This window comes from Tupaia chinensis, unplaced genomic scaffold (assembly GCF_000334495.1).
Source record: "Tupaia chinensis unplaced genomic scaffold, TupChi_1.0 Scaffold138228_1, whole genome shotgun sequence".
NCBI classification, from domain to species: Eukaryota; Metazoa; Chordata; class Mammalia; order Scandentia; family Tupaiidae; genus Tupaia; species Tupaia belangeri.
The window spans coordinates 38822-100329 of NW_006198126.1; the positions used below are offsets into that span (position 1 = coordinate 38822).

Below are 61508 nucleotides of genomic sequence, written 5' to 3' on the forward strand. Positions count from 1 at the left end.
CGGCTTCCTGTATAATCTTGTAATATGTGATTGGATACAGTTTGCTAATAACTTGTTGAGAATTTTTACATCTGCATTCAACAGCGATATATTCTTTTACATCTGCATTCAACAGAGATATATTCTCCTGTTTTTGTTGTTGTTATTTTTCCAGTTCTATAGTTTTCTTTATTTGTTATGAACTTGCTTATTTTGGGGATGAGAGTGATGAAAGTTTTTTTTTTTTTTTTTTGAGAGATTTTCACTGTAGGGCGCGTGCGCTCGCCAGACAGACAGAGGGAGACATAGAGACAGAAAGTGAGAAATCACCCCCCAGGGGGGATGGTCACACCGCAATCCCTTCTCCATTCTCTCGGGATCTTGGGCATGCACGCACATGCGCCCGACATGAGTTTTAATCCACCGGGTCTGGGACGTGAACCACGGTCGACTACGTGGGAGTCCAGCGACATAGCCATTACGCTAACTGCTGGTTCCCAAAGTTTTATAGAATGAATTTGGGATAGTTCATTTCTTTTGGATCTTTAGAAATAGTACACTGAGAGTTAGCTCTTTAAAAGTTCTGTAGAATTCACAAGTGAAGCCATCAAGAACTGAGCTTTTGTTTGTTGGGAGATGATCTATTACTGATTCAATAACATTGCTTTTTATTGGTCTCTTTAGACTTTATATGTCTTCCTTATTCAGTCTTGTAAATTATATATGTCCAGAAATTTTCCATCATTTTGTTATTTATTTTAAGTTTTATTCATCTTATCTAGGTGTTCTTGTTTATAGGTATAGTTGCTCATAGTATTCTTTCATGATCTTTTGTAATGAGTTGTGGGAAAATCATCACAGTATGAAAAAATGTGATGACTTTCCCAACAAACTAGCATTTCTGGTATGTATGTTTTAATATTGCCTGTTTTATTACTAATTTGATTTACTTAACCCTTTCTCTGTGCTTCTTGATTAATCTAGCTAACGGCATTTCAACTTTATCTTCTCAGTGAACCAGCTTTTGGGTTTATTCATTTTCTCTACTGTCTATTTTCTATTTCATTTATTTCTGCTCTACTCTATTATTTCTTTTCTCCTGTTCCCCCCCACCACCACCCCAGTTCTCTGAGGTGTGTCATTTGGTTGTCTATTTGTCACTTTTCAGTGTTTTCTTTTCTTTTTTTTTTAAATAGAGGAATTGAATATTTTATTATGTCTTATTTTGCTGCAAAGCTATTGCCTCAACTGTATACAATAGCACCAGCAAATGCAGTATATGGGAAAACTACAATAGTACTGCTCTTTAACACTATACAACTAACAAAAACTTTTCTCCACTCCCATTTATTTCCAATGGAGAGAAAATGAAGCATTCTGACCCACATCCAGGGATGGTTATACACAGTGTTCTATAAGGCTTAGGTGAACAGTGTTATAAATAATTACATAATTTTTATAACTAGTTTTTAATCACAGATAATTTCATGAATTCTGAATACTTGTTCATAGACTAAGAATCATAGAATATTGTATAAAAGATGCATTTTGTGTTTATTAAAAATATGATCTTTAGAAAGTTAAGGGTTTTTTCTTTCCAGTAGTGGTGTTCAGAGTAGTTTCTTTTACCACTGGTATTGCTAAAAGTTGCAATTTAGGTCTTCTATCAACCACTAATTTAAGACAACTATGACTGGATTAAGTTGTTTTACACTACTTTATTTAAGGGTTCTACTTTTATTCAATACACTTTACATATTTCTCATACGCATCTTCACTCATTAGTTCATCTAGTTCTGAAGGGTTACTCAATGTCATCTTGATCAGTCAACCATCTTCATAACAAGATTTGTTGACAAGTCCTGGATTTTCTGCAAAAGCTTCATTAATTTCAGTTACTTCTGACAGAGGGGAATAGAGTTCACTAGCAGCTTTTACACTTTCCAAAGCACCAAACTCATCTTGCTTGTTCAGTTTTGTCCCAACTTCAGGCAGACTACAATAAACAACATCTCCCAAAGCTTCCTGTGCAAAATTGCTGATTCCCACTGGTCCAATACCATTTTCTGTTGTTATCCATTCATGTTTCTCTGTGAATTTACGCATGCACAGCAGAGCCAGTCCTGTGCCCAGCCTCTGGATGACGCCCACCCACAGCCACCAGGGCCACATGCAGGCTGCAGGCCACAGCCCACATGCTCCACGCCGCTTGCAGCGCCATGTTCACAGGGATGCCAAGGGTCTCGGAGCTGAGCTGGGCCATGTGGGGCGGGGCGGGGCAGCCCCTTTCAGTGTTTTCTTATGAGCACTAATTACTATGAACTTATCTCTTTCTTTTTTTTTTAATTTAAATTTATTTATTTGCATTCATTCACTGTACATCATTACAACATACAAAATGAGATTTTCCATCCAGAGTACACTGTATATTGTCTCAATCAAGCACATCAACAAACACGTTATTGTCAGCAAATAATTTTCCATTTCTTGGCTTTGCTCTTTTCCCCCATCCTTGATTCCCTATCTCTTACCCTCTGCCATCTCCCACTCTCTTCCCACACTGTCTCTGGTATCTATGTTTGCTTTCTATATTGTTCCCCTACACACACATTTTATTGAATTACTAAAGACCTTAATTAATCTAAATATTTTCATAACCAACACAGCTGATATATACATTTCCATGAACACAAGTCTAACTTTACGCATCCTATAAAGTAGCACCTAGCTGGGGCTATATATCTTACTGCTGTCATTGATAGATTTTTTTTTTCTGAAACCTTTTTTTTTGGTAACTTAATTTACATTCTTTTCTTAAGCATCATCACAGCATACAAAATAAGATTTCCCATCCAGAATATACTGCATAGTGACTTAGTCATGCATGTTATTATCAAAAATTTTCCATTTCTAGTTCCTAGAATTTTTTTACCCCTCTTTCTGACCCTCTGTCCTTTCCCACCCTCTTCTCACACTATCTCTGGTGTCTACAATTCTCTTCCATTCCTTTCCCACCCACATTGTATTGATCACACAATTTCTTACATAATCTAACTACTTTCAATGGTGAGTTCACTCGTTGCTATTAAGAAAACCAGTTTTAACTTAAATCAAAGAAATGCCAAGGAACTTTGCTTAAAGCCAGGAAACAGGTTAGGATTCTGTTCAAATGGTAGGTGCATGAACCTATCAGTCTCAGTACTTTATCTTCTATTCTGGTTCCATTTTCCTGATTAAATTCTGGGATATAATATTCAACTCCAGACTTGTCCCTATGATTAAGTTGGCCACTTTCTTAGTTTTTGAACTCTTATTTCTGTGTGCCTGTATTTAATTTTCCTGATATAGCACACCCTTGAGAACTTCTTGGAGATCTGGTCTCGTGCTGGTAAATTCATTCAGGTTTTGTTTATCTGAGAATGTTCTTGTCTTTTCTTCCCACATTAAAGATAATCTTGCCGGGTACAGTATTCTTGGCTGAAATTGCTTCCCTCTTAACACTTTGAATATATTTTCCCATCCTTTCCTCGCTCTCATTGTTTCCAATGAGAGGTCTGCTGTTAGCCTGATGGGATGTCTTTTGTAGGTAACTTGATGTTTTTCTCTTGCCAATCTTAGTATCTTGTCTGTCTGCGGTTTTGGTCAACTTGGCTATAATATGTCTTGGAGAAGATCTTGGGTTGATTCTATTTTGGGTTCTTTGTATGTCTTGGGACTGGATCTCTGAGTGCCTCTCTAGGTTTGGAAAGTTTTCTTGCAAGATTTCATGGAATAGATTATCAATGCCCTTATGGGTCTCTTCACCTTCTGGAATGCCAATTATCTGGATGTTTGGACGTTTGATGGTATCTAGTACTTCTCGTATATTATTCTCAAATTTTTTGTGCCATTTTCTCAGTCTTCGTGGTGGATTTTTCTAGGCCAGCCATTTTCTCTTCTACATCTGAGATTCCATTTTCTGTATGACCTAGTCTACTTTTAATACTTTCAAGGGAGATTTTGACTTCCTGTATTATAGACTTCATCTCTAACAGTTCCATTTGATTCTATTTTAAAGTGTGTAATTCCTCTTTTAGATCTTGTAAGAATTTCCTCATCTCCTGGAACTTGTCAACTTCTTTCTCCTTTCTGTTTAGCAGTTGTCTCTCTTCTCTTCCATCTCTGTTAGCTTCACAATTATGATGTTCTAAATTCTTTATCAGACATTTCTATGATTTCCATTGAACTGCTTATGGATGAAGAGGAATTATTCTTTTCCCTTGGAGGAGAGTATTTTCTTGCTTTCCCATATTTTTTGTGGTCCTGCGGTGATTTCTTGTCATCTGATGAATGGTGTGTTTCTTTCTAATTCTTAAAGTTCAGTCACGCTAGCTTGTTTGCTGGAGACTGAATTATCAGTAGAAAATCTTCATTTCTCTTGTTCCCTGAAATAACTAGTTTGCAGGAGCCATGAGGAAGCTTCTTCTGAAGGAAGGCCTCGCCTCTCCTCAAAGTTATCTCTCTCTTTTTTTTTTTTTCCCTTGGTGAGGTTTTTGCTATAGGGCACATGCGCTTGCCAGACAGACAGAGACAGAGAGACAGAAAGTGAGAAATCAACCCCCAGAGGGGATGGCCACGCTGCAATCTCTTCTCCTCCACTCTCCTCTCAGAATCTTGGGCACACACGCACACGTGCCTGGCGTGAGTTTAAGTCACCGGGTCCAGGACTTGATCCACGGTCGACTACATGGGAGCCCAGCGACATAGCCATTACACTAACTGCTGGTCCCACGAACTTATCTCTTAAGACTGTTTTCACGTGTCCCATAGGTTATGAAAAAAATCATGTGTTTATTATCATTAGTGTTAATAATTTTATTTTTTATTTCACTCAGTTTCTTCAGTGGCTGTGAATTGACTCAGTAGACGATTGTTTAATTTCCATGTGTTTGTCTATTTTTGAGAGTTTTCTGTGTAGTTAGTCTCAACTTTGTTTCCACTGTGGTCATAGAAGATGGTGCACATACTTTCTGTAACTTTTAATTTGAAAAGGTTTATTTTGTATTCTATCATGGGGTCCATCTTCAAAAATGTTGAATATGGAGGTCAGAAAAATGTGTATTTTGTGGCTGTTGTTTGGAAAGTTCTATAGATGTCTGTCAAGCCAATTTGATTTATGGTATTGTTTAGATTTTGTATCTATTTGCTTATTTTTTGTCTAGATGATCTGTCCAAAGGAGATAGTGAGATATTAAGATCCCCATTGATTAGTGTATTGCTGTCTATCTTTCCCTTTAGATCTCACAGGTTTTCTTTCATGTATTTAAGTGTTCCAGAGTTGAGTGCATACATATTTATAAGTGCAATAGTTTCTGGATGAAATAGTCTTTTATTATTTATTTAATTTAGAAAATGATACATTTATACATAGAAAAAGATCAAAGTAGATTTCGTGCAAAATGCAAACTAAAAATTTTCATATATCATGGTTATGCGGTATTCATTTAAAAATTGAACTTAAACTCACATTTCTTATTTTTAATTTTTTTTTTTAATTTCAAGAAAAGCAGTTTTAACTGTAATACATGAAAGAAATGCCAAGGAACTTTGCTTATAACCTAAAGTCAGGAGACAGACCTGGATTCTGTCCAAACAGTAGATACATGAACCCATCGACAGCTCAAGACAGGAAAAAAAAAAAAATCCTTAAAACCGAATAATAAAGCCTAGAAGAAACTCAGTAATGTTCTAGTCAAAAGTCACAAAATGACACTTCACCAGTTCAGTCTCATGTACTCAATCTATCCTCTGTTGTGCTTTGATCTTCCTCATTCAATTCTGGGATATAATATTCTACTCCAGACTTGTCCATACAATTAGGTGGGCCATTTTCTTAGTTTTTGAACTCTTATTTCTTTGTGTCTGCATTTAATTTTCTTGGTATAGCACTCCCTGGAGAACTTCTTGGAGATCTGGTCTGGTGTTGGTAAATTCTTTCAGGTTCTGTTTATCTGAGAATGTTCTTGTCTTTTCTTCCCATATGAAGGATATTCTTGCCAGGTAGAGTATTCTTGGTTGAAATCGGTTTTCTCCTTAACACTTTGAATATATTTTCTCATTCTTTCCTCATTCTCATTGTTTCTGATGAGAGGTCTGCTGTTAGCCTGACGGAATATCCTTTGTATGTAACTTGCTGCTTCTCTCTTGACAATTTTATTATCTTGTCTTTGTCTGTGGTTTTGCTCAATTTGGCTATAATGTGCCTTGGAGAAGATGTTTTTGGGTTGATTCTACTTGGAGTCCTTTGTATTTCTTGGGACTGAATCTTTGAGCGCCTCTCTAGGTTTGCAAAGTTTTCTTGTAGGATTTTATGGGATAGATGATCAATGCTTTTATGAGTCTCTTTGTCTTCTAGGATACCAGTTATCCTGATGTTTGGATGTTTGATGGTATCTAGTATTTCTTGTACATTATTTCTCTCTCTCTTTTTTTTTTTTTTTCTTTTGGTCAATTTTCTCAGTCTTTGTGGTGGATTTTTCTAGGCCAGCGACTCTGTCTTCTACACCCGAGATTCGATTTCTGTATGATCTAGTTTGCTTTTAATACCTTCAAGGGAGGTTTTTGACTTCCTGTATTATAGCCTTCATCTCTAACAGGTCCATTTGATTCTTTTTTATAATGTGTATTTCCTCTTTTAGATCTTGCAAGAACTTTCTCACCTGGAACTCATAAGCTTCTTTCTCCTGCCTCCTCTGTAGTCCATTGTCTCTCTTCTCATTCATCTCTGTTAGCTTCATCATTAGGAATATTCTAAATTCTTTATCATATATTTCCATTAAACTGTCTGTGGATGAAGAAGAGTTATTCTTTTCCTTTGGAGGAGAAGTATTTTCTTGTTCTCCCATATTTCTTGTGACCCTGTGGTGATTTCTAATCACCTGATGAATGGTGTGTTTTTTCCTAATTCTTAAAGTTTAATCTGAGCATTCAGGAGCATGTAGAAGAAGGTGATCTAGAATCACTTTGCTGTTCCATTTTTATCCTTTTGTGTAGCAGATTCAGCAAGTATTGAGAAATATGTTAAACCTAACAGTATTTGGATATTTGGCTATGTTTCCCTTAGATCCTCACGTTTGGGCATTGGGGGCTGTTATTAGTAGAAAATCTTTATTTCTCTTTTTTCCCTGAAAACACCAATTCTCAGCAGCAATGGAGGAGTCTTCTGAAGGTTTGCGCCTTGCTTGTCAAATTAGCCTTTTTAATACTACATAGTGCCTCATTTTTTAAAAGGAACTAATTTATTTTATTTATTATTATTTTCTAATTTGCTATAGGGCACCTGTACTCACTATAGAGACAGAGAGAGAGAGAGAAGTGAGAAAGAAACCTGTCCTGACCTACAGGATAGTTGAACAGGTTTCCTGAGGGAGGGAGTGAGAGATGGGACAAACACACAGACACACAGAGTGGAGACAAGATGAGGTGCTGATCAAGTCTCGTTTATTAAGGAAGAACAGCGAGCTTATATACAGGCTGGTGGACATTGATTGGTCGCCCAAAATGCAAATGAGATAGAACAACATGAACCAATCATTGGTGTGGGTGGATCTCTCCCGTTGCCTAGAAACCCAACTGCCCCATGGGGAGAACAGTTGGTCACATGATTTCTGAGAAATGGTTTGCTCAGTGAGGAAGTGAAACCTAATGGTTTCCAAGATGGTGGATAGCTCAAGATGGTGGATAGCTCAAGATGGCTTCCGTATAGTGCCCTCCACAGAAACCCATCAGGTCTAGTAGTCAAACTCGTCAGCCTTGTGGTCATACAGTACCTTAATCACCATAACACCTATTGGTCCTGTAGTGTACTTTTTTAACTCTTCTTGTGGTTTTGTCAGAGTCCATTTTGTCTGATATCAGTATAATGATTCCAGTGTTTTTTTGATTTCCATTTGTATGGAATATCTTTTTCCAGCCCTTCAGTCTCAGTCTGTATATATCTTTATCCATGATGCGTATTTATTGTAGGCAGCATATAAATGGCACCTGTTTTTTTGTTGTTGTTGTTATTTTTTTCTTTTCTTTCTTTTTTTTTTTTTTTTTTTGGGGGAGTTTTGCTCATACGGGCGCGTGCATTCGCCAGACAGAGAGAGAGACATAGAGACAGAAAGCAAGAAATCACCTCCCAGGGGGGATGGTCACGCCACAATCTCTTCTCCTCCATTCTCCTCTCGGGATCTTGGGCACACACACACACGCACCCGGCATGGCAGGAGTTTTACTGGGTCCGGGATGCGAACCACGGTCGACTACGTGGGAGTCCAGCGACATAGCCGTTACGCTAACTGCTGGTTCCCAGTTGTTGTTATTTTTCAATCTATTCAGCGAGTCAATGTCTTTTAATTATAGAATGTAATCCAATAACATTCAGTGCAGTTATTGATATGTGCAGAATTGTCCCAGCCATTTTGATAGCCATTTTCCTGATTGTTTTTGTTCTCTTATTTCTGTTTGCCTCCTTTTAGTTTTCCTGATATAGTACACACTTCAGTACTTCATGTATTAGCTTTCATTTATATGAGAATGATTTTATGTTTTCTTCCTATTTGAAAGATAATCTCACAGGGTATAGTATTGGTTGAAATTGTCTTTCTTTTAGCATTTTGAATATGTCTCCCCATTCTTTCCTCGTTTGGATTGTTTCAGTCTAGATGTCTGATATTAGCCTAGTAGGATAACAACTTGTAAATGACTGTACATTTCTCTCTTGCCATTTTTAGAGCCTTGTCTTTGTCTTTAATTTTGACCAATCAGCTATGATGTACCATTGAGAGGATCTTCTTACGTTTATTCTATTTGGGGTCCTTTGTATTTGTTGGATCTAATGTCTGAATGTTTCTCTAGGTTTGGAAAGTTTTCTTCGAGTATTCCATGGGATAAATTTTCTATGCTATTATCATACTCTTCACTTTCCAGAATACCAATTATTTAGATATTTGGGTGTTTAATGGTGTTTAGTATTTCTGGAATGTCATCATCTTTTTGGGGGGTTATTTTTTCATTAGTTTTGGTTGTTCCATCCGTCAATGGCTTTGTCTTCCAGTCAGAGATTCTATCTTCTGCATGGTGTAATCTGCTCTTATACTTTCAAAGGAGGTGTGTGTGTGTGTGTGTGTGTGTGTGTGTGTGTGTGTGTGTAAGTCTTTAGCTCTAGGAGTTCTGTGTAATTCTTTTTTTTTTTTTTTTTTTGGAGAGATTTTCACTGTAGGGCGCGTGCGCTCGCCAGACAGACAGAGAGAGACATAGAGACAGAAAGCGAGAAATCACCCCCCAGGGGGGATGGTCACGCCGCAATCCCTTCTCCTCCATTCTCCTCTCGGGATCTTGGGCACGCACGCACACGCGCCCGGCGTGAGTTTTAAGCCACCGGGTCCGGGACATGAACCGCGGTCAACTACGTGGGAGTCCAACGACATAGCCATTACGCTAACTGCTGGTTCCCTGTAATTCTTTTTTTGATGCTTGTCTCTTTATGAAATCCCTTTTTTAGGTCTTGAAATGATTTCCTCATTTGAAGATGGTTGTTTTCTCTTGCATCTCATTCAGTTTTGTCACTTTGAACATTCTATATTCTTTATCTGACATTTCTGTGAGTACTTTTGCTTTGTCTGTGGTTGAGGTGGAATTGTTCTGTTTCCTCAAGAGAGAAATACTTTTTTATGTTCTTGTGTGTCTGCACTAATTTTTGGCCATTCGATGGGTTATAGACTTCTTCCTAACTTTTTGGAGCTGATTCTGTAGTGTTAGCAGGAAAGGTGAGCTCCATTTTTCAAGTGTGTTTTTGTGAGAGGGCCTTGTCTACCAATCCAAGAAGGGTGTATGTAGCCAGCTTTAGGGGTTGGTTTCTATCCCTATCTGTCAGGATCCGATACACATGGGGTTGGGCTAGAGCGTTTCAAATAAAGGAGGAAGTACAAGTCAGCACACTGAAATCTCAAAACAAACCTAGGCAGGCAAAAGGCAGTAGCAAGAAGTCTGGGAGGCCTGGTCCTTCTATATTTTCTGTCTCTCTCTTTCTGCCACTTACTCCCAAATCATGGGGACTTAAGGTGAAGTGGGTTGGGGTAGAGGGTCCAAAACACACCAACTTGAGCTAAAAGCAGTAACAAGAAGTCTGAGACGTGTGATCCATCTGTGGTCAATCTCAGTCTTGCATTATAACTTTCTGCTAAACTATGGGGGCTTAAGGTACAGGGTGAGGTGGAGGAAAGTCAGAAACACAGCTGTGCAGGCAAAGGCAGCAGCAAGAAGTCTGAGATGTGCAGTCCATAGGCTCATGTGTGCTCTCTCTCTCTGCTGCTAGCTCCTGCAACATTGGTGCTTACTGCAGAAGTGCATTGAGGGAGTGTCCAAAGCACACCTGCTCAGGAAGAAGGCAACAGCAAGAACTGAGATGCACTGCTTTTCTGTGTTCACTCTTTCTTACTGCCACTCATTTCTGCACTGTGTGAGTTGGGGCAGAGGGGTCTAGCGGATCCAAGAGTCAAAAGCACACTTGCGCAGACAAAAGGCAGCAGCAAGAACTCTTAGACATGAGGTCCTTTTGGACTCATGCTCTCTGTCTTTCCACACGTGGCTCCTGCAAAGTGGCAGCTTAAAGAAGTGTATGCATGAGTGGGAGGGTATAAAGCACACTTGTGCAAGCAAAAGGCAACAGCAAGAAGTCAGAGATGCAAGGTTCTTCCTCAATCACTCTCTTGCTACCACTGGCTCCTGCACTATGGGGGCTTATGACTAGGGGCAAAGGTTCCAAAGCAGATCTCTGTGGGCAAAAGCCAGCAACAAAATGTCTAAAAGCCAGTGCTCTCACTGTGTCAGTGCCATGGGCTCCTTCACCATGTAGACTTATAGTGGAGGGGCAGAGCAGTGGAGGACATCCCAAAGTAAATCTAAGGTTGCCAAAGAGAGCAGCAAGAAGTCTGAGACACATTATCCTCCTGTGCTATTTCTCTCTTTTTGTCTCTGTCTCTCTTGCTGTCACTAGCTTGTGCACCTTAGGGGCTTATGGCAGAGGGGCATGGAATGTGAAGGGTCTAAAGCACTCCTGCATGGGCAAAAGGCAGAAGGGAGAAGTCTGAGATGCTTTGTTCTTCTGTGCTCACTCTGTTGCTCCTGACTCAGACCACCATAGGGTCTTACAGCAGATGGCCACATGAGTGACAAGCAGTTCCAAAGCACACCTGTGTGGGAAAAAGCAGCAGCAAGAAGTGCGAGATGTGCACTCATTCTGAGATCATTCTATTCTGTCTTGTTGCTGTGGGCTCCTACACCATGGGGCTTATGGCAGAGGGGTAAGGTGTGGGAATGGTTCAAAGCACATTTCCATGGACAAAAGACAGCAGCAGGAAGTCTGAGATGCTCTGCCCTTCTGGGCATGCACAGCCATGCTCTTGCTCTCTCTTTTCCACTGGCTCCTGAAACCAGGGGGCTTATGGCAGAGGCGTGCATGGTATGGGGGTGTGGAAATTTCAAAGCACACCTGTGTAGGCAGAGAGCAGCAGCATTATGCCTGAGACATGGGGTCCTTTTGCTCTCTCTCTGTCTCTCTCTCAGTGCTGCTGGCTCCTGGACTGTGGGAGGTTAAGGTGGAAGAGCATGGTGCAGGGAATGTCCAGAGCACACTTGTGAAGGCAAAAGGCAGCCTCAAAAAGTCTGAGATGCTCAGTTCTTATGTCACACTCTCTCCCTCACTTACTGCCACTGACTCCTGCACCATGGGAGCTTATGGCATAGGGCTGTGTGTGTGTGTGGGGGGGGAGGGGGAGATACCTAAAGCACACTTCCACAGGCTAAACAGGAAGAAGTCTGAGATGCTCACTCTATCTCTGTCTTTCTGCCTCTGGCTTTTGTTTTGTGGTACCTTATGGTGAAAGAATGCTGTATGGGGAGTGTTCAGAGAACACACATGTGGGCAAAAGGCAACAGCAAGAAGTTCGAGATGCCTGGTTTTTCTGGGCTCACTCTCATTCACTCTGGCTTCTGTGGGGTCCTGCACCCAGGGGGCGTAAGTTGGTGAAGGACAGAGGGACAGGGTTCAAACCACGCCTGTGTAGGCAAATGGCAGCAGCAAGAAGTGTGAGATATGCAGGCTGTCCTCCCTCACTCTATCTCTCACTGCTACTAGCTCCTGCACTGTGGGTGTTTATGGTGAAAGGGCTCAAGGTGGGGCAGGATCCAAAGCACACCTGTGTGGGAAAAAGTCAGGAGCAAGAAGTCTGAGATGCATGGTCCTACTGTGCTCATTATCTTCCTATCCTATGCTCCTGCAACATGGGGCTTATGGAGGGACAGGGTGGTCTGGGAGGTTCCAAAGCATATCTGCATTCACAAAAGGCAATAGCAAGAAGTTTGAGATGCTTTGTACCTCTCTCTGTCTCTCCAGCTGGTTCCTGAACTGTGGGGACTGAAGACAGAGGGGAGCAGGGGAGTAGGAGCCCAAAAAACACCTGTGCAGGCAAAAGCAACTAACTGCAAGAAGCTGGGATAAGCATTTTTTCTGACCTCACTATCTTGCTACTGCTAGTTCCTGCATGATGGCAGCCTATGGAGGAAGGATGTGGGAGGGAAGGTCCAAAGCACACGAGTGTGTACCACAGGCAGCAGCAAAAAGTCTGAGATACTCAGTCCTGCTCTCTCTCTAACACTGGCTTCTGCACTATGGGAACAAGGCAAAGGGGAGCATGGGTATGGGGGTCCAAAGAACACCTCTGCAGCCAAGTCAACAGCAAGAAGTATGGGATGTGCACTTCTGAGCTCACTTTTGCTTCTGCTGCCTCCTGCAGTATGGGGCATATTGCGGAGGGGTGCAGAGGGATGGGGAAGTTCAGAGCACACCTGTGCCATCAAAGTCAGCAGCAAGATGTGCTCCTGTTTACTCACTCTCTTCTTACCACTGGTTCCTGCCCAGGGGTTGGCTTATGGTGGAAGGGCTCCAGGGATGGGGATGGGGATGGGGGGAGGAAACATCCCAAAGCACACATGCACCAGCTAAAGGCAGCAGCAAGGAGTCTGAGACATGCAATACTTCTGCTTACTCTTGTGTACTGTTTTGCTGCCAGTGGCTCCCGCACCCTGGGGGCTTTTGCAGAAGGGTTTGTGGATAGGAGGGTCCAAAGCATACCTGTGGCCGTGCACACATATGTGCTTGCCGTAAGTTTTAAGCTGCTGAATCAGGGACTTGAACCATAGTTGACTTTAACCATTATGTCATCTGCTGGTCCCCTGTGTGAGTGTTTGTGTGTTTTTTTTGTTTGCTTTTTTTTTTTTTTTTTTTTTTTTAGAATTTTTAGAATAAAGTACATGTGCTCACCAGAAAGACAGAGACGGTGAGATGAAAAGTGTGAAATCACCCCCTAGGGAAAATTGCCATGCCACAATGCCTTCCACATTCTCCTCTTTGGATTTTGGATTCGCACAAACAGGTTCCCATCATGAGTTTAAGCCACTGGGTTTGAGACTCGAACCTCAGTCAACTATGTGAGAGTTCGACAAACTAACCATTTCATCATCTGCTGGTCCCCATAGTAACATTTTTACTAAATCATTTTAACATTTTACTAAGTCTTTCATTTCTATCAGTGAATAAATTTGTAATTGCTCATTCAATGAGGTCTTTTTAGCCCATTCTTACGTGTGTCTGTTCTCCCACAGGGGAATCTTGGAATAAGCAACATCATTTCTCTGACCTACTTCGTTCACCTTCTCTTCCAGCTATAATTTTAGAAACCTCTGTATTTGTCCAGGATTAAGAAAATGAATTCGTTTTTGGTAAGTTGTTTACTGATCTCCCCACCTGTTTTACATTGTATTTAGGAATTTTGTGAGGGTTTGTAAATTAAAATGGAAGAGTAAAATTAAATAAAATTCAGCATGAGAAACGCATAAAAAAGCAAGATAAAATTGACAGGATGGGTGAAATAGGCAGGTTATAAGGCCTTTAGAGGCCCCTGAGATGAGTACAAATTGGTCTCTAGCTTTCTTATGCCATGGGAAAAACACATTTATTACATGGTTTGAATTGACTCTAAGGGGAGAGCATGCTAAATTCTCAAGGGATATGAATCATGAGATAGTCATTATTGGTCACAGATGACATGGTAGACAGTATTTTACAACTAACCTGGAGATGCACACACAGTGTTCTACAGGGATCACTGTTACTGATTGCTAAAACACAAACCAGTCAGTAGCTTTTTCTAGAGTTGCAAATATAGCATGGTCCCAGACAGCTCTTAGAAATACCCACTTGAAACATATAAACCTGGAATGTGTGGCAGGAATTTACTACAGGTTCCTAAAGAACTCTCCATGTATTTCTCTCACCTAGAGTGTATATGCTGATTATTCCACAGACTGCCCAAAGTTGTATTTCCTGATTAATATAAGCACTGCATAGCAGCATTTCAGTGATGTGCTGTTCGTATTAATGTGATCCAAGAAGATTATAATGATGCCCCCAAATCTCTGTAATCTAGCATGATTGTAGCTGTCATAACCTTGTAAAGTAACGCATTACCCACGTTTGTGGTAATGCTGGTGTAAATAAACCTACTGTGCTGTCAGTTGCATGTAAGTACATTCATACAATGATAATCAGTAAATATGTATACTTATAAATATAAATAAATATAATTATACATATATTTTCATTTTGAAATCATTTCTGCTTTATAAGTAATCATTGTACACCTTTGTGAAATACAGTATAGTTTTAAAATAATTGTTTTTATTTATCTATTTCTTTGTTGTCATTTTTGAGCCACCTGGTCCAGGACTTGAACCATGGTCAATGATGTGGGGATCCGGAATTTAGCCACTACTTCCGGAATGCAGTTTTTATATTACAATGTCATTGTCTCTTCTATTTTTTGTTTTCTATGCTGTGCAGAAATATTTTATTTTATGTAATCAAGTTTCTCTTTTTTTGATGGCTTTGTCCATGCCTCATTGGTCTTATTTAAGTAGTCTTTGCCCACTCCAACATGTTGTTCTTGTATATTTTCCTTAATTGGTTTATAAATTTGTCCATTTTATTGAAGTCTTTAATCCACTTTGAATTAATAGTAACTGGTAAGAGATGATCTAGTTTTACTTAAATGTTGGTGGATATTGAGTTCTCCCAGAACCATTTTTTTGAAAATTCTTTTTACCACAGGCTTGATCTGTGGCCTTTGGCAAAAATCAGTTGGCTGTGTTAAGTTTTTTCCTGTTTATTCTATTCAACTGGACTGTCGTATGTCTGTTTGTGCCAGTACCCTGCTGTTTTAATGATTAAGGATTTACAATACATTTAGGAGTCAGGAAGTAAGATGCTTCTAACTTTATTCCTTTTGTACAGAATTGGTCTGATTATATGTTTTTTTTTTTTTTTTTTGTGTGTGTGTGTGTGTGTGTGTGTGTGTGTGTGTGATTCTGTGTAAATTTTATAATTATTCCTGTGTTGAATATTGCTGGTTTTTTGGTAGTAATGGTAATGAATTTGTAGATCACTGTGGCGTACTATTGGCATAGCACCTATATTGATTCTTCAAATTTATGAAAAGGACAGTCTTCCTAGGTTTTGCATATTTTTCAAGTAATTTGTTCAGCTTTTATAATTTTGTTCATAGAGGTCTTTTATTCTCTTGGTGAGATTTCTTACAAATAGTTTTTGTGGCTATTGTGAATGGGACTGGTTTCTTCATTTTTCTCTCAGTTTCCTCATGGATAGTGTAGGAAAATGCTACAGATATTTTTAATTACCCAAGGCCTGATTTACTTGCTAGAGAGAGTGATAAAGAGATGGAGATTATTCAGGAAGAGAGAGAGAGCACCTGAAAATGAAGCATAAAATGCCATTATGGGCTATAAAACTACCTGGGAACTGTCCTCTGGACTAAACTGACATAGCCAGGGTGCACAGGGGATGCTACAATCCCTTTCCTCCAATTCTTCCCATCAGGGTTTTGGACACATGCTCACATACACACACTCAATGTGTTTTGCAAGCCCTCAAAGTCTTGGACTCAAACCACAGGTGATTATGTGGGATCTGGCTCCCTACACATAGTATTTAAGCACTGTGCTATGGGGATAGCCTACTGCAGATTTTTTTTTTTTTTTTTGTATACTGCAGATTTTTGTATGCTGGATTTGTGTCCTGCATCTTTACTTTATTCGTTTATTTAATCTAAGAGTTATTTCATGGATTCTTTAGGTTTTCCTGTATATCAGGTTGTAAAAAAAAAAAAAAACATAGAAAAATGCGTCATGACTTTCCTGATGAACCATTTATATAATCAAGTCAGCCACAAATAGGGACAATTTAGTTTTTTCTTCTCCAATTTATATGCCTTTTATTTTGTTCTTTCATCTGACTGTATTAGTTAGTACTTCCAGTATCTATGTTGAATGGGAGAGAAGAAAGTGGACATCTCTGTCTTGCTCTAGTGTGAAGCTGAAAAAGTTTCCACTATTTCCCATTCAATATTATGTTAGCTGTAGGAATGTCACATATGGCTTTTACTTGGTTATGAAATGTATTTACTATGCCTATTTTATTCTTAATCATAAAGGACTATTATATTTTATCAAGTGCTATTTATGTGTCAGTTAATATGATCATACAATTTTCGTCATTTTTTTCTCTTAATGTGATCTATTACATTTGTTGTTTTATACATATTGAATCATCCTTGTATTCCAGGAATAAATTCAACCTGGTTGTAATGTATAATATTTTTAAAAATTACATTTGTTGTTTTATACATATTGAATCATCCTTGTATTCCAGGAATAAATCCTACCTGGCTATAATCTATAATATTTTTAAAATGTTTTTGGATTGGTTTCAGTCATGAGATATGGCTCTATAGTATGCTACTTTGTTGTTCCTTGAATCTTTTTTGTACATTCATATCAGTCTCTGGTTTTATTTTCTTTAATACTGGAGAAGTTGCTTTCTTTAATGTAGGTCTCCTGGTAATGAGGTATCTTAACTTCTTTTTAATTCCCAAGTGTCTTTGTTTTACGTCATTTTTTTCTGCTTAAGGGAATGCTCACTCACTAGAGACAGAGGGGAGGAAAAAAAGAAAGAATCCCCATAACCAGCTTCCAATAAGTCTTTTTCTATTCTTCCTAGGTGACACTGGGTTTGACCCCTAATACATCATAGTAAGTGATTTCTTCCACCCCTTCTTACTGCCAGTGAGTGGGCTGTAGCTAGCATAGGAGCACTTGGCTTTTGACAGCTCAGGCAGCCATTACTCCTCTAATTCTCAACACAAATTCTGGAAAGTTCCTGAAAACCCTTTTTATAAAATTTATTTTACTGCCAACCATCCTCATTTGTAACAATTTTATCTCTCCTTTAAGTCCACAAATTTATTTCTGCATAGTTTAACTTTCTTGTCTGCTAATTGAAATAGCTGTATTATTTGAGTGACTTTATTTCTGAAATAGGGGTCACATTTTGCTTTTATTTTACTAAATATGAATTCTAAATTCTACCCAGGATAATGTAAATTATACATCATGGAACTTGTAAATACTATTATATATCTCAAAAGATTAATTTTTATTCTACACATTGGTTAACTGTCTAGATTCAAGTTCCAAATTCTTTATCCCTTGCAGTGACACGGAGCTGATTCTCCATTTTTTTCACATTCTAATAACTGCTTTTTTGTAGGTTTCTCTGAGTTCTGTATATGTGTGTTTTAGTAGTTCACCAGCAATTTCGATGAGTTCTATATGCAAATGCTGAGGATTATAGTCTTCGGCTTTCTCTTTTCTACATCTTATGAACTTCTCCCCAAATTTGTGGTTGTCTGTTCAGCCCTGAACATTACTTTTTGATAACCTGAGCCAGAAAAGGTGCAGTTTTTACTTTCTTGATCTGCTTTTAATACTTTCAAGGGAGATTTTGACTTCCTGTATTATAGACTTCATCTTTAACAGTTCCATTTGATTCTTTTGTAAAGTGTGTAATTCCTCTTTTAGATCTTGTAAGAATTTCCTCACCTCCTGGAACTCGTCAACTTCTCCTTTCTCTTTAGCAGTTCATTGTCTCTCTTCTCTTCCATCTCGGTTAGCTTCGCCATTATGAATGTTCTAAATTTTTTATCAGACATTTCCATGATTTTCATTGAAGTGCTTGTGGATGAAGAGGAATTATTCTTTTCCCTTGGAGGAGAGTATTTTCTTGCTTTCCCATATTTCTTGTGGTCCTGTGGTGATCTTGTCATCTGACGGATGGTGTGTTCTTTCTATTTCTTAGAGTTCAGTCACACTAGCTTGTTTGCTGGAGGCTGAATTATCAGTAGAAAATCTTCATTTCTCTTGTACCCTGAAATACCTAGTTTGCAGGAGCCATGAGGAATCTTCTCTTATTTTATTTTTTTGTCTGATTTCATTGGCTTGGACTTCCAGTAATATATGAAAGAGGAGTGGAGAAAGTGGGCTGCTTTGATTTTTTTTTTTTTTGTCTCATATATTTTTATTTTATTTTATTTTCCTTGTCCTTTTTTTTTCTTTAAATTTATTTATTTACATTCATTCACTTTACATCATCACAGCAAACAAAATGAGATTTCTCATCCAGAATACACTGTATTTTGGCTCAATCAAGCACATCAACATACATGTTATTGTCAACAAACAATTTTCCATTTCCTATTTCCTGTATATTTTGTTATTTTTGCCATTCTTGATTCCCTATCTCTCACCATAGTTTTTAGGTGAAAAGCTTAAGCCTTTTTCCTATTCAGTGTGATGTTAGCTATCAGTTTTTCATACATGGCTTTTATTGTGTTGAGAAATGTTGCACTTATTGCAATGTTCCTGAGTTTATTAATCATGAAGAAATGTTGTGTTTTATCAAATGCTTTTTCTGCACTGATTGATATTGTCATATGTTTTTATACTTTTTTCTGTTAATGTAGTGTATTACATTTATAATTTTGTGTATATGAACCATCCTTGTATTCCCAGAATAAAGTCTACCTGGCTGTAGTCTGGTGTATAATATTTTTAATGTGTCATTACATATAATTTCCTAGTATCTTGAGAAGTTTTGCATCTATATTAATCAGAGATATTGGTCTGTAGTTCTCCCTTTTTGTTACGTCCTTGTCTCTTTTGGGGATGAGGGTGATAGAGATTTTATAAACTGAATTTGGAAGGATTTCTTCCTTTTGGATCTTTAGAAATCATTTGAGTAGAATGGGGGGTTATCTCTTCTTTCAGTTTTGTAGAATTCAGAAGTGAAACCATTGGGACCTGCACTTTTCTTTGTTGGGAGATGATTTATTACTGATTAAATTCTTTTTTCGTTAATAATCTTATTTAAAACATATCCACGCAGATTTACAGTGAGTGACAGTCCATGTTATAACCTCTTTTTTGCAGTATTTCAGCACTTTACCTAACACCACTCTAAGCACTAGTATATAATTTTATAATTTTGACTTCTTAAATATTTACTGTTATGATGTCTTTTCTTATTTCATTTGGTAATATACATTCCTGATCATCTGAATATTTATTTTCTTTACAAAAATATATCATCATAATAAAGAGATGTTTGAGGTTGCTTCAGTGTTCCAAGTTTGCTTGTTTTTCTTTTTTTTTCCAGCTTTTCTTCAGTTGTCCTAAATATGATTAGCCTTATTTTATAAGTACACATGACCCTGTCACTAAATCAGGTTTAAAATGGATTCCCCCAATAGGAAAGCATTTATACTTCTTTTCAACAAAAGGAATGTGAATACTGCTGTTATTTCTGGTTTTGAATGTGTACTTCCCCAGTAATCTCTTGTGAAAGTTCAGTGGGACACCAAGCAGAAGAAACAAGCTCTGTAAGTGAGTTAAAAATATCTTTAATTGTACCTTCCCCTGTGGAATACAAAACACGGTATGGCACTCAATCATAAAGTCAGTATCTACTGTGGCTTACCTATTCCTTACATGATTCTTACAATATTTTTTTGCACTTTACTGTGCAACATTCGTATGTCTTCACAGAACATTGAGGGCAAAATACAGAGTAAGGTTATTTTGTGCATAGTTTGATGTCATTAATGCTGTTTTATTTTAAGGCATTGCTTCTCTCAGGTACGGCTTTAAAGAGGACATGATTATGCTTAACCATTAAAGGGAAAAAGGAAAATTAGTTAACAAAAGGCTATTACACTTTCCTTGTGATAAATTTCATCTGCCAAGGACATTACACTGAGGTATTACTAGCTCTATGCACTAACATTTAATATTAGTACAACGCTGCTTTGTCACATCTTCAATCTGACAAAATCCGATGTAGCTGTGAAACTGTTCCCAAAAGACAGACTAGTTTCTTGAACTTCAGATGTGGTTTTGGAGAAGTTATAGGGCCTGCCTTGGCATCTCACACACTGTTCACAGTGGATTAAGACTGGAAAATTCAGAGATAGTAATAGTACAATTACAGTCTACATGTCATCTTCTGTCTTGAGTTTGATGTTTTAATGCTGAACCTTTGAAATTTGGGGCTTGGTGGCACACAAACTACAAATCCAATATTGTTATAAAAGTTAGTAATAGTAATGTTATTGAAGTGCAATCCTCTGGGTGGAAAAAGATTAGTGTCTTTGGTTAGGCAGTCAATGTGAATCTGGAGTTGTCTATTAGAACTTCTCAACTACTACATTTCTTCTAGTGAAGGTATTTGGCATATGGAATTTGATCTTTTTAGGAACCTTCAAGTTAGATTATTTTCTGTTTTATTGACTTCAGATTTTAGTTTATCGAGCTTTTTCTTTTGAATCTCAGGTTCTCTTTGAAGCTGTTCCATTCTGGACTTCTGGTGTACCAATAGAGCTGTGTTAGGTGGCATCAGTTCCCATACTCAGTTCTCATGCTTTACTTAATCTAGCCACATGTCATAAGGTTGGGTCCTTGATATGCTGGATATTCTGTCTTACATAATTACCATGATAGTTTAGAAGATTGGTAAGTTCAAAGGTACAGGATAGCAACCCTGGTGAAACTGCAGGTGGTTTAGGGAGAAATGGTGATTTTGAAAGTGTGCAGGATTTTAAGCTGCACCTCCTGTGTCTCCCTACTTCCTTCTGCCCACCTACTACATTGTTTTAATGTGATCCTTAGTTATTCAATACTTAACATTGATTCCTTGTCTTAAGTATTGTGGCTCCTGCAAAACATGGATGTGGAAATGTCTCTCTAGTATCTTGTTCTTTGATTTATTACAGCATCACCAGGATTGCTTTATATTGTACTCCATAGTGGTTGTGCTAATTTACATTCCCACCAAAAGTGTAGGACAGTTCCCCTTTCTCCATTGCCTCACCAGTACTTATCATTATTTATGTATTTTAAAAATTTTAGCCATTCCGTCTGGATTTAAGTGGTATCTCATTGTTTTGATTTTCATTTCTCTTAAGAAATTTTGAGCATGTTTTTATATACTTTTTGTCTATTCATGTATCTTCCTTGGACAATTTTCTGTTCAACTCATTTCCCCATCTTTTAATTGGATTGATGGTTGTTTGGAGGGCTCCCTTTTAGCCACAAACTCCCCAGTACTTGTTCTTTGTATTTTAGATCATAGCCATTCTGACTCGAGTTATGTATACTTCAGCATGCTTTGGATTTGCATTTTCCTTATTGTAAGTGATGTCAATATTTCTTTATATGCTTTGTGTTCATTCACATGTCTTCAAGAGTTGGGTGGTCAGACCAGCCTCCCATCATAAAGTTGTATCATTAGTATTTTTGTGAGTGCGCTGCTTTTGTTCTCTGTATATTCTGGTTTCAGTGCTGTATCTGAGGTATTTTTATAAATAATTTCTATTTTGTTAAATTTTAATTAAACATTAAACATTTGTATGTTCTGTTGGATTTCATTTGCAAGTGTTTTACTGATGATTTTTGCATCTATATTTTCAGGGATATTAATTTGTAGTTTATATTTTGTTATTTCTTTGCTTTTGGTATCAAGATGACAGTGGCTTCAAAAAATGAATTTTGGAGTTTTCCTTCCAATTGGACCTTTATGAATAGTTTGAGAATTGGTGTTAATTCTCCTTTAAAAGTTTTGTAGAAGTCCAGCCAGGTGATGTGTTGGTTAAGGCCACTATATAATATGTGGCCAAGCTGGCAGTTTGAGTCCTGGACCCAGTGGCTTTAAAGACACACTGGTGATGAGTGTGTGTGCATGTCCAAACTCCTGAGAGGACAATGGAGAAGAAGGGAAGAATAATTTCTCACATTCTCTCCCTTCTGTCTTTTTCTGTTCCTCATTCCCATGTTGCACAAGCACACGCACTGTATAGCCAAAAAATAAATAAATATTTAAAAACAAAAAAATAAAAGGAAGAAATAAATAAAAGACTGAGAAAGGAAAAAGCTTTTGTAGAATTTAGAAATAAAACCATCAGGACCTGGGCTTTTCTTTGTTGGGAGACTATTACTGAATTTCATTGCTTTTTGTTGGTATATTTAGGCTTTCCATTTGATAGTATGATCCAGGTATATATTATATTTTTTTTCCTTAGGGCACATGTGCATGCTGGAGAAACAGAGAAAAACAGAGACAGAAAGTGATACATCACTGTCCAGGGGTAATGACCACACCACAATTCCTTCTCCTTTATTGTTGGGATTTTGGACTCACATGCACACACCTCCATTGTGAGTTTCAAGGACTTTAACCATGATTGGGCATGTGTGGGTCCTGTGACATAAATATATGCTATCTGCTGGTTCTGATCCAGGTATATTTTATATGCCCAGAGATTAGTTCATTTCTCCTAGGTTTTTCAATTTCTTGGTGTGTAGTCACTGAAAGCACCTATAATTATCTGTGTATTTCTGTGCTGTCCATGGTCATATCTCTTTTTTCATGCCTTATTTTCTGGGTGTTTTATTTTGCTTTTCTAATTAATAGTTTGTTGGTTTATTTTCTCAAAACCCCAGCTTTTTGTTACATTGTTTTTCAGTCTTTGCTATAGGGTGTGTGCACTTTCTGGAAATAGATGGGGGGTGGGGTGTAAAGTGAGAAATCACCCATCCTGGGTGGCGACCATCTCTCAGCCCCTTCTTTAATTTCCTCTTGGGATTTGGGGCATGCACACATGCACCCACTGATGACGGTTCCAGGACTCAAATAGTACAGTAAGTCATGTAGGATCCAGCTGCCTTAACCATCATGCAACTGACTTGTCCTCAGGTGTTCTTTTAGTCTCTGTTTTATTTATGCCTGTTCTAACTTTTATTATTTTATATCTTCTACTATTAACACTTTTGGGATATCTTGTTTCCACTTTTTTAGTTTCCTGGGATAAGTCGTTAGGTTATTTATCATCTTTTTTTTTAGGTAACTGTGTGTGAGTGCTACTAGCTGTAGACTCATCTCTTAGGAGTGTTTTGATGTGTTTGAATGCACCTGGAAAATTGGATTAGATTATCACTTGTTTCAAGAAATTTTCATTTGTATTCTTAATTTATTCAGTACTTTTGAAGCTACTGGGATAAATTATGTAATTTTCATGTATTTGTGAATTTTTGAAAACACTCTCTGTTGGAGTTTAATTTCATCATATATAGTAACAAAAAAGTTGCTATACATAATTTCTGTTTTCTTTTTAGATCTAAAGACTCACTTTGTTCTCTTTTTATGTGGTCAGTCTTCTATGTGTGGCTGAGAAAAATGTGTATTTTGATGTTTTTGGCAAAATCTTCTGTAAATGTTGGTTAGTTCATTTGGTTTATTGTATCATTTATGTTTGGTGTCTTTTTTTTTTTTTTTTCTAAATGATCTGTCCAGGGGTGACAGTACAGCGTTGAAGTCCACATGAATTAGCATGTCACAATCAGTCTTTCTGTTCACATCTAGCAGTCTTCCTTCCTCATGTTGAATGCATAAAGTTTTATGTTTTTTTTTTATCTTCTTGGTTAATTAATATTTTTAATACAAGTTGGCCTCTTACTCTTTTTATTCATTTTTTTAAAAAAGTTTTTACAATAGGGTGCATGTATTCTCACCAGAAGGAGAGAGTAGAAAAGTGAAAAATCACCCCTTAGTAGTGATTGTAAACTGCAATCCCTTCTCTTCCATTCTCCTTTGAGGATTTTTGGTATGCATGCACATGAATTTTGTGTGACTTTCAAGTCTCCAAGTCTGGGACTAAAACTGCACAGTCAGACCTTTGTGACCCAGGTGCCTTATCTTACATGCACATGCTGGTGTACATTATATATACCATCAGGTCCTGTTCAGGAATTTGAACCATGGTCAGATTTGTAATATTCCAGCACCTTTGCCTGCTACCTCCCCTGCCCTCATATTTTTTTAAATCTCTTTCTTTAATTTCAGTTGACTAGTACCTTACATATATTGTTTAGTTATTGTGGTAGAATATCTTTATCCTTTAGTGTTTCTCTCTTAACTGGGATGCTGCCATTCACACCAAGATATGTATGTATTATGTTAAAGAACAACATTCTGAATCTTTTAATGAAGGCATTTGGTATAAATCAATATTTCTAAATATACCCTCTGTGGATGGAACCCAGAATTTCTTTTCATAGAGCTGTGAATATTATAAAATATATTAACACTAAGTCATTTTTAAAAATTTCTAAAATGGTAAAACTTTAGACCATCCTATGGAATAAAGGTTATAGAAGCAGCATCCCACATGCCAATTGCATGGTTTGATTCCTGAACCCAGTATCTTGAGAATCACAGTAGGCACATGTACTTGTACAATCTAAATCCTGAAAGAAGGGAGAAATGGAGGAACATGAATTGTCATGAACGTTCCTCCTTGGGGAGGATTTTTCATGTTCCATCTGTATCCTGCAGAAACACGTGAATGTTTTATTAATCATTTAACAAAGTTTTTCTTGTTTTAAATGGTCTGATTCTCTTTCTCTATCAGTAAATAGTATTTTTTATGTTTAATTTTATTTTAATTTCTTTTATACATTGAATCACATATGTCACTTAGCTTGTAAAGTAAATGTTCCAACAGGGATACATTTCTCACCAGTCCAGTTGAGATTTTGTACTTTTTTTTTTTCAATCTTGAATTCTCTTAAACATACCAGTTGACCCCAGATCCACTTTCATTGATTAGAATAGCTTTAGCTATCACCTGAATTTCTGCTGCTTCCTAAATATTTGGCTACTGAAACTTCAAAGATGATGTACATAAGATTCATCTGTGGAATGCTCAGTTTTTTCCCAATTTTAATTTTTAGTTCCCATATGTATATGCCTGCTTAAACAGAAACATTCAGTTAAATTTCTATTTTGATTCAGTGACAAAAAAAATTAGTACCAATTGTTTCCCCCCCCCCTTTCTTTTGATAAGTTTCCTATTCAATATTCTTATTTCTCAATGGTCTGATATAGGTCACGCCACAACTTGGTTTTAACCCTATTATATCTTGGTTTTAACTCTATTATATCTTTCAGAGTATCTTTAGTCTCAAATCTGTAGATGGCAATTAAACTGCAAATCTGATTATATAATGCATTACTTCTTTTGGCTTTATATTATTTATACTCTATGTTTTAGCAAATGATAAAGTGATATTCATCTTTATTTGGACTCAAGATTTTTGAATGAACAATTACAGTATAATGATACCTGTAAATATACAACTTATGAGTAAATTACAGTATGCACATAAAATATTTTACTGGAATTAGGTTAAGTATTTAAATATAAAATCACTGTGTAATCAGTTTCTTGAACACCCTTACTTCTCTTGTCTTTGATCACAGACCAGGAATACTTACCTAGATATACTGTTTCTACTTCCATTAATATTAGGAATATACTTTGTGCTTTCAAAGGAAGAATGCTATAGTTCCATTTTCATAAGAACATTTACATACATGTTCTTAACATCATTGACTTGAATCACAAATTGATACTACAAAAAAAAAATTTTTTTTTAGACTGGTTCCCATAAACTTGTGTCTAACATAATTAATCTGACACATTACTCCACATATATATTTATACTTATGTGTTTGTATGAGATAATAAACACCTTGACATAACAGAATATTTATTATGCTTTCATCCCTGCAGCAAAAACATTTGGAGATATCTGAGGAAATAGTTGTAATAAATTTAGCAATAAATAAGTTAGCATAGAGATAGGATGTTTGTACTTTATTTTTTCTTCCTTTAGAAAGAGTTCAGAAACATACAGAGGAACAAGCATATACAAACAGAGAAAGTAAATTTCCCATGTTATGCTCTATTTCTCAGGGCTAATGAGGGGAAATGTATTTTTACAGAGGTTCATATCATTTGAGGATGTTACTATGGACTTTACCCGGGAGGAGTGGCAGGACCTGGAAGATGCTCAGAAGACTCTATACAAGGATGTGATGCTGGAGACCTACAGCAACCTGGTGTTTTTGGGTTAGTGGACCTCCCATGAAACTCTCTGCAGTAATTACTGTCTCTATTCATACTAAATGTACAAGAGTTTCATAATGTTTAATGCTGTTTAGGAGTGAGATTTCATTCTGTGGTTAATGTGAGTGGCACTCCTCTTTAACAAAATGCCCAAATAAGTCCCTTATTGCACAGCTGATATAACTGAACTGTTGTTACTTCTCAAATAGCTTACATGAATAGTTTGCCAAATTCCACACTGTTTTTTTATTAACAGGATACTGCATTGCCAAACCTTCAGTGATCCTCAAGTTGGAGCAAGGAGGAGATCCATGGACATTAGAAGAATGTCCCATCTTGAGCCTCACAGGTTAGTCAGTGAATGCTTTTCAAGGACGAGTGTAGTGCATTTTCTTTTAAATAATTTATATTTTATTGAGAAGGGAAAATAAAATGTTAGTATTAGTGAGCCTAGAAAAATGTAGAAATGTTTTCCTGGGATAAGAGTGTGAAAAAATGGAGTATATATTTTTAAAGGGTTCTAAGGATGACATGTTTAGGGTAATTAGTATGTATTTTTATTGGCTAAAAGTCCTTTCTCAGTAACATTTCTTCTTAAGTGACAAGAGTTCTTTTGACTTCTGCAAATAGATGATCTAGAAAACTGTTCACATTAGCAAAGAAACAGTACACAATACCCACGGTTATAAGAAAGAAAAGAGAAAAAGAACAGGGAAAAGGAATGACACATGGAAATCTTTCAGTGTAAAATTACAGGAAGACAGATGGTGGACATTTTGAATATAGTTAAAGGTATTAAAGGAAAGGGAAGCATAAAGGAACAAAATAAATCCATCTAGCTTTCAAAATATTAATGTATTGCTACAGTAATATACTAAGGAGAAAGAACCATATTTCTTATTATAGATCAGTACCAATATTTGAAATATACATGAGAAGTGTAAAATAAATTCTCAAAAATCATTTATGGAAATGTTTGTCTTTTTCTGACTAAAGAGGATGAATATGGGAGAGACTGTTGTAAATAAAATAAATACAGGAAAGCATGTGTTAAGACAGTTCTTATTGCCCAGTATATAGTTCAGGTGTGGAAGAAAGCATTTTAAAAAAAGTCTAACTGTGTCTTTCAGCAGAAGATACACACATGAGATGCACAGTATAAATGTAGAGAATGTGAAAAAGTATTTTTAAAAATCATTTTTATAATAGATTTTAAACACAAAATGGAAGGTTTCTATTTATATAAAGAGTAAGAGGAATCCTTATTGCTGAATTAAAATCTAGCTTTTCATCAGTGAATGCACATAAGGGAAAAACCCTATAAATATAATAACCATCAAAAATCCTTTTTCCAGAGATCAAAAATTATGATAACCAGAGAAAGTACAGAGAAGTAAACCCTTATAATGTGTATAAATTACCAAGGTTTTCAGCTGTTGTTATACATGATACAACTCTTACTGGAGAGAAAATTTGTAGATAGAACAATATAGGAATTTATTGTGTCTGAACATAGCCTTTTCTGTCTGAATACTTATACAGGAGAGAAGCCCTATGAGTGTAAACAATGTAAGGAAACGTTTTTCCAGAATTCAGACCTCACTGTACATCAGAGAAGTCACATAGTAGAGAAATTCTATGAAAATAAAGTATGTGAAAAAATGTTCTACAAGAAGTCACACTTCACTGTGCATCAGAAAAGTCACACTAGAGAGAAATTCTATGAATGTGGAGAATGTGGAAAATCTTTCAGGTTCAAGTCAGCCTTTAGTAGACATTGGGTAATTCATACAAGAGAGAAAGCCTATGAATGTGAACAATGTAGGAAAAGGTTCTCCAGCAAGTCATATCTCACTGAGCATCAGAGAAGTCACACAGGAGAAAAACCATATGCATGCGAACAATGTAGGAAAGCATTCTCCAGCAAGGGGTACCTAACTGTACATAGAAGAACTCACACAGGAGAGAAGCCCTATGAATGTGAACAATGTAGGAAAAGGTTCTCCCAGAAGTCATCTCTCACTCAGCATCAGAGAATTCACACAGGAGGAAAACGTTATGAATGCGAACATTGTGCGAAAACATTCTCCAGCAAGGGGTATCTAACTGTACATAAGAGAACTCACACAGGAGAGAAGACCTATGAATGTGAACCATGTAGGAAAACATTCTTCAGCAAGGGGCACTTAACTGTACATAATAAAACTCACATAGGAGAGAAGCCCTATGAATGTGAACAATGTAGGAAAATGTTCTCCCGGAAGTCACATCTCATTGCACATCAGAGAACTCACACAGGAGAAAAACTCTATGAATGTGAACAATGTGGGAAAGCATTCTCCAGCAAGTGGTACCTAACTGTACATAAGAGAACTCACACAGGAAAGAAGCCCTATGAATGTGAACAATGTAGGAAAATGTTCTCCCGGAAGTCACATCTCATTGCACATCAGAGAACTCACACAGGAGAAAAACTCTATGAATGTGAACAATGTGGGAAAGCATTCTCCAGCAAGTGGTACCTAACTGTACATAAGAGAACTCACACAGGAGAGAAGCCCTATGAATGTGAACAATGTAGGAAAATGTTCCTCCAGAAGTCACATCTCACTCAGCATCAGAGAATTCACACAGGAGAAAAACCATATGAATGCCAACAATGTGTGAAAACATTCTCCAGCAAGGGGTACCTCACTGTACATAAGAGAACTCACACAGGAGAGAAGCCCTATGAATGTGAACAATGTAGGAAAATGTTCTCCCGGAAGTCACAGCTCATTGAGCATCAGAGAACTCACACAGGAGAAAAATCTCTATGAATGTGAACAACGTGGGAAAACATTCTCCAGCAAGGGGTACCTCACTGTACATAAGAGAACTCACACAGGAGAGAAGCCCTATGAATGTGAACAATGGAGGAAAAGTTTCTCCTGCAAGTCAGTTCTCAGTAGGCATTGGGGAATTCACACAGGGGGAAAACCCTATGAATGTGAACAATGTGGGAAAACATTCTACAGGAAGGGGTACCTAACTGTACATAAGAAAACTCACACAGGGGAGACCTATGAAATGTGAACAATGTAGGAAAATGTTCTGCAAGTCAGATCACTCTAGGCATTGGAGAATGCACACAGGAGAAAAACCGTGTGAATACGAACAACGTAATAAAATATTCTCCCAGAAGTCACAGCATCATTTTTCATAGTAGAACGAATACAGAAGAGAAACCCTATAAATGTTAACATTGTAGGAAAATACTCTCCTTTAAGTCTGCACTCACTGTACATCAGAGAACTCAACACAGGAGAGAAACTCTATGATTGTGAACAATGTAATGCAACCTTTTCCCAAAAGTCACATCTTACTGTACATCTGATTACTCACACTGGAAAGAAATAATGTAGACAGCATTTTACTACTAGATGGCAGGGCTGATTGTACATCAGAGGACTCCTATAGAAGTGAAACCTTATGAATGTGAAGAATATAGGCTCTCTTTCTCTTAGAAACTATATTTAGTAAGCATCTGAAAAGTCACACTGAAGAGAAACTTCATGAATGTAGGGAGTATAGAAAGTCTTTCATTTGTAAGTCAGCCCTCAATGTACATCAAAGAATTTACAAAAGAAAAAGCCTGTGAATGTCAATGTACCAATGGAAAATTTTCCATGTAATATAAGTCAGACTTTACTGTATATGAGAGAACACAGGAATAAGTGCTATAAATGGGAATAGTGTAGAAAATTTTTTTCAGTGTAATCATTCCATGTTTTACGTTAGAGCACTCACAAAGAAGAGAAACTCTGTATGTGTGGAAATTGTAGTAAAACCTTACTGAACAAGTCACAACTTACTGTGTATCAGAGATTATTGAACAAGTCACAACTTACTGTGTATCAGAGAACTCTCGGATCAGAATCAAATAAATGTGAAAAATGAAATCTTTTTATTAGAATTAAAAGCTTACCATACATCAGTAAACTCAAATGGGATAAAATCCTCAGTAATGTAAGCTGTGCTATCCTTGAAATATTCAGAAATATGAATTGATCTCTGAAGGTAACAACATTGAACTTTTTTTCAAATGCAGCTTTGATTCAGCAAGCCATAGTAGTTAAAATTAAGGATATCATAAAATTTTGGGATGATATCTGTCTACAAAAAGAGAACATTTCAGAAGACTGTTGAATAAGATCTAAGAATTCCCCAACTACAGGAGAAACACATAGTTTGGCAAGTTTTTTTTTTTTTTTTGTAGCTATTTTTGCTATAGGGCATATGTGCTCTCTGGAGAGAAAGAGACAGTGTGACAGGAAGCATAAAACCACCCCTTGGGGGGATGGCTACAGCACTATCTCTTCTCCATTCTCCTCTCAGGATCTTGCGTACACAAGATCACACACTGGCTTGAGTTTTAAGTCTCTGAGTCTGGGACTTGAACTGCATTTGAATATGTGGGAGGCCAGTGGCATAACTATTGCACCATCTGCGGGCTCCAGCAAAAGTTTATGATCCATGTTTGATGTTTAAAGATGCAGCAAAATATAACCACTGATTTTGGCAAAAATAAAAATAAATATACAAATTTTTCTAGTTTCCACTTCTGGCCATGGTAGGCAAGACAACAGAAAAAGTGTTTCAACACATAGTGGAAACTGAAAAAATAGAGGCCATATAAGCATTGAAAATGGTTATAGGTGCTAGAGACAATGTGGGAAGAGGACGGGAGAAAGGGGACAGCGTGAGGAAAATAGGCAGGCATTTTTGAGATATAGAAATGGATTATAATGTATTGATGGTAATGTGTTATGTATCCTCAACTGCTCTGGTGGGAAGCATATTCATTTTGGATAAATTCATCTTACAAGCTAAGGGATGTATAGGAATTAAATGTATAAAATAAATTAAAATTAAAAATAAATTAAGAATAATAAAATATACCATAAAGGCCTAACAAAATAAAACAAAACAAAAAATTCTAAGTTGTTTCAGAGCCTGTGAACTACTCATCTGTACTTAGAGTGCTCTGCAAATGTGCCTCTCGTGAAATGTCCAAGTTTACTTTGAGAATGGAACTGATCTAGTTTGGACAGTAGGCATGCAAATGTTCTGAGTGTGTTGAGGAACAACATAGTCCTGGGTGGTTATAAAATTTCCAAGACCCTCTTTGGATGTTGAGCACAACTTTTGTGGACAGCGTTAGCCACGAGGTTCTGAGGCAGAGCACCCACTGGTCCAGAAATGCAATCCAAGGTGAATTGGTATTTGTACTGTTTTTGGTTTTGGTTTGCTCAACCTCATGACCCAGGTAGAACAGACCAAACTATTGTGGGTGGGATGTAAGGTAGCTGGTCCATGGTGACAACAAAAGGCTGACAGAAGTCCATATGAGCTACAATGTGAAAAGTGAGATGACCAGATTTACTGTGTATGCACTCACATTGTCTAGCAAACATCACTGCTATCTGTATGACTCTTTTTTTTTTTTTTTGAGAGTTTTTTGCTATAGGGCACATGCACTCACCAGACAGACAGAGAGAGACATAGAGACAGAAAGCGAGAAATCACCCCACAGAGGGGATGGTCACTCTGTAATCCCTTCTCCATTCTCCTCTTGGGATCTTTGGCACGCACGCACACCTGCCCGGCATGAGTTTTAAGCCACCGGGTCCAGGACGCCAACCGCGGTTGACTACGTGGGAGTCCAGAGACATAGCCATTACGCTAACTGCTGGTTCCCGTGACTCTTTAAATTTTGTAAAACTGACTGGAGTGGTTGCACTATAATATGAATATATTGAACAGTCCTAAATTGCATATACTTGGACATGGTTAAAATGTGTCAAAGTTTTGCCTTGATCAAACTTTAGTTAGGCCTCTCGATCTTTTAGTTTCCTCTGTATACTTCCTTGTAAAATCTCTTTTGAGTAAATAACCCTGCTAAAGTAGTTTAGCAAGAAGCCCCACACTAAATATCACATCACTTTAAGTAAGTGATTAGGTTTCTTATCGTGCACCACCCCCTGGGTGATGTCTAATCACTCTGTGTCTTCAGCAAGAATCCTATTATTTCATTTTAACCAGAATCTCTCATATTTCTAATGTTTCTTTAGTCATTTTCCATCACACTGCTCCTCAGTTGTGAATTTCTACTGCCCATGCTGTATTTGAAGTTGAGCCCAATTTTTCTCTTCCCCACTGAGACTTGCATTTCTGTGGGCCATAAGCTTATGATGATAGTCCAAAATAAAGCTTTTCTCACCCACTTTATCAAGTGTCTTTGAATTGATTTATTTAAATAGATTTCAAACTTTTTTGGACTGTTTTCCACAGTAAAAGAGTCATCGGATATCCAGAGTACTAATAATAATAAGTACAGAAAGATTGATGGTTTGCCAGAGGCTGGGTCAGGTAGGCAGACTGGAAATATTTGACTTTATTATGTAGTAATAGTTGTTGACTGTTTAGTTTTACAAGATGAAAGGAGTCATAAAGATGGATGGTGGTGACGGTCCTAGAACCTTGAGAGAAGAGATGATCAATTTTACGTAGTATATGTTTTATGAAAATAAATTAAAAATACTAAAAACACCAGCATATAAATATATAATCTATGATGCTTGTTGAAGTGATCCATATAATGACAAAATAATGAGCAATGTTATTCCAGTAACAGGTTAAGTCCTGAGTCAATTATGGTCCATGTCTGCTAAAGTAGAAGAAAATACTGATGTCTTAGTATTAGCAGAATGTTCCCAGAATAAATTGAGTGTTCCTAGAAAGAGTACATGTGCCTCAGACAATGACTGTTCTGCCATGTCCCCATGTTCACCCTCACCATCTTCTCAGGGTACATGCTGACTTGACCAACTTCCCATCTTCTAAGTTTGTTCACTTTTGAAAAGGTTTTTAAAGCTTCTATGAAAGGCTTATAACAAGAATGATATGGCAAGTTGTTGCCAGAAAAAATTTTATCCCAACATATTTTGTGATCTTGTCCACTTTTCTGAGAGGCCAAATGATGGTTAATTGGTGCATAATTTTCATTGGATTAGAGGCCTAGCATGTGCCTTAGAAGAAAACTTCAGCATGTTTTAATTGTAAACAAACATCTTAGTTTTGAAAATTTAAATATCCATAATATGGTATCTCTAACTAAAAGTTAAGTCGGTTGCTTTCCCTGTCCTGAAAAGTGTCCCTAGAAAACTACAAACCATTTAAGATTTTCTGAGATGTTTCTCTCATGAAATGAAACAGTCTTAAAGAAACTCAGTAGAATATTAATTTTTTTTTTTTTTTTTTTTTTTTTTGGTTCATGCCACCTAATAGTCAAGTTACCTATCACTTGGTATTCTGAGCATTCTACTGCCACCTAGTGTCTGGAATTTTCGGACACTGAAAGATTGAATACACTAAAAGTTAAAACCTTGAGCAAATAACCATGTTCAGTATACTGTGACCCAATAGACTTTCTGCATTTTTAGTCACTTTTGAAAAAGCTTTTAAGTTTTGAGAAATCACTCATCACAAGCAGTTTCCTGTAAGGGACAGCCCTCTTGGAAACATCACCTGGTTTTGTGTGTGAGGCCTTTGTTGTCCCACCTTGTAAGTACTTAGGAAAATGAGCCCACAAAAGTTGTAGTGACCCCAATCTTCATTGGCAAAAATGGGAGTCCTTTGAAATTTCTAAATGGCATGTTCATATGCATAAAAAAAGCTGGTTATAGAACCAGGCAAATTGAATGGAAAAGTTACTTTCAATGATATCTAAAAGCTACCTCGAATACAGTAGAACAACCTTTTATCCAGGAGGTAAATAAAAAGTTACAAGAATCCATTTTGGAATTAAAATTTCAGAGAGCTGTTCTACCCCATCCACTCTTCCACTACCTCTCTGGCACCTCTGTATGTTCTTCAGTATAATCTTCCACATCCTGAGCTCTGCTCTTTTACCCCTATCTCCACCCCCACAGAAGATAATACAACAGACTCCAGTGCCATCCTCTAACAACCCTAGCTCTCATGTAAAGCCTGTAACAGAGGAATACTAGCCTTAGTATATAATCTATGAACCAAAGTGTTGTTGTAAATGATTTTTTAGACCCAACTGAAGTCCCCATATATGTTGCTAGGAATTTTATTTAGATGTGTAAACCTGTGAGCCTAGATATTGTGACCTTTATCAGTTAGTTCCAAGAGAGTGCCCCAGAATGGATAAAATTTTTTATTGAAACTGTGGTATAGATTTAAATTAAAAACCCAGGAGAATCAAAACAAGTCTGCCTCTTAAGAAAAGTTCTTGATGCAGCTATACCATAACTATTCCCAAGGAATGTTGAACTAAATTTCAAAAATAGAAACAAAGACTGATTATTTTGAATGGTTGAGAGAAAACTGTAAATGGTATTCTAGACAGAGGCAAGCTATCGAATTTATCAAATGATAACCTCTTAAATTCTACCTTCTTTAATGGATTAGATGAAGGTTCGTTATTTTAGTTAAAGATACCAAATTAAACTGTCCAGATTCATGACCATTTGCCGGTTTGTAAATCTAGTCCCCAAAATCACAACTCACAAAGGACAGAGGCTATTGACATTAATCACGCATTTTTTATTTTATTTTATTTTATTTTATTTTATTTTATTTTATTTTATTTTATTTTATTGCCATGGGGTGTGTATACTAACCAGAGAGAGAGACAGACAGAGAAAGAAAGTGAGGGAAAATGAGAAATCACCCCCAGGGGTTATGCCCACACTACAATTCCTTCTCCTCCATCCTCCTGGGATTTGGGGCATGCACACATATATGGCTGGCATGATTTTCAGTCTGCTAAATCTGTGACTCTAACTGTTGTAGGCCATGTTGGAATCCAACATCTTAACCACCACACCATCTGCTGGCCCAGTTGCACCAGTAAGTTTTTGTAATCTTATTTTTTCCCCTTGGTTAAGATAACTATGTCATCGCCAACACTTTTCTCCTTAGCCATTCTGGTGGGTCTCTTTGTTTTCCAATGTAGTATTGTAGACCTTGGAGGACCTCAAAGAATAGTTTATGTGGAATTTATTAGTATATGAGTAAGATGATAGAAACAGTCTTTTCCCACACAACATATTTATCCCATTTGATCCAAAAATGTTGAGCCAAATTTCCCCCAAGGTCATAGAAATGCTATGAACACTACCCTTTTTTATGCACATATTGGATGACAAAACATATGTTCTATCAGGTCTTTAGTAGACACCATTTGTTTCTTATCTCATTAGCCTTCAATGACCCCCAGTGTTAGAATCAGTGCTTTGGTCCATGAATAAAAAAATAACTGAAGGAAGGAGTCAGTTACTCTCACAGCATCTTTGCCCAGCCAGCTCCCTTGTTTACTTAGTGTCCAAGATGGGTATTCTTCCAAGCAGTTCTTTCTTCCAGATCATTATCATTTTGTATGGGTTCATCCAAAGCAGAGTATAAATTTGGAGGGAAGAGCTACAAAAATATTTATAAGAAACAACTATCATTGCACAAACTAGAATATAAACACCTGCTCTTTCCCACTTCTTCAATGATTTTTGCCCTCATTTCCTGGAGTTCAGTGTACCATGGCCCCAGCCAATCTGGGGGTTATGAGACCAAGTCCATACCCTGGTCAAAGCAAATATTGATGGTGGGGGATAGTAGAGGTGCCGAACTCTTGGTATCCATGAATGGGTGGGCTTAAGGGTTCTTCCATGAAACTTTCTGTTTGTGGAGGAAAAAAGAAAAGAAAATATAATATATTATATATGTAAAGAATGGCACATTGTCAGTCTTAGGATTGTTTCAAGGCTGTTTTAGTTATTTTGCTATAGGACATGTGTGCTTACCAGAGAGAGACTGAGAAACAAAGACAGCAAATGTAAGAATTTCGGGGGTGGGGGGTGACCACACCACAGTCCCTTCTCCATTCTTCCCTTGGGATTTTGGGCACACACACATCCTGGAATAGTTTTACAATCCACTGGGTTAAGGACTGGGACTGTACAGTTACTCACATAGACTCCTACCACCTTAAACAATATTCCACCTGTTGTCCCTTCCTTATTTATCTCTTAAGGGTGTATTGAATAGCACTTATAAAGAAGAGTTCTCCATGACTCCTGAGAAATAGTGATTGCAGGCAAAAATGAGAAATGAAGATTTCCTTCCTACTGATAATTCAGCCTCCAGCCCACAAACTCGAGGTGAAGGAAGCCAAGCCCCTCTAGCCTTCGCTCTGTCTCATCATTTTTTTTTTTTGGTAAGTTTTACTTTTTAAAATTTTTAAACATGAAGTACTTTCTGGGCTTTCATCCCTCCATTTATCTTGTTAATAGTTCCCTCTCCCCTTTGCACCCAGGAGAGGCAAGGGTCAGGCCTTCAGAAGAAGAGTTCTCCATGGCTCCTGAGAAATAGTGACTATGTGCCACACAGTTTTCTATCTTTTGTTTTTTTAAAAAAAGAAATAATAGTTTTGTTCAGTTTTTAAATTATTTTCCTCCTTTTTTTTCCTGTTACTTTGTTATTTTTTTCTCTCTCTGTGTTTCCTTTTTCTTTTATCTCATCTCTCTGATCCTCAATCTCCATTCACTGTGTTTCTAGATTGATCTAAGGGAACTGTAGCTAAACATCCAATTACTGTTAGGGTTAACAAATTGCTCAATATCGACTTAATCTGTTGCACAAAGGGATAAAAACAGAACAGCAAAGAGATTCCAGATCACCTCATTCTGCACACACCTGAACGCTCACATTGAACTTGAAGAATTTGGAAGAATCACAACGTCCATCAGATAACTAGAAATCATCACAGGACCACAAGAAATATGGGAAAGAAAGAAAATACCTCTCCTCCAGGGAAAAAGAATAACTCCTCTTCTACAGACAGTACAATGGAAATTATGGACATGTCTGATAAAGAATTTAGAATATTCATAATGGTGAAGCTAACAGATGGAAGAGAAGAGAGACAATGAACTGCAGAAGAGAAAGGAGAAAGGAGCTGATGAGTTCCAGGAGATGAGGAAATTCTTGCAAGATCTAAAAGAGGAATTACACACTTTAAAAAAGAATCAAATAGAACTGTTAGAGATAATGGCTATAATACAGGAAGTCAAAATCTCCCTTGAAAGTATTAAAAGCAGACTAGATCATACAGAAAATAGAATCTCAGAAATAGAAGAGAAAATTGCTGGCCTAGAAAAATCCACTCCGAAGACTAAGAAAATAGCCCAAAAAATGAGAATAATACAAGAAATACTAGATACCATCAAACATCCAGATAATTGGTATCCCAGAAGGCAAAGAGACTCATAATAGCATTGATAGTCTATTCCATGAAATCATGCAAGAAAACTTTTCAAACCTAAAGAGGCACTCACAGATCCTGTCCCAAGAAATACAAAGGACCCCAAATGGAATCAACCCTAGAAGATCTTCTAGATACATTATAGCCAGATCGACCAAAACCACAGACAAGATACAAAGACAACATCGATCAGATAACTAGAAATCATCACAGGACCACAAGAAATATGGGAAGGGAAGAAAATACCTCTCCTCCAGGGGAAAAGAATAACTCCTCTTCTTCTACAGACAGTACAATGGAAATCATGGACATGTCTGATAAAGAATTTAGAATATTCATAATGGTGAATTGTCAAGAGAAAAATGGTAAGTTACCTACAAAGGATATCCCATCAGGCTAACAGCAGACTTCTCATTGGAAACAATGTGGACGAGGAAAGAATGGGAAAATATATTCAAAGAGTTAATGGAAAAACAATATCAACTAAGAATACTGTACCCGGCAAGATTATCCTTAATATGGGAAGAACATTCTCAGATAAACAAAACCTGAAAGAATTTACCCAGCACCATACCACATCTACCAGAAGTTGTCAAGGGAGTGTTATATCAGAAAAAATTAAATGCAGACACACAGAAATAAGAGTTCAAAAACTAATAAAATGGCCAATTTAATCATAGGGACTAGTCTGGAGTAGAATATTATATCCCAGAATTTAATCAGGAAGATTGCACCACAACAAAAGGTAGGTTAAGAATTTAGAATATACATAATGGTGAAGCTAACAGATGTAGACCTTTCTCTTCTACATGAAACTGAACTGGTGAAATAGCATTTTATGACTTTTGACTAAAACATTGCTGATTTTCTTCTAGGCTTTGTATTCCGGTTTTAAGGATTTTTGTCCAGTCTTGAGGTGTCAATATGTTCATGTAAGTACTATTTGAATAAAATCTGAACCTGTTTCCTAGCTTTAAGTTTTAAGCAAAGTTCCTTAGCATTTCTTTGATTTATTAAGGTTAAAACTGCTTTTCTTGAAATTACCAGCTAAACTTGCTATTGAAAGTAGTTACATTATTTAAGAAATTGTGTGATTAATAAAATGTTGGGGGGAAATGAATGGAAGGCAACTGTAGACACCAGAAATAGTGTCAGAAAAGGGTAGGAAAGGGCCGAGGGTCAGAAATAGGGGTGTGTGTATATATATTACATATATGTGAAACTTACATGTATTATATGTATTATGCATATTATATATGTATAAAATATATAAAATATATGTATAATATATGTATTACATGTATATTATACATACATATATGAAACTAGAAATGAAAAATTATTGACAAGAACATTCATGATTAAGCCACTATGCAGTATATTCTGGGTGGGAAATCTCATTTCATATGCTAGGATGATCTTTAGGGTATGAATGTAAATTAATTAATTAAAAAAATGTTTCAGGCCAAAAAAAAATACTAAACCTTTTTCTTTTTCTTTTTCTTTTTTTTTTTTTGAGAGGTTTTTGCTATAGGGCATGTGTGCTTGCCAGAAAGACAGAGAGAGACAGAGAGACAGAAAGCGAGAAATCCCCCCAGGGGGGGATGACCACACCACAATCCCTTCTCCATTCTCCTCTCAGGATCTTGGGCATGCATGCACACACATCCAGCATGAGTTTTAAACCACCGGGTCCGGGACTTGAACCACGGTCGACTACATGGGAGTCCAGCGACATAGCCATTATGCTAACTGCTGGTTCCAAACTTTTTCTTGGAATAAAAAAATACATTAAAAATACCTATTTGATGACCACAGTAAGCTATATAGCCCCAGCTAAGTGCTACTTTATATAGTATGTTCATTCTACTCACTGAGGTTTAGGCCTAACGTTAGACTTGTGTTAATGGATATGTATATATCAGCTGTGCTTTCTACTGAAAATATTTAGATTAATTAAGATCTTAAGTGAATTGATAAAATGTGTGTAGGGGGAAAGCCATAGAAAGCAACAATGGATACCAGAGTGTGTGAAGAGGGTGGGAGATAGCAGAGTGGGAGAGATAGGGAATCAAGGATTGTAGAAAAAGCAAAATATACAGGAAACAAGAAATAGAAAATTATTTCTTGATAACACATATGTTGATGTGCTTAATTGAGCCAATATACAGTGTATTCTGGATGGAAAATCTCATTCTGTACGTTGTAATGATGTGCAGTGAATGAATGTAAATAAATAAGTTTAAATAAATAGTACTTATATTTTAAATGATAAGAACACAACAAGTAACATTTTCAAATAAAAGTTTACTTACAAAGTAAGCACATATTTTTCAAATTGTGCCCTCATTGTTGTTATGTACATAATACTTTAGTACTATAATAGTTGTTCAAATATTTTTTGTTTAGTTTTTAGTCTTATTCAGTGTGGTTTTAGATTAAATCAACAATGCCCCATGCACACCCAACTAAGAAGGAAGGGAACCTAGACCCCGTCTAGGCTGAGTATAATTTATGAAGGATGAAGCCCAACACTTCATAGGAGAAATGAGAAACAGTCTTGGAAAGAGAGACAGATTGTCTCAGCACATGAGTTGTGCAACGTTCAAACCAGGAGAGAAGTGTTCAGCCTCCTGAAGAACTGCACAGGCTCAGAGAAGTGACTTTTGGACTTGGTTATCTACTGATGACTCATTATGCACTGAGATCCTTGGAAATACTTTCTACTTTCTTGGGGTTTCTCAGAGCGGAGAACAGCCTTGGGGGTTGGGGTACTGAGGAGGGGAGTGCAGAATGTGGCTGAACATGGGACCTTTCATCCAGGGTCTGACTGGAATGAGGCCTTGTGTCAACTGGACTGTCCAAGACAGTAGTGTCAATGAGAAAGGCAGAGGATGCTCCTGAGTTCTAGGTTTCCCTGGAACCTTCTAATTCTACTCTTTTACCTACTTTAGCCCTTGGAGAGCCACTGCTTTGAGGACTGCCAAACAAACATGTGTGTTGTTTTGGATTTTCATGCCTGGGGCTGTAGTGTTGTCTATGACCACCAGGAGGTAAATTATGCATACTGTGCTCTAGTGAAGCAGTGAGCTGGAAATATCTACTTGGAGTTCATTTTGGCTGCCCTCTGCCCTGACCCATTCTGCAGTTTCTGTGATGATTATCCATCTCCATAATATGAGCTACTCAAAGCTAGTGACAACACTCTAAGATAATTTCACTTACTCATTCAGCAGCTGTCCTGAGCATTCACCTTTTACAGGCACAGTGATAAACCTGGGTGTTGCACTAAAGACCATAATCTCTGCCTCCAGGACATTACTGTCTGAAGTGAGTTGTACAAAAACTCAAAGCACTCAAGTGAAACTAAGTAGGCGTTGTGAGGGAGAGCTTGAGGCCACTTGGTGGGCAGGTGGGAAAGGCCTCAATGAGGTGACAGTTTTGCTCTCACCAGTGAAGCCAATCGTACATATGAACATTAGCTATATTCCACGGTAAAGGTTTAGCTGTCCAGAGACTAGGATGAAGAGGTAAGTTAGATCAGAGAAGTAGTTACAACAGAGCCAGTGTGGGTGGAGAAATTCTAGAAGGAGAAAGGAGGTAGAGAGCAAGGTACAGCCAGGCCTCTGGGCCTGGAAGTCACTACTGGTCTCTGTTTCTGTGAGACATTACCCCAAATTTCAAAGATTACAAAAATCTTGTAGTATTTTACAGCATGGGCCAGAATCCAGGCCCAACAGAGCTAATTGCTTTTGCCTCCAGGTCTCTTGGCATAATGAGGCTATGGTGTCAACTAAGGTCCTCCTGAAGGAGGATCAGTTTCTGAGATCATGAGTTATTGACAGGTTTCAGTTTGGAATGGAGTCTAAGCTTTTGTTTATTGGCTTGGGCTTTCTATTAATTTTTTACTACTGGAGCCTTATGATAAAGCAACTGAAGTTTCTGAACTTGATTCCTAAGATTTAGGGCTGAGATAGACCACATAAACACAGGATGGAGGGAACCAGGCAGAAATTACAAACAAAACACATTCTAGGAAAGAGATTCCCTTTTTTTATTATTATTTTTTTATTTATTTATTTTTTATAGAGGTTTTCACTACAGGGCGCTTGCGCTCACCAGACAGACAGAGACAGAGAGAAAGCGAGAAATCACCCCCTAGGGGGGGATGTTCATGCCGCAATCCCTTCTCCTTCATTCTCCTCTTGGGATCTTGGGCACACACGCACACGTGCTCAGTGTGAGTTTTAAGCCACCAGGTCCAGGACGTGAACCACGGTCGACTACGTGGGAGTCCAGCGACATAGCCATTACGCTAACTGCTGGTTCCCTATCTTTTTTTTTTAATTTTATTTTGTTTTGTTTTCTAGAAGCCAGTAACTAAATGCAGTCTAAGCCAGAGAGGTTATTACACTAGTATCTGTGTACCAGGAAGTAAGAATTGCTGGAAGTAATTATTAGGTTTCTTAGAACCCCATAATTCCATAGGCCAACATGAGGCACTAGGTTGTAATTCTAAAGAATCATTTATTCAATTTGATTAGAAGGATAAGAGGAAGAGAGTGAGTGAGAAAATAAGCTTCCAGTTCCAGGACTTGAACCACAATGGGCCATGTGTGAGACTAGCATCTGAACCATCATGCCACCTGTCGGCCCCTCTAAGTCTTAATATAATGGAAAAATACTGATTAATTTTATGTCAGAGAGTCAGTATCTGAATTTCAGTTAATTCCAACCTTTCTATGGTGCAGAGTAGGAAGTAAAATCAAAAGGAAAAAAAGAAAAGTGACTTTCCATATATTACAGACCAGAATTCAGGCTGTTTGAAGTTGTATTTCATGCTATCTCCTATCCTTTTGTGTAATACTCCCATTTGTAAGTTTGTGTATTTGCTACATGTGGTACCAGCCCATGGATTATATAGGTATTAGAAGTACATATACCTGGAGACATACCTAAAAGCAGAAGCTAGAAAAATCTCCATTGTGCAAGGGGGTAGTTAGGGGAGGCCCTGAGAGGCAAAATGGCTTGTCCAGGTCACAGCCCTAAAAATAAGGAGGTTCCAGCAGTGACCCCAGTTCTTTGTTAGAACTCAGAGACTTCCCCATTTCTGTAGGTGGGCTATATGATATAGCTGTGTTCAGTTGTGGATACAGCATGGCATGAGTGTGAGTAGTCAATGGCCCAGAGGAGACCTTGGGGAAATAAGATCCAAATAGCCCAGGAAAAGGGGACCACAGAAAGTAGTCTCAGTTCATTGACAATAGACCCCAACAGAATTTTGCCGGAGTCTAGCCTCGGCGTGGGTGGGTTATCTCGATGAAGGCGGTGAAGGTGAACAGAAGACAGAGACCTTGATGCCTTTTCATGCACGTCCTATGCTGGACACCCCTCAAAGATCGCTCTCTGAGGGGTGACAACTGCTAGGAATCATCGTGCATTTTTATTGAAAACGTGTTATATGCAAGTAAAGGGTGAGGGACTACGTGTTTTAATTATCAGTTCATAAAGTTTTAAGAATAGGGAACATAGATTCTATTTAGGGTTGGATTAAGGGTGGGTCTAGTGCAGTTCCTCAATTGTAGGTGGGTATTGTAGGTGGGTCTCCATGGAATACAGTTTTGGGAAAGCGGTTCCAGTAAGCAGAGATAATTATCAGCTGATGTGGTGCAGCAGCCATCTTGTGATTACTAGGAATGGTGCTGAGAAAAGAAAATCTCAAGAATAGATATTAGTTCTTATGGATCTTAATAAAGAATGATACTTACACAGTTTTGGAGGGATTTAAAACTTAATTTGAGGAATCCTAATCTATTTATCTATTTCACTTGGAGAGGGCCGAGGTGTCCTGGGCCAGTTTTGGCCTAATCCTATTTTACGTAAAGAAAGGATTAAGTTTACCTTAAATGTATTTTAAAGGGCCTTTTAAAGATCAAAATTACTTCTGCCTAAAAAAAACTTCAGCCCACCCTCTATTGTGACCATAGAGATAAAGCATTGTAATTAATAGTAAGTAATCAGAGCAAAGGAGAGCAGTAAGGAGACTTCCTGAAAAATTTTATCGTATACTCAGGATGTATAAGAGAGCTATGCAATTGTTTTATAGTAGTATATTGGGGAGTCAGAGGAGAGTCACTTCCCAATAAGGCTGCCACAGTTTCTAGAGCAAATAGCAAACAGCCTTGCTGACATGCTAATTGACCCAAGCTTTGTTCTAAGGTGGGGTGGGGGGGGCGCACAACAGTGGCCTTGCCAATGTGTTGATCCGACCGGAAGTGGAGCTCAAAAGTTGGAGGGCTCAGACAAGTCCTGGAGCCTCGCCGGGTCAGACTCCTCCAGAATTTGGAACCCTGATAACTAGTCACCCACATTCCCAAAATAAATTCTACTCACCTCCCTTACCTGGAGTGCTTTGAGAGAGCCAGATGTTTTGCTCCATCTCAACTTCTAAGGATTTGAGCTCAGAAAACTCCAGAGTGAGAACCTTTCCTAATTCTGCAGATATTTGTTATTCCCTCACCACTGAATGTCCTGTACAGTCATGAAAAAGAATGCAAAGGTAACATGAGGCACTTCAGGGTTGACCACCTCCCAGCCCCACCTAAAACATTCCTCACTCCTCTCTTTGGTTGGGGAGAATGTGAGGACATGTGGGGGTAAACATGCTCTCATCAAGAGCAGGCTGTTAAGGAGATAGAGGTCCAGTGGACTCATTGGGTCATCCACACCTCAGGTCATGGGTAGTAGAGCAGTAAGGGGTCTGCTGCAGTGGTGCCCATATGTCTGTTTCATTAACCCTGAGCTCTGAACTCTCATCTGTTTTCATCCAAGTACTGTGTTCTGTGATGACACTGCTATTTGCCTGATTCAGCATCAGAAGGTCACATAGGCAGAAAGAATCACAAGGGCAGGCAGGGCTCTGGTGCTTCTTGGACTCACTGCCATTCACTGACAGCTCAAGGAGACTTCTGTGGTCAGTGGGGACCCCTCTTCCTTCGGTCTATATGAGGGACAGTTACCCATACAGCTGGCAGAGGGGCTGAGTTGGCTGAAGTAAGTGCAGAGTATAGGAGCCTCTACAAGCTGGACCCGGAGATGTCTGGGGAGATTTCTGCCCAATACTGCCTGAATATTCTCTGGGCTCCTCCCAAGGCTCTCCTTCTTCAATGACTCATGGGACCTTCCCCAAGGAGACTGAGCCTCCTCCCCTTCTTCACCACATCATACTTGCTTATCCTTGATCAGGTGCAAAATCAATTTTCATGTTTCTGGAGGAATATGTGAGAAAAATACTTTGTATTTTGTTTTTGCTTCATGTTATGAATACCAGTGTTTGCATGTGGTAGGGATCATTTTGAATTAACCTTCCCTCCATTATCCTATACCAGTGGGGAAGTGCATCAGTCCATATTGTGGATGACGTGCAGATGAGGACCTTCAGGGTAGGCACATGAGAGAACCTGGAAGAGCACATGGAGCCATCTAGGGCAGCCCCTTCTACATTACCTACTTCCAGTGCACCTACCCAATGTTCCCTACCTCCCAACAAATCCTGGGCCTGCTGTTCAAAAGGTAAGTGCTCCCTCCCCTACAGTACAGTGCCTCCTTGGCCACTTGCTAGCTATGTGTTAAGAAGGTCACTTCACCTTTATGAGTCTCAGTTTTCTCCTGTGAAAACTGAGGTAAAAGAAGACCAAACACACAGGGTTATTTCAATGTCTCAGACAAGCCAGAGGAAGTGCAACCCCAGGGCTGGCCTTGTGGGAAGGGCTGCCAAAGAGCTGTGCTTCTTTTGTTTATACTTTTATAAAAGCACAAATACATGAAAATATCATAACTGCAATATTGACAAGAATACAATTAATCTACCCACTTACATGCATCTCACCAGTTTTATTAGTACTTATTAGCATGTTTCTATGTATGTGCATGTTTATTTTTTGGCATTTTGTTTTATATGTAGGTTTATTTCCCTATTGACTTAGTAAAAATACAAATGCTTTTAATCACAGGATTTATCTTCTGTTGACTGTAACAATATCCCGTTTTTCTTCTGCTCATCACTATGGCCATCCTTATTTACAACCACAAGTTTCTTTCTCACTTCCATATATTTGTCATTCCAAGGATGTTAAATAGATGGGACCACAAATTACCTTTTATTTTGTGATTGGACTTTCCAACTCAAGTCATTTTCTGGAGAGTCATTTAAATAGTCATGTAATTTGTTAACTTTATTTCTGTTTAGTAATCTTTCATGGTGTGGGTATACTTCTTATCTGAGCATTCACACAGTCAACCATATCAATTATTTTAATTTTGAACTGTTATGAAAAGCCACAGTAACCAGTTATGTACTGTAGAAGCCACATATTAGGTTTCATACATGACTTCCATATATTTTTCATTCCAAGGATTTTATATAGATGGGATCACAAATTACCTAGTATTTCGTGATTGGACTTTCTATCTCACATCATTTCCTGCAGAGTCATTTAAATAGTCATGTAATTTGCTAACTTTATTTCTATTGAGTAATTTTGCATGGTGTGGATACACTACACTGAGTATTCACACAGTCGAGGCATATCAATGATTTTATTTTGGACTGTTATGAAAAAGCCACAGTGACCAGTTAGGTATACTATTTATGTCTATGTGTAATATTAATGCTTCTCATTACTCTGGAAACTTTGTAGCAAACAGGGTGACAGGGTAGGTATAATTTTGTTTTTATTAGAAACTGCCTAGCTGGTGGCATTGTGGTTAAAGCTGCTGGATCCCACATGACAGGCTGCATGGTTCAAATCTCAGTCTCAGCATCTTGAAAACCAAGCCAAGCACACGTATGTGTATGCCCATAATACCAAAATGGAGAAACGGAGAAGGGATTGTGTTGTAATCATGCCCATGAAGGTACTTTCTTTCTTTCCATCTCTGTATCTCTGGTGAGTGTATGCATTCTCTTGCAACTTAAAAAATGAAAGGAACTTCTTAGCTGTTCTCAAAAAGGGCTATATCATTTGTATTCTCACCATCAATGGATGAGTGATTATTTCTTCAGTGTCTTTCCTGAATTGACTTTATATCATTTTTTATACTTTATGCACTGATAGGTGTGTATTTATAACTCATTGCTTTAAAGTACATTTAATGAATGGCTGATAATAAAGCATATCAAATAAATATGCTTATATGACATCTGTATTTTATTTCTGGTAAAATGTCTACTCATGACTCTATTCCATTTTCTTAAGTCTATTTTTTTTTTCTCGAGAATATGGGAGTTATGTTTATATTCTGGATACTAGTCTTGACTAGATAAAAGTTATCTTTTGGTGAATTTGGGAATTCTGTTTATATTCTGGATGCTAGCCTTTATTAGGTAGGAGACTTTTTTCTTTCAGAAAGAATGGACTTGAGGGGCCAGCAGGTGGCATGTGGGTTAAGGCACTGGATTCTCATGTGGTTGACTGGTTTGAATTCTAGAGCTGGTAGCCTGAAAAATAACACTGGGTGAATATGTGTGTGTGCCCATAATCCTGAGGGGAGAATGGAGGAGAAGTGATTGTGGCTTGGCCATTACCCCTAGTGAGTGATTTCTAACTCCTCAGTCTCTCTCTGGTGAGTGAACATGTTCTATGGCAAAATCTTAAAAAAAAAAAAATGAACTTGCAAACACTTCTTTTCATTGTATTGTTTACATTTACATTTATTCTATTTATATGGTAACAATAAAAATAAATTTTATCTCAAAAACATCAAATAAATTCAAGCTGCATATGTTACTGTAAATGGTAAGAATGTGTAGAATCCTATCCTATGTAACCAGTGGGATGGTGTTTTATTGGCCTTTTGACACAAGAGTGGGCTCCTCTAAGATACAAATTGAGGAGGAGCCCAACCCACCCTGAACCAGAAAATGATGGATACCAAAGTGTCCCCTTGGGTTGTCTTCTGTCTTATCTCAAAATCTGGTGAGTTTGACAGCATGTGTGAAGTATTGTCTTCACATGAAACATTTCTTGTATATTTAAAATTTGTTAGACTGCAAAAGTCATTTGCCTATTTTTATCATTTTCTATTAATGTATTAATACAAATCTAAGTAGTTAACATTTTGCCTTCTGAGGGGATGCTGGGAAATACGTGTGTAACATATATAATTACTGATCAAACAAATACATGTAGTGGGCAATTTCTATGTGTTTGTATGAAATGAGAGCCAGAAAGAGAGTAAAATGTAAGACTTATCTTCAAAGAGCAAACGTACTATTTGGAGATGTGTTGACAACTATTCTGTACATGTAAGTGCCTAGAACCAAGCAAATAATGACGGGATACCCCTTAACTACTATTTGATGAATAATTGTTACTTCTTGAATGGTGGAGATAGGCATAGTGGAGAGAGAATTCAGCCTGTGGAGAGAAGGTGAATTTTCCAAAGGAAGGATGATTGAATGTGTAGATGGTGCATGTTCCTTGATTCTGAAGTGTGCAGAGCAGATCTTCAGAGACTTGACACTGAGAAGATAGCAGGAGAAATCGTAGTAAGACATTTCAGCGCCAAACATGAGCTGTTTTGTGAGAATAGTACTTCTGTCTTTAGGAGTGATGAGGGGGAGGCAATAAGTTCCCGGCCATGGGGAGTCAACAAGGTAACAGCACGTGTTACTCACTTTAGTTGGTTGTCTGGAATATAGACCCTAATTAAGATTTCAGCAGTGATTATTTTGAAGATGTTCTGTACAGTACAAGATATTTAGGATGTTAATAAGTGACAGTTAATACACAGATACTAAGCTAAAATAGTTTCTGAAAATAAAAATGCCCAATGAGAATCTCAAGGTGTGAAATTATAGAAATGTTTGGAATTCCAATACAGTTAGAAATTACTTTCAAATTATAGGGTTATGGTCACATTCATCTCCAAAGTATTTGAATTTATAAGTCATCTCAAGAAGCATGAAACAGGGACCAGCAGTTAGGATAATAGCTATGTCGCTGGACTCCCATGTAGTCGACTGTGGTTCGAGTCCCAGACCCGGTGGCTTAAAACTCACGCCGGGCATGTGTGCATGTGTGCCCAAGATCCTGAGAGGAGAATGGAGGAGAAGGGATTGCGGCGTGGCCACCCCCCTTGGGGGGGGTGATTTCTCGCTTTCTGTCTCTCTCCATCTGGCGAGCGCATGTGCCATATGCCAAAAACCTCTCAAAAAAAAAAAAAGCATGAAACAACACATGTTAAATGTGAAGAAGAGAAAGATGAAAGACATTTATACTTAGTAGATTACAAGTAGAAATCTTTTCTTAGAGAGACAAAGCCTCAGCTTTCTGCCCTTAGGTCTAGGTCCTGCCCCAAAATTCCCAGCCCTGAACCCAGGACTGCATCCTCACCTTCTACGTCAAAGTGGACTGAAATGGAAATGACTTTGAAGGGTCTTGTTTAGTGACAAAATTTGCAAGAACTGTCAGGTTACATTCTGGTGTCCATTCCCACCACAGACCACCCCAGACTTGAGTTATTACAGTTATACAACCTGCTCTCAGAACAAGAATGTGGACTTCTGCATCTCAAACCACATTGATCCCAAGGTCCCTACCATGCCAAATCATACCTCCAGGCACTGGCTGGAAAAGGGCTTTGGAGGCACCATTTTATTATGAAAGAAATCTCAGCACTCAGCCTCAGCCCCTCACAGCTGTAGGTTTTTCCCTTGAATCATGTGAAACATTTAACTTGAGTAGGTGCTTGACTAGTTCCATCTTCACCTGTCCATCCTGATGGACCCCAAACTATCCAGATGGACCCAGCTTAGAAATTTCAGGAGAGAAAATGAGCCAGAGTGGCAAGGGGAAGTGTGGGCTTAGATCCTTCCCACATGAAACCCTGACTCAGTCCTACACACAAGACCCCATTCCTTCAGTGTTCTGTCTACACAGGGTAGAAGCAAAAAGTTCCTGGCCATTGGAGACCAACAAGGTAACAACACATGTAACCCACTTTAGTTGATTGTCTGACTGCCTCTCACCCCTTCTATAGGTCACACTCACATGCCCATACCCTGGGAGTTCTCCCCTCTCTCTCCTACTTTCCTGTTTACTTCTGGCCCACTCAGATGCAGTTCCAGAAGAGTTTCTCCTCAGGAATTGAATACATTTTCAAGTCCTTCTTGGTGGTCACTCACATTGCTGTGTCCAGTAAATCTGGGGTCCAGGGGTTGCCATGAACATCATGTCTCCTAACTCACACCTCCACTCTGCAAAAATTTCCACATTGCCCTGAGATCCTCCTGGGTTGCTGGACTGCTGCAATCATGGTTCCAGTATGTTTCTGGCTAAAATCACTCAGTTTGGTTCTGTCTTGTCTGTGGTCCATATGGATGTTGCATGTATCTGTTTCCTACTTAAAACCCTTATAATTATCCATACCCACTCCATACCAGGTCAACTAATCAGTTGATAATTGATTTCTGCAACCCTGGCCTCACCACTCAAGGAAAGCCTTGGGATCCAGCCCTGCGTCCCAGTGTTAGGACTCCCTAGCCTCCACTCCTGAGAGCTCATCATTCTCTGTCCCAGGTGGAACCTCTTATCAAGAGGCCACCCTTTGTCAGTAACTGCCCAGAGAGGTCCCTAAGACTAGTTCTAGGGAACTAGTTCTAGGGAAGGGATTGACCCTATCCTGCAACACCCAGTGTCCTGTCTCAACCCCATCCCATAAGCTGTACTGCAAGGACATGTTCATATTCCCTGGGTGTGATATGTGCTTGTCCTGGACAAGGCATCTTTCATCCCTGGAATGTCAGGGTAGGAAGATGGTCAGAAGAGAAAAGAGTGGACATGAATAAGAAAGACACCAATGGAGGAAAGAGTTGAGGACAAACAGAAAAGGTGATATAGACAATGTGTTTGGATGAGAACAATGGACTTGGAAGATACAAAAGGAATAATAGTTAACTAGGAGAGAAGCAAAGGGAGGAATAAAAACAGACACAAAGGGATTGGTAGAAGGAGGATCTGGACAGGAGGAATGACCTTGACCCATAGGGACAGTTGAGGTAACAGGGAAGATCACAAGTTTAATAAAAGCTTCTTTAATTTTCAAATTACCTTTCCTTTTAAATTTATTGAGTGAGATTCACACCGAGGTCTCAAGGGTTTTGACTCAAACTTGGCAGGTTTAGACTAGTTCCATATTCACGTTAAACACATATGTGTAACATACATTCTAAGTTTTATCTGTTAACATATATTCTATATAATATTAACACAAAAGACCTAGTTGAACTAATTATTCTATACATTTTTTTTCCACATGTGGTCTGGTAACTTAATGGTCTGGGGTTGAGCATCTCCAGCAAAGAGCAAGTTATCCTCCAGAACCTCTTGTTCTTCTCTGCAGATGTTGAAGGCAGGGCTGGGCTGACATGGCACTTTGTTCCAACAGAGACCATCTGTTTATGATGAATGAGATGCCCAGAGTTATTTCTGTCTACAGCCAACACTCTTTAACATTATTCATTGTCAATAATTGTACCTTTTCAATTTTATATTTCATATATATTTAATATGGTTCTCTGGAAAATAGGTATTAAACATTTGAGAAGCGTCAGTGTGTGGCACAGTGGTTAAGAAGCTGGAATCTCACATGTCAGACCATAGTTTGAGTCCTGGGTATGGCAGCATGCTTTCTCACTTTCTCTCTGTCTCTCTCTCGTGCCCTATACCTAATTAAAAAAATAATAAAATTATATCATTCTTTAAAAAATAAAAAAATTGAGTCCATGTGATCAAAATCATGAAAGCGAAGTCTCTCCTGCTCAGGGTATAAATTATGGTCTGAAATCTTCCAGTGCTAGTTTTGATTTGTTGGTCTCCTGCACTCCCTTTCCTTCCAGTCCTGATACATACTAAGCCACAAGCCTAAGGAAGGGGAAACCAGAACTGCTTTAACATAGAACAAAGAATCTCTGTAATGAGGAAGGCACATGGCTCTAGAAAGCTGATTGGAGAAAGAGATAGAAAACAGGGAGGCTAGGAAGATCTGGAATAAGACAGAGAAGAAGCTTGGGGCTCCCTTTCCTGGTGACCCTGAGCTCAGCAGAGAGTGATATAGTCTCTGGGGTCTTTGCATGGAAGGGGACTCCACCCAGCCACAGACTCAGGGGTGTGGGCCTCACTAGGTTGGAAGGTGTTCTGCAGAAAGCATAGAAATGCCTCACCTCCTGGTCTCTGTGTGAGAGTGTGTGGTCCTGAGTCAAGAAAATTAGGAAAGGAGAGTCACAGCAAAGGGAGGAGAAACAAAAATGGGACAGACAAAGGACAATGAGACCTCAAAAACAAAACCAGTTTTACATTCTACCTCTTCAGAGGACAAAAAGAGGACAAAGTAATAAATGGGAGCAAGGCAGACTGACTGTTTTGACCATGGACTCTTAAAATATATGTAAAGTGGCTCTCTGCTCCTCCCTGTTAGAGAGATAGCCACATCCCAGAGACACGATAGTGAAGGTTGGAGTAAATGGATTTGGCCGTATTGGGTACTTACTCCCCAGGGCTGCCTTCACATCTGGCAAAGTGGATATCATCACCATCAATGACCCCTTCATTGACTTGAACTTCATGGTCTACATGTTCCAGTATGATTCTACCCATGTAATGGCACCGTCAAGGCCGAGAACGGGAAGCTTGTCATTAACAGGAAATCCATCACCATCTTCCAGGAGCAAGATCCTGCCAAGATCAGATGGGGTGATGCTGGTGTTGTGGAGTCCACTGGTATCTTCACCACCACAGAGAAGGCTGTGACTCATTTGAAGGGTGGGGCCAAAAGGGTCATCATCTCTGCCCCTTCTGCTGATGCCCCCATGTTTGTGATGGCCATGAACCACAAGAAGTATGGAAAACCCCTGAAGATTGTCAGCAATGCCTCCTGCACTGCTTAGCCTTCAGGCCAAGGTCATCCACAACAACTTTGGCATTGTGCAGGGGCTCACGACCACAGTATGTGCCATCACTGCCACCCAGAAGACTGTGGACGGCCCCTCAGGGAAGCTGTGGGATGAAGACTGTGAGGCTGCCCAGAGCATCATTCCAACATCTACCAGGGCTGCCAAGGCTGTGGGCAAAGTCATCCTGGAGCTGAACGGGAAGCTCTCTGGCATGGTCTTCCATGCCTCCACCCCCAACGTGTCAGTTGTGGATCTGACTTGCTGCCTGGAGAAAGCTGCCAAATATGATGGCATCAAGAAGGTGGTGAAGTGGGCATCACAAGGCTACCTGAAGGGCATCCTGGGCTACACCAAGGACCAGGTCATCTCCTGTGTCTTCAACAGTGACAACTACTCCTCCACCTTCAATGCTGGGGCTGGCATTGCCTTCAATGACCACTTTGTCAAGCTCATTTCCTGGTATGATAATGAGTTTGGCTACAGCAACAGAGTGGTGGACTTCATGGTCCACATAGCATCCAAGGAGTAGAGCCCCTGCCCACCAGCTCCAGCGTGAGCATGAGGAAGAGAGGCCCTCAGCTGCTGGGGAGGCCCTGCTCCAGCTCAGTCCCCACCACACTGAGAAGCTCCCCTCCTTGACAGTTTCCATCCCAGACCCCTGCAGAAGGGGAGGGGCTGGGGAGCTCTCCTTGTCATGAACCATCAATAAAGTACACTCTATCAGCCAAAAAAAAAAAAAAAAGTTTATGTATGTATGCATGTGTGTGTATATGTGTGTGTGTGTGTGTGTGTGTATATATATATATATATGTAAAGCTGCAGACATACACAACTGAGCAACTGAACAAATGAAGAGCACTAGATTCTACCCCCATGTACCCTAAAAAAGTAGCCCATCCATAGATAAAGGGCTCTTGATCTGCATTGATCTGGCCTGTTCCTAAGCCTACAAATGTGCTTTTACCAAATAAATTTGCTTGCTATTTCACTCTACTCGTGTGCTGCATTCAGTTCTTTGAGACACCAAGAACCTGATTCTTCTAAGACCATGCACCATCTCCAGCGACATAGCTATTGTGATAGGCAAGTCAGGATGTAAGCCTGTACACTATTCCTTAACCTCTTTGTCATTTCCATACTTATTTCCATTGAATCTCTTTGCTAAAGTGGAACAACTGAGGCAAGATTGATAGCTCTTGGGGGGAACTCTGCTATAGAGCTAGAAATTGCCTCTGGAATGACCTTAGTTCTATAATCCCCTAGAGGTGAGAGATTCTCCTTTTCTTTCCATCTCTGTACTCACCTTTAATTCCACTGGGTCTTCTGACCAACATGAGTCAGCCAGCATGAAATCCATGGTTCTTGTAATGGGTACCTGCCATATAGGACTGAAAATCCCTCTGGCCCAACCATGGAGGCCTTAAGCTCCTAGGAGTGATAGCCTCCTTCTTTTTCTATAGTGCTTTATTTATGACCATCTTGCAGACACAGGTGAGAATTAAAAGCCACTATGGCGTTCACCACTTAAAGCCACCTGTGTGAGGATAATCTGGTCTTAAAATGAGTGATTTAGGACTTACCTAAAGGTAAATCCAAGGACCAGCCAGGTTCATGTTTGTATGGCCCTAATAGAAATTCTTGATGACATGTGGCTCTTTATCTTTCTTTTTCTTTCTTTACCTTTTTCCCCCATCTGGTTGATCCTCCTCACCTTCTGCCTGGGGATAGGAGATACTCTGAGAAAAGGGGGTCCAATATGTCATTCCCTTCCTCATACTCCTGCTTCCAAAGGCACTTCCCAGGTCACATTGCAGTGGTTATACTTAACACTTGTAGGAACCACTCAGATTATTGTGGGAACTCAAGTTGCTTCTATGATCAGTTGGAGGCCAAATTTTGGGGAAAAATAAGGATCTTAGAATTCAGTAGTCAGGACACATAGGATATATGTCAGGAGGACTGGTATGTGCCTCCATTTATGTCATTTTCTTAGTCATTCTAGGGTGAAACATATTTACAGACTTCCTCACCCCTAATAAAAAGACTTTTTCCAATTTGTGAATACTCTTCTGAGGCCCAGAGTGAATCACTCACCCTCCATCCAGCACCTGCACCTCTGCAGTGTTTTCTAACTTGTTTTTCTGCTTCAAGTTTAGAGCATTTCTTTGCTTAGCCACATTTACTCCCATTTATGCACAAGATGATAATTTTTCTTATAACCTTCCTCATGTGCTAAGTCAACCAGCTTGAAAATATAAAGAAATTGGATGTTTCTGTAGGCTTTTGTAAGAATTTTGTAGGTATAAAATTAAGAACAAAGCCTATGAGGAAAAATCCTATATAAGACAGGGAAAATATGGATCTTATCTATGGTTTCTCTCTTTAAACCCTCAATGTTTCCTCAGTCATTCCTGGGGAAAATATGCCTATCACTTTGCCCAATTTAAAGTTATACTTGTTTTATTTACTTGACCTATATGCCACTATGAAAACTCTGTCTTCCTACAGAACAATGACAGGCACTTTTCCTCCAGTCTTCTCTTTATTTCTCTCTCTCTGTCTTCTTCTTCTATTTTTCCCCCCCACCAAGGGCATATCCTAGCTATATTAAAGGGCCCAAGATGCAGAGTCAATATACAAACACAAAATGTTCCATCAGTTTAGTAACAACGAAAAGCCCCCAAAATGGAAAACTGAAGGGGCAGGGGAAGAAACCCCTAGGCCAGGGGCATGAGGAGTCTTGCTCATGGCACCAGACCTGGCCACAGGGTCCCCGGTATTGCTGTAGCTATGAGGTCTGGGGTCAGAGATTGTCCTGTGGAAGCCACTAATCACTTGGTTCAAGACCCTTACTTCTTCTGGGGTATGCTGAGCTTCTGCATGCCCCAGATCTTGTCCAGCAGGCCAGAGGTGAAGGCCTCAAAGGGCTTGTAACAGTCAATCAACAGCTCTTGGACCCCCAGCCCAGGTATCATTACTCTCCATGTCTAGGACCTTGTCCATATCGATCTCCAGCTCTGGGATCTCCTCTTCCTGACAGTCATACAGGCATGTAAGTTGCTCCAGGATCCACTCCTCCAGGTTCATGCACTTCTGTAGCTCCTTGTGGTCATACTTGAGGGTGACCTTCCATTGCTTCATGGGCCCTCATTGTCCGTACCACCTGGACCCTTGCCTGCAGCCCCAGGGGGGCTCTGAAAGTAGATGAGGGGCCCTGGGCCACCACTGCCTTTCCCAGGGCTGGGGCTGCTAATGCTAGGCCCCTGAGGGGCTGCTGTCTGCCATGCGGCTGCTAGGATCACAGGGCCAGGGGTACCGTCAGGCATCTCCCTGCACTCTGCCTGTGGGACATCTGCCAGCTGGCTCCTGGCTGCTGGCTCAGGTTAGTTTGCTGGGTCAACTCTCAGTGAGCTACCTATCTTCTTCAGAGCTTCCCTTCCTAGACCATTTTTTCTGTCATTCACTAGAATGGCTTTTTCCAGAGGGATGACTCACTCTTGGTTCTTTCTATACCTGGAGTTGCTTTCATTTTAGAACCAAATGGGAGTCTCAAAGGAGATGCCCATATCAAATGACTATCTCCAAAAAGATTTAAAAGACCTACTGCCTTTTAGGAGCCTCACTTGGGCTCAAGTATATATTTTTCTTCTCCAAGGTAAAACCAGATTAAGAGTAAGTCATAGCTAACAGAAGGATTCCAAAGATCCTGGAGTATCTCAGGCTGAAGACACTCAGCCAAGAAAATGGTCCCAGGGACCAAAAAGGACAATAGCAACCTGGAGATACCCAGTCCAGTCCTGTATCTTAGCTTGTCTTCAAGGGATGCCTTGGGTAGGATCTTAACTATAGAATGCTATAAAAGTAAGAGATACCCCAAAGATGCCAGGATGCACCAACAAGGCCAAGGGTGCATGGTCATCTATCAGTTTCTATAAGGGAGCTGACGGGAACAAATTGTCAGAAATGCCTAGCTTGTTCACACTGGGTCATTCATTGCCTAGTGGGACACCCCAGGACACGTCTCTGCCTTTAGGTTGTCTACTCCCCTCTCTGTTATTCTTTTCTTTACAGGTGGCATGAGAAATAACCACTCTACCCCCCTCAGGACTCATCCCATGGCTGTATCTTTAATAATTGGGAAAAATTTGACCCTGATAATTATTGTTCGTATATAGAAATGCTACAGATTTTTGTACGTTGATTTTCTATCCTGCCAATTTACTGTATTTATTACTTTGAGAAGGTTTTTCATGGTTACCTTTGGGTCTTTTGTGTATACAATCATGTCACATGCAAATAGAGATAATTTCAACTCTTCATTCCCTATGGAATTCCTTTTATTTCATTCTCTTGTCTGATCTCATTGGCTAGGGATTCTGGTAGTATATTAAAAATGATTGGAGAAAGTGGAGAGCCTTGTCTTGTACCAGTTTTTAGTGGAAAAGCTCCCCATTCAGTATAATGTTAGCTATAGTTTTTTGATAGATGTCTATGCCGATTTTGCAGAGAGTCGTAATCATAAAGGGATTTTGAATTTTTAAATACTTTTTCTGCATGAATTGAAATGGTCATTTAATTTTTATCTTTCTGTTGATATGGTCTACTTAGTTTCTGGTTTTGTGTATGTTGAACCACCCTTACATCTCTGGAATAAAGCCCACTTGGTCATGATGAATAATCTTTTTAATGTGTTGTTGGATATAATTTGCTAATATCTTGTTGAAAATTTTTGTATCTATATTCATCAGAGATATTGGTCTGTAGTTTTCCTTTTTTGTCATGTCCTTATCTGTTTTGGGAATGAGGGTGATGAAGGAACTTTAGAAATAATTTGAAAGAAATGGAGGTTACTTCTTTAAAAGTTTTGTAGAATTCAGAAGTAAAGCCATCAGAACCTGAGCTTTTCTTTCTTGGGAGCCTATCTATTACTGATTCAATCCCATGTTTTTTTATGGGTCTATTCAGGCTTTTTATGTTTTCCAGTGTCAATCTCGGTAGATTATATGTGTCCAGGAATTTGTACATCTCATTCAGGTTTTCTGGTTTGTTGGCATATAGTTGTTCATAGTATTCTCTAATGATGTTTTCTATTTCTATTATGTTCATGGTACTACTGCCTGTTTCATTGTGATTTTGATTTATCTGATTCCTTTCTGTTTTCATCTTAATTTAGCTAATGGTGTGCCAATCTTGTTTATCTTTTCCAAAGCCCAGCTTTTGCTTTCATTTATTTTCCATATAGTTTGTTTATTTTCTGTTTCATTTGTGTCTGCTTGACTCTTTATCCTTTTTTTTCTCCCACATGTTTGAATTTTTTTTATTGTTTTACCAATTCCCAAGGCATGATGTTAAGTTGTCCATTTGCCAACTTTTCGTCTTCTTCTTATATGCACTAATTGCTATGAACGTCCCTCTTATGACTGCTTTTGAGGTGTCACAAAGATTATAGAAGCTCATGCACTCATTATCATTTGTTTCCATAAATCTTTATTTCAGTCTTAATCTCTCTGGTAGTTGTAACTTCATTTAGGAGTAGGTTGTTTGGTTTCCATGTATTTGTGTATTTTCAGGGTTTTCCTGAAATTGATATCAAGTTTTATTCTATCATGGTTGGAGAAGACACTGCATATAGTTTCTATGCCTTTGAATCTGTAAAGCATTGTTTTGTGCCCTATTATGTGATCAGTCTTTAAGAAGGTACCAAGTGGGGTGAGAAAAAAATGTATATTTTGTGGTTTTAGGGTGGAAAGCTCTATATATATGCATCTGTCAAGTCCATCTGACTTATGGTATTGTTTAGGTCCTGAATTTTTTTGCTTATGTTTTATATCAATTTATCTAAAGAAGATAATGGGGTATTGAGGTCCCCAATAATTAGTGTGTTGCAGTCTACCTTTCCTTTTAGATCTAACAGTCTTTCCTTCACATATTTGGGTGCTCCTAAATTGGGTGAATAGATAATTAAGAAGCATTATGTCTTCATGATGGATTAGTACTTTTACTATTATATAATGCCCTGCTTTTTCACTTCTTATTGTTTTTGCCTCAAAGTGTATTTTGTCTGAGATCAGTATCAAGACTCCTGCTTCTTTTTTTGTTGTTGTTTCTATTTGCATGGAATATATTTTTTGAGTCCTTTACATTTAGTCTATGTATAGGTTTCTTGAGGCAACCCATGACATGGGTTTTTGGAAGGCAACTAGATGGAGGTCTTCTTCTTTTTTAAAAATCTATTTAGCCAGTCTGTCTTTTGATTGGAGAATTCAAGCCATTAACATTCAGTGTTTTAATCTATATTTCCAAACTTATTCCTACTGTTAAGTTGGCCATTTTCTTGGTTGATTTTTGTTCTCTTATTTCTGTCTATTCTTTATTTTCCCTGGTATAGCACTCCTTTCAGAATTTCTTGATGATATGGTTTAGTGTTGATCATTTCTTTCAGGTTTTGCACATTTGAGAATGATTTTATCTTTTATTTACATATGAAGAATTATCTTGCTGGTTGTAATATTGTTTGTTTAAATTGTATTGTTTTTTTTTGTTGTTGTTGTTTTTTATTTATTTGTTTACATTCATTCACTGTACATCATTATAGCATACAAAATGAGATTTTTCCATTGAGAATACACTGTATATTGGCTCAATCAAGCACATCAACATATGTGTTATTGTCAACAAATCATTTTCCATTTCTTGTTTTCTGTATATTTTGCCTTTTTTCCCATCCTTGATTCCCTATCTCACCCTCTGCCATCTCCCACCCTCCTCCCACACTGTGTCTGGTATCTATTGTTGCTTTCTATGCCTCCCCCATTTTATTGTTTCACTAAATATCTTAATAAATCTAAATATTTTCAATAGCAAGCACAGCTGATATGTACATATCCATGAACACAAGACTGACTTTAGGCATAAACCTCAGTGAATAGAATGAACATACTGTAAAGTAGCACCTAACTAGGGCTATATAGCTTAACTGCAGTCATCAAATAGGTATTTCTAATGCCTATTTTTTTTCTTCTGAAAATTTTTTTTATTAATTTACATTCATTCCCTGAGCATCATCACAACATTCTAAATGTGATTTCCCATCTAGAATGTACTGTATAGTGGCTTAGTAATGCATGTTCTCATCCATAATATTCCATTTCTACTTTCATATATATGTTTTTTACCCCATGTCTAGCCCTCTGCCCTATTCCACTCTCTTATTACACTATCTCTGCTGTCTACAGTTGTCTTCAATTCCTTTTCCCCCAACATTTCGTTGATCACACAATATCATAAGTAATCTAACTACTTTCAATAGCAAGATCAGCCGATGGTTTCAAGAAAAGCAGTTTTGAACTGGTAAGGATATTTCTTTGAAACTTAAAGCCTAGAAACAGGTTAGTATTCTGTTCAAATAGTCGGAACATGAATCTATTGATAGCTGAAGACAGGACAAAAGTCCTTAAAACCAGACAACAAAGCTTAGAAGAAAAGCAGCAATATTTTAGTCAAGTCGTAGAATACTGTTTCATCAGTTCAGTCTCATGTACTTAATCTTTCTTCTGTATCTGTTGAGGTTCGATGTTCCAGATTGAAATCTGGGATGTAATACTCAACTCCAGCTTTTGGCCCTACAATTAAGTTGCCCATTTTCTTAGTTTCTGAACTCTTATTTCTGTGTGTCTGCATTTAATTTTACTGACATAGCACTCCCTTAAGAACTTCTTGGAGATCCGGTCTGGTGCTGGTAAATTCTTTCAGGTTTTGTTTATCTGGGAAAGTTCGTGTCTTTTCTTCCCAAATGAACGATAACCTTGCTGGGTACAGAATTCTCGGTTGAAATTGCTTTTCCCTTAATACTTTGAATACATTTTCCCATTCTCTCCTCGCTCTCATTGTTTCCGATGAGAGGTCTGCCGTTAGTCTGATGGGATACCCTTTGTAGGTAACTTGCCTTTTTTCTCTTGCCAGTCTTAGTATCTTGTCTTTGTCTGTGGTTTTGGTCAATCTGGCTATAATGTGTCTTGGAGAAGATCTTCTTGGGTTGATTCTATTTGGGGTCCTCTGTATTTCTTGGGACTGAATCTTTGAGTGCCTCTCCAGGTTTGGAAAATTTTCTTGTAAGATTTCATGGAATAGATTATCAATGCCCTTATGAGTCTCTTCACCTTCTGGGATGCCTATTATCCGGATGTTTGGACGTTTGATGGTATCTAGTACTTCTCGCATATTATTCTCAAATTTTTGGGCCATTTTCTCAGTCTTCGCGGTGGATTTTTCTAGGCCAACCATTTTCTCTTCTACATTAGAGATTCTATTTTCTGTATGATCTAGTCTGCTTTTAATACTTTCAAGGGAGATTTTGACTTCTTGTATTATAGCCTTCATCTCTAACAGTTCCATCTGATTCTTTTGTAAAGTGTGAAATTCCTCTTTTAGATCTAGCATGAATTTCCTCACCTCCTGGAACTCTTCAACTCCTTTCTCCTTCCTCTTCAGCAGTTCCTTGTCTCTCTTCTCTTCCATCTCTGTTAGCTTTGCCATTATGAATGTTCTGAATTCTTTATCAGACATTTCCATGATTTCCATTGAACTGTGTGTGGATAAAGAGGAGCTATCCTTTTCCCTTGTGGGAGAGGTATTTTCCTGCTTCCCCATATTTCTTGTGGTCCTGCAGCGATTTCTAGTCATCTGGTGGATGGTCGGTTTCTTCCCAAACTTGGAAGTTCAATCAGAGGGTCGAGGAGTGTGCAGAAAAAGAAGCAGAGAGAGGGAAACAATACCAACAGCAAAAAAACAGACAAGA

At 38.4% G+C, this 61508-nt stretch overlaps 1 protein-coding gene and 3 pseudogenes across 1 annotated transcript; 2 read left to right on the forward strand and 2 right to left on the reverse strand.

Moving 5' to 3' along the window:
• Positions 1-1716: 1716 nt before the first annotated feature.
• LOC102476424 (glycine cleavage system H protein, mitochondrial-like) lies at positions 1717-2151 on the reverse strand (annotated as a pseudogene).
• A 24128-nt stretch (positions 2152-26279) lies between these two features.
• Positions 26280-30371, forward strand: LOC102476831 (zinc finger protein 25). The gene is given in 7 exon segments (XM_014592675.2): positions 26280-26435; positions 26689-26781; positions 27975-29245; positions 29247-29455; positions 29617-29725; positions 29727-29798; positions 30213-30371. Coding segments are annotated over 7 exon segments (2064 nt in total). The 5' UTR covers positions 26280-26284.
• Positions 30372-49593: 19222 nt separating this feature from the next.
• On the forward strand, positions 49594-53240 carry LOC102477231 (glyceraldehyde-3-phosphate dehydrogenase-like; annotated as a pseudogene).
• Positions 53241-55560: 2320 nt separating this feature from the next.
• Positions 55561-55996, reverse strand: LOC102477653 (protein phosphatase 1 regulatory subunit 14B pseudogene; annotated as a pseudogene).
• Positions 55997-61508: the final 5512 nt, after the last annotated feature.